Source organism: Mytilus galloprovincialis, chromosome 9 (genome assembly GCF_965363235.1).
Source record: "Mytilus galloprovincialis chromosome 9, xbMytGall1.hap1.1, whole genome shotgun sequence".
NCBI lineage: Eukaryota > Metazoa > Mollusca > Bivalvia > Mytilida > Mytilidae > Mytilus > Mytilus galloprovincialis.
The window spans coordinates 53,040,458-53,107,939 of record NC_134846.1 but is presented as its reverse complement, the minus strand read 5'-3'; the positions used below and the strand labels follow the sequence as shown (position 1 = coordinate 53,107,939).

The 67,482-nt window shown below is 32.0% G+C and overlaps 2 protein-coding genes, 3 long non-coding RNA genes and 1 pseudogene across 5 annotated transcripts; 4 read left to right on the top strand and 2 right to left on the bottom strand.

Moving 5' to 3' along the window:
• Positions 1 to 4,215: 4,215 nt before the first annotated feature.
• Positions 4,216 to 7,689, top strand: LOC143046976 (uncharacterized). The gene is made up of 5 exons (XR_012969337.1): positions 4,216 to 4,284; positions 4,622 to 4,662; positions 5,202 to 5,407; positions 6,883 to 7,023; positions 7,441 to 7,689. It is a non-coding gene; the product is annotated as an uncharacterized LOC143046976 (long non-coding RNA).
• A 5,872-nt stretch (positions 7,690 to 13,561) lies between these two features.
• On the top strand, positions 13,562 to 32,225 carry LOC143046975 (uncharacterized). The gene is made up of 5 exons (XR_012969335.1): positions 13,562 to 13,676; positions 25,834 to 25,874; positions 26,319 to 26,524; positions 31,543 to 31,683; positions 31,977 to 32,225. It is a non-coding gene; the product is annotated as an uncharacterized LOC143046975 (long non-coding RNA).
• Positions 32,226 to 38,421: 6,196 nt separating this feature from the next.
• LOC143046974 (uncharacterized) lies at positions 38,422 to 41,496 on the top strand. The gene is made up of 5 exons (XR_012969334.1): positions 38,422 to 38,477; positions 39,026 to 39,075; positions 39,520 to 39,725; positions 40,726 to 40,866; positions 41,253 to 41,496. It is a non-coding gene; the product is annotated as an uncharacterized LOC143046974 (long non-coding RNA).
• A 48-nt stretch (positions 41,497 to 41,544) lies between these two features.
• LOC143046806 (medium-chain acyl-CoA ligase ACSF2, mitochondrial-like) lies at positions 41,545 to 42,549 on the bottom strand (annotated as a pseudogene).
• A 3,752-nt stretch (positions 42,550 to 46,301) lies between these two features.
• LOC143045281 (uncharacterized) lies at positions 46,302 to 50,557 on the bottom strand. Its single transcript, XM_076217665.1, has 5 exons — positions 50,397 to 50,557; positions 49,477 to 49,570; positions 48,122 to 48,281; positions 47,575 to 47,727; positions 46,302 to 46,896 (listed from the first exon to the last, which is right to left on the bottom strand). Exons 1-5 carry the CDS (start codon positions 50,525 to 50,527, stop codon positions 46,730 to 46,732), a joined length of 705 nt encoding a protein of 234 aa, XP_076073780.1. The 5' UTR covers positions 50,528 to 50,557; the 3' UTR covers positions 46,302 to 46,729.
• Positions 50,558 to 57,227: 6,670 nt separating this feature from the next.
• On the top strand, positions 57,228 to 67,100 carry LOC143045280 (eukaryotic translation initiation factor 3 subunit D-like). The gene is made up of 14 exons (XM_076217664.1): positions 57,228 to 57,405; positions 58,902 to 58,947; positions 59,661 to 59,800; positions 60,377 to 60,465; positions 60,939 to 61,005; positions 61,211 to 61,332; positions 61,610 to 61,742; positions 62,154 to 62,432; positions 62,801 to 62,880; positions 63,571 to 63,700; positions 64,327 to 64,469; positions 65,006 to 65,198; positions 65,881 to 66,018; positions 66,911 to 67,100. The coding sequence occupies exons 1-13, from the start codon at positions 57,283 to 57,285 to the stop codon at positions 66,013 to 66,015; spliced, it is 1,680 nt and encodes a 559-aa protein (XP_076073779.1). The 5' UTR covers positions 57,228 to 57,282; the 3' UTR covers positions 66,016 to 66,018; positions 66,911 to 67,100.
• The last annotated feature ends 382 nt before the right edge of the window (positions 67,101 to 67,482 follow it).

Below are 67,482 nucleotides of genomic sequence, written 5' to 3'. Positions count from 1 at the left end.
CATCAATAAATCTATTAACTCAAAGTAATTCAAATGAACTAACGACTTGGTAAATGTGAAATCGGTCACCGAGACTATTTTATTCATTATCCTTATTCATAAGTTAATTAAAATAAGTTCCATGTATCCCGGTTATTTCCCCAAGTATAATTTGTAATTCATACTTTACTTCTTAATCAGTGACATATTTCAAATACTATGCGTCTTGTTTTCGACCTTTTCTATTTTTAGACGACGTGAAAGTTTTAAATGTCGATTTAACTCTATTGAAAAGATGGATCAATTTTAAAATTAGACTTGGATAACAAATCATTCAAATGATTTCTTGAATTCTTTTAGATACATTTATGTACCCGTGATAATAATAAATACCAACACAAAAATAACTTTCTCTGAAATGTATTCTATGACAATCTTTGAATTTCAACATTCCAAAAGTGAAATTGAAAAATCATCTTAAAAAAATAATCAACAATATACTTTTAGATTGAAATATGATAGTTACGCTATTAAAAAGTAAAATCACAAAAATGCTGAACTCCGAGGAAAATTCAAAACGTCCCTAATCAAATGGAAAAATCAAATGATAATACACTTCAAACGAATGGACAACAACTGTCATATTCCTGACTTGGTACAGGCTTAATCAATTGCTTTTGAATACCATACGGCATGGGTTTTTTTAAATATTGAACAAAAATTTTAAACATGCTACAATGGGGAACAAGTGATCAATATGCCGGTGTTTCTCATTGAAATCATATTTGTTGAATTTAGAGGTAAAACATTTTTAACAAATTGTCGGCATTCCTATGAAACCAAACTCTGCGTTTCTCCTTCTCAGCCACTTCAGACACTTGTCAAAAACTAGAAAATCAAATAAGCCAGATAATTAAATTTCACATTCAGATATATTGATGATCGATGTTCTTTCCATAAATAAATTCATTTTTTTCTGTTTAGGTTCCATTAACATATTCTCCAGATTTAGAAAATAAAAAAAAACTCAACAGACACGGCTTCCTCTGCCTCATTTTTAGAATCCTACCTCGAATTTGACAAAAACGGGTATATCAGTACCAAAATCTATGACAAACGAGACGATTATAATTTAGAATTTATTAGTTTCTTCATACCAACTTCACCTGCATATTAGATATTCATTTCACAACTCATTTGGTGTTTAAGAGATCACAGCTCCTACTCAGACTTCATAAAATGTCACCAGTGTCTGAACAGAAAAATTATGAACCAGGATAATGTAAAACAAAAAGGAGCTTTACTAGGTGTACGGTTATATTTATGTTCTTCTTATTTAATCTGTAAGGAAAACGTTTTCTATGCAAAGATATGGAAATTCATTGGCAAAAAAATAATACGTCAAGGTCAAAAACATAGTAAATAATAGCAGGAAGACATGTAAACCTACCCTGACACTCCGGATCGGCCAGTTTTAGCTCTTACGACTAAATGCAGTGTGCTTTACGAATCATCAGCAATTACCAAGTTTGAGTTCATCCGGTAAGGGGGAGAAACAACAATAATCCCTGCACTCGAGTCGAGCATGCTTCCACTAGATCACTAAATATTTAGAGTTGATGTAAAATATGAACAATTGATGATTTGGTAATTTGTTTGATTTGAACTTTTATGCAATGTTAACCAGAGAACTCGGGAAGTTATTTGTAGACCAAAGAGAAAAATGACAAATGAAATACTAGAATGTGTCCACCTAAATCAAGCGTAAAATCTAATAAGTTAATAGGATTGATTATTATTACTGAGGAGAAAACTCTCCACAAGCAATCAAATGATACAGAAACGAACATAACTTAAAAACACCATACAACCTTTACTAATGACTAAAACCAATACAGCATGTTCAGTTATGAAAGGCACCAAATTTACAAATTAGTTGAAAGGGATCCGAACTGAAAAATTTAAAACAATTCGACTAAGAAAACTAACGGCCTTATTCATGAAAATGATGATGGATGAAAATCAATTATGTTACACAACAAGATACGACAACCACTTTACCATTTATAAGTAGCTAATGCTATGCGAGCTCCAGACCTCAATTAAACTGATTGAAAGATTATGTCTCATCATATGAGAATCAAGAACAATCCCTCCCGTTCGGGGTTAAGTATCATACCATTATAAAAAATATGAGAAGAATCCGTATCATGCCAACAACTAGTTTTAGAATACTTGTGTTTATTATCGTTGCAAAGACCCTATGAGTGAATCAATATTAATACCAAAATATGCAATCCTTAATGACTTGACGGCAGTATCGTTACTATGAGTTAATCATAATTTTTCTCAATATCGCAAATATTAGATATAGCAAATATTAAAAATCGCATTTAGTTTAAAATAACACAATCGCAATGATAATTGCACGCAATAATTTCTGAATTTAAAGTTGTTAATTTTTTGGACATTTGATATGTTATCCTGAGACGAGAAAAGTCCTTAATTCTTTATCTCATTTAAGCCTGAAGCAACCAATCAGCATCTACATGTGATAAGGAATATATCACGATGGCGTGTATATCGACTGAAACTAACAGCACCGTATCGTGATGTGAAGACAATATTTTTTTTATTTAAGTCAACTTCAATGGATGAAAGTTCAAAATTTGAAGGCTATGTTATCCATTTAAATTTTAAACGCTTAAAAATAAATGACAATGAATATATTTGGGAGCGTGATGTCATTTCTTTTTATTCAGGATAGATAGGGGGTATTCTATTAGGCATAGTATCATGTATCTCATTAAAATCAAAATCACTCAAGATCTTCATCAACCAAAAGAATTGCAAAGACATGGTTCGGCGCGTAAGCAAACCATGTCTTCCGCAGTTGAAATAGGATTTGAAGCCTTTGTAACATATGCTGGACATCACCAGGCGAGATCATAAAATTGGGACAATATTGGTTTAGGGAAAAAGATGAGATCGAAAACAGATTCCAATAATTTAACACATGATTTATCGTCAGCTGCAGTTGGAAATTAATTGTTTATTCAATCTTAAAGAAATGTCTCCACTGAAACTATTGAACTAAATGTTACCAAATGTTCTTAAAAAAATATTTCTTTAGAATCATACCAAATCGGATTGCACGGATTTTGCTTGAATATTTTTCGTCACAACAACAGCATTCTTTTCTAAACTATCTTCAAAAGGAGAGGAGACGTCAATAACGTGCGTCGCAAAATGGTAAATAAATTCTGTATGTGACATTTAGCGGAAGCTTAATGAGGTCAAAGTGAATTCCGAGTATTGCCTGATCGGGTAAAGTCCGAGAAACTCGAAAAAAGTAAATAAACAAGATGGAGGAAAATAAATCGTTATTTATATTTCTTTCGCCAAATTCTTTGATTAATCAGTTTTAATCACCACATTTTTTTTTCTCGCAAATTGCGAAAACGGCGACCGACAGCGGAAACCCTGGTTGTTAACAGGCTCTAAACAACACAAGATTGTGTAATAAGGAGAATCTGCTAAACTGCATATTTTTGAAACTTAACTGATGTCATGTCTTTATTTATAATTACAAAAAGCCCATGCTTCCTACGCGGTTAGGGCTTTGCTCATTGTTGAAGGTCATGCGGTGACATAACTGTTAATTTCTGTGTCATTTGGTTTCTTGTCGAGATTTATCTCATTGGCAATCATACCACATCTTCTTTTTTATATTGATATGTATGTTGTATACAATTGATGTCTGTAACTCATTTAATGTGTTGACTTTCGTAAATGTCTTAAACAACGAACGTTTCCGTAAATTCTACTTTTTTCTTTGGGACTTCATCTACTGTAATACTACATAATGTGACCTTTTTGTGTGTATCTTTGAAAATATCAAGCAATATTAAAGGATTGCATAGTCAAAAAATCATAACACGACGAATTGTTTAGTCTTGAAGAAAACCTATAAAGTTTTATTTGCGTTTCATGTTTAAATGTTAATGTTTAATGGTGCAAATTGTGTTCGATGCAATTCGGATACTATTACGGTTTCGTAAGCCATGTGTTCTTTCTCACTTTTGTCTATTTGAACTTAAACCAGCTTTAACGGCAAAAGGTATGAGATTTGTATACTTTTGTGCATTTCCTTGTAGAAGATAAGACAACTCTATTCAATGTCACGTATTTCTTCAATAATTTTGTCTAATTTCCTTGTAGGAGATAAGAAAACCCTATAAATGCTCATACAATGCATCTTATAATATTGCAGGCCGAACTGAAACTATTTTGAGAAAAATTAAGGTAAGAAGGACTCATAATTTTTTTTTTTAATTCAAATATTCGTGTTTCTCCTTTTTTCTTCTTCAGAAAAACGTTGTTTTTCAAGCTTATCTAACCAAAAATACTATTGTCGTACTGTTAAAATCTTTTTTTTTTTAATCACATATTCCCTTTAATGAGAACTTCCTCCCAATGATAAGCTGCAAGTATAATGAATTACAAATGTATATATCTTTTTCTGAAATGCTATAAAGCAATATTTTTCCCAAGAAGCATTTACTTGACTTTTGTGTTCTTTATGTGAAAAAAAAAATAAAGTTCGTGATTGTATATTTTCGTCTTTATTTTGTTTATTTAGAGCAAATATGCAGCTTTGGATTTTCGCAGTCTGCATTGTTGGTAAGTTTTCACTGATACAAAATGATTTACACGATCAGTAGGTTTCCACAAATCTGGTATATACTTCTGGGGCATTTACTCTGGACAATCATATTGAACTTGTTTTTTGCCAATAAGATTAAATTAAGCAGGCACGGTGTTTTGTTGCATAATGAATAATCTTATTCCCTTCACATGATACACACACACACACTAAACAATGTTATATTTTTCTACGTGTTCCTTTAATGATAAAAAACCCCGCTTATATTTGTTTTTTTTTAATCCACTTCATAAACAAGATTTACAATGTATGACTGTTTGGGTTGATTACCCAATTGTTTCAATTAAACGGACCTATAAACAATTGTGATACGTTTTTGCGTTAGCTAGCTTTAAAACTTTGTTCAACCCATCAATTTGTATGGGAAAACCCTGTTACAAGTCAAGAATATGCGTTGATTGACACTTTTGATTTTGCCACTTTTTGTGGACTTCCCCCTGTTTGAATTTACCTTAGAGTTCAGTATTTAAAAAAAAAATTTAATCGTATTTTGCAGTTCTTTTAACAATTGAAGCTGATGCCAAAGTGCCGGTTGTCTGCGCTAAGAAAACGTTCAACGAATGGCAAGTAGATGTTCATCACAGATTTGATGAAGTCTCTCAGTACGACTGTCCTTCGTCTTCTTGTGGAGGCCAATGTGTTGCACTAGTAAAGTGCGCATGCGGAGCTCCGTATACGGGATTATGGTCTCCCGGTTATAATGTAAATATAATGTTCTATTGGCATGTTTGCAAATTAGTTGTGATCATTATTGAAATTAACATATGATCTTACGGATAAAGCTTTTTATCAAACAAACAGGAACTTTGTTTTAGAGGTTTAGAAAAAGGACTTGACATCCCTTAATCATCTGATCAGACCAAGAAGACATGTACGTTTAATTTATTTTATCATTTTACCTAGGATTGATATGCTAACTGTATAAATCCTTGATTAAATCCTTGATTTTACATTTCGCCATTGACTTTGAATAAAAACATAAGTTATTCGAATTGGCAAAATTTCTTTACTCCTTGCAATAAATGTGAATTAAAATACGTAACCGAATCTTTTTCGACCTACAATTATTAATTACCGTTGAAGAGTTTTTATAATAACTAATTGCATTAAATTTTTGCCCAAAATATTTGGACTAGTAGTCGATGCCACTGCTGGTGGACGTTTCGTCCCCGAGGATATCACCAACCCAGTAGTCAACATTTCGGTGTTGACATGAATATCAATAATGTGGTCAATTTTACAAATTTCATGTTTACAAAACTTTGAATTTTTCGAAAAACTAAGGATTTTCTTATCCCAAGAATAGATTACCTTAGCCGTATTTGGCACAATCTATTGGAAATTTTGAACCCTCAATGTTCTTCAACTTTGAACTTGTTTGGCTTTATAAATATTTTGATATGAGCGTCACTGAATAGTCGTATGTAGACGAAACGCGCGTCTGGCGTACTAAATTATAATCCTGGTACCTTTGATAACTATTTACACCACTGGGTCGATGCCACTCCTGGTGGACGTTTCGACCCCGAGGGTATCACCAGTCCAGTAGTCAACATTTCGGTGTTAACATGAATATCAATAATGTGGTCAATTTTACAAATTTCATGTTTACAAAACTGATTTTTTCGAAAAACTAAGTATTTTCTTATCCCAGGCATAGATTACCTTAGACGTTTTTGGCACAAATTTTGAACCTTCAATGCTCTTCAACTTTGAACTTGTTTGGCTTTATAAATATTTTGATATGATCGTCACTGATGAGTCTAATGTAGACGAAACGCGCGTCTGGCGTACAAAATTATAATCCTGGTACATTTGATAACTAATAAACTGCATGCTAGCGTTGTAAAAAGCAGTATCTATAAATTATATTTTATTGAAGAAACTTCAGTTTAATTGTTGTGGTAGCTTCATCATTGTGTGTGTGTTGTTTTCAGCAGGTTTGTTTCCCGTTATTTTAACATTTTTATCATCATCCTGGTATTGTTTCTCAATTTTCAATCATAGTCTCTTTTAAATTTTGCTATGTTAAAATCAAAAGAGTAGGGTAAAAGATTATATCAAGGTTATTTTATTGGGTTTTTTTTCTTGAATATTTTAATTGATTTAAATGAAAAAGTACCATTGTTATCAACATATTACATTGTGTAAAAATCCCCAATTTTATATAATGAAAGGTAGCCGCATACTGTCAGCATGGTACAGGATATGTAGCACACGGTACAGCTATAGCAACATTTGAGCATGGCACATACAACAATAGATGGACAGATCATACGGCGGTATTCTTGCGATGCAGTGGAAATGGAAAGTTTCAAGTATGTTAATTAAAAATGAAGAATATTTCACTTTAAAAGTTAAAGGAAACTTATGATGTGTTTAATCATTTGTTTAGTCGACTAGATGTAATACTGCAATGAATAGAAAGGAAATGTGGAATGTGTCAAAGAAACAACGACCCGACTATAGAGCAGAAAACAGTCAAAATTCACCAATGGGTCTTAAACAAAGCGGGAAAAAAACGCATGCGGAGGCGAACTAGATAAATACACAACATACAACAACCAAAAATAAGTATAAACAACACAACAAAGAGAAAAGTTTATTATGCATGTACAGGTTTTATAACTTACCACTTGTTACAAAACAGATTATTTTTAAAGGTTCAAAAGTCGTCGTTCTTATCTTTATTATGACATATTGTTCAGTGCTCTAAAACCGTTTCCATTTTTCAGGTTATGGAACAGGCTTGTGAATTCAGTGCGAGACTTGCTGAGTATTCGTCATACAGTTCATATTACAACAGATTTAGTGTTATTCTTACTGACCAGGGGAATTTGTATCCAGGTCATCACTGCACATGGAAATATCGAAGTTGTTGAAATATCAAAGACAACATGAAGACACTAAAAATCGTTGACATGTATAACTTGGGATATGAGTTATGATGAAAAAAAATAAAAATAAATAATATGAAATCTAAACCTATATAATGTCCTCATTTGTAGCTGTATGATAATAGGGACAGTGTTTAATGTTAGGTTGAAATGTATAAATTTCGAAGTAAATCATCAAATTGATCAAATACACATTTTAAACTTATATCATCTGGTGAGAAATATAATGCCATTTTTGACAGCAACTTCATGAAGGTTATTCATGAATTGACTGTTTATTGTGGTTTAGTGATATGATATTAAATATGCTACTTAATCTAGAAAAACGATATCACTTCTTATGATTTGTAGTATGATCTCACAGGAAATAAGATACAACTTTTTAGAACGTTTATTCCGATCGTTCTCGCACCTTTCTAGACTTTCTCTATAAGAATCTACAGTCTGAAGTGTACATTCGTGTTTTGTTATAATATTACGTCGATATTATTATGTTTTTAACAGGTGCTCGGGAATGGACCCCCTCTTTATGCTCCCGCTACTGAAAGTTGGGGGCATATGGTTTAATCCCTGTCCATCCGTCTGTCCGTCCCAATACGGTAATATAGCTATTCCAGATAACTCCTTCTACGGCTTGAAAGATATGAAGTTTTCACTTTGCTAGCTGTGGTTACATTTATTGAAGGTGTGCATGTGGTCAGGGTTTTGATTAATATTAAAGTCATATGAAACCAGTGAGTGGTGAAAAATAATGTTTATCCAATTCTTGAACCAATGCATGTATATATCATAAACTTAGTCCTCTGTGCACGATTTACTCAAGTATACTGAATTGACATCGTCCAGCATGGCTTTATCTTGTAAATTACACAAATACCTGGTGCATAATAACAATGTTGATGATGATCTGGGTGATGAGTAGGAGTTATTCTTGTGTTAAACTCTCCTCACTGCACTCGAAATCTATGACACCAATGAACTTCAAATAGTTGATTCATTCGTTTACCCCGAAATATTGTTACATTCTAATGCAAATTTCTTCAAACAGAAAAACGGCTTGCTAAGCAAAGATCGATTGCCTTGTCACCACTAATGAAAACTCTTGATTTTTTTTACATATCAACTATTGAATGTTGTATTTTATTTGACAGTATAGTTGGTTCTCGTTGTTTATTCTTCAGTTTTCTATGTTGTGTCATGTGTACTATTGTTTGTCTGTTTGTCTTTTTAAATTTTAGCAATGGCGCTGTCAGTTTGTTTTCGATTTGTGAGTTTGACTGTCCCTCTGGTATCTTTCGTGCCTCTTTTTGTTCCGTTCCGTTATGCATCAGAAATATGGGGCTTTCATCGGGCTTGTGTTGTAGATTTCTTTTTTTTTCTTCTTTTTGTAGGTCGGTAAAAATGCACCTATTATTTGTTTATGTGTAAACTTTGGCATTTGCCAATGTACATGTCAAGGTCTAATTACATCAGTTCCAATAAAAATATACATGTCTTGTGAATTAGTGACCACTTGTGGCATTTGGCTTCCTTTGTCCTTTGTTTCTTGATACATTAATCTGGGTTCAGTTTTAACTCCTCCCACTTAGGAGTATCACATTAAGAGGTTGTGTATTAAAAACCTATGTATGCTGCCTTGATTACTCATTTATTTAAATCAAGATTAAGCAGTTATAAGAATAATCTTGGCCTTAATAGTGTTTTAGCTAAAAACTTGAACTTTCAGTGTTTGGATTACTTTACTAAAGCTATATTACAGTTTTTTAAACAACTAAATATAATTCAGATTATCTAACCTGGAAAAATAAACATTATTTGGGAATTAATTTGGCATCTCTTCTTATAACTGACCACAAAATGTCTGGCAGAGGAAAAGGTGTGCGAAGGGAAAATATGAATTCTCCGTATGAGACCCAATGGGATTCTAATAACCCTTCTAACTGGACAATAAACAAACTAAAAGAAGAACTTAACAAAAAGGGAATAAGAACACCTACTGGTATGTCAAAACAAGTGTTAAAACAACTTTATTTAGAGAATTGTTTTGATGGAGTAACACCTTTAGAGACACAACAGACAGAGACCATTAGTGATGAGATAAACACAGATTCCTCACCAAAGAACACTCTTCCAATTACCTTAGCAGAATCAGTGCATCAACACAGAAGCAGTGTTTCAAATGGTGAAAACGAGAATGGTGGAACAAACAGGAACATAACTCAGTGTTTTGCAGGACTTCAAGAGACCTTCAAGCAGATTAATGTACAGAGACAAGTATACTCATGACACAGGTAGAGATCGCGAATTCAACCTTCAACAGTGGTATAACCATGCAGGAATTGGAAATAGGAGTGGAACTCTAACAGAGGAAATAACACCGTTTTACATGGAAATACACAAGAGCATGGATCTTTTATCCAAGGACCACAAATTGGAAATGTTTCATGTGGAGTGCGTTCGGATGAATATTCTAATGTGGACATTATATCTCCTTCTATTCAAAAGCAAATCATTGACGGTAAGGATGTTAATGTGGCATCTCTTCTTATCCCAAACTATGAAACTCCCCATGATCACTCTGCTGCAGATAATGGGTTAGAATTAAATATTTCTGGGAAGCCAGATCCCCGTTTTATTAGAAAACTCACAATTCAAGAATTCATTAAGGCATTTGGCAAGTTTAAAAGGGTCATGTCATCAGCTTAACCTGCCCGTAGAGCAGAGCTAGATGATTATGAAGATAAGATAATAGATATTAGTAATTTTTATGGTGACAGATTTTATGATTACCATAAATTGTATTCTGCAAAATCAGCAGCTCTTTTAAGGGAGAGAAGGATTAAGGTTGACTGGACAAAATTGATAGGATCTTCTTTCGTTAGAGTTGCTGGTGGGAATGTAAATGTTTGCAAAAATTTGTAATTTGGTTGATCACACTACTACTTTTTGTCCTATGTAAACATCCATGGCGTATCAAGACTACCCAGATAAAGTATCAAGGCAGGTAGACACTACTGATAAGTTAGGTAGAAAGAAGATTTGTCATTCTGGGCGGAAGATGTGCAATAATTTTAATACCAGTAGGGGTTGTACCAGGAGTTTTTTGTCATTTTTCACATATCTGTAGTAGATGTAAAGTCGCTGGTCATACCCTATTAGCTTGTCAAAAAGTTTCCCCCTCTCAAGGTAGGGCTGAAGTACAATCTCAGCCACATACAGTAAACTCTTCACAAAAGTTTGAGAAAATAACAACAAATAAGCAAGGTCAATGACTACATGATTTTCCATATCTGGCAACTACTCCAATTAATGTTATTAAACTTGCAAAAGAATTAATATCTCATCCTGACAAAAAAATTGTTAACTATTTATGCAATGGCTTAGAGAAAGGGTTTGATACTATGGTATCTACAACAGATTTACCTACAAAAGAATGTAGGAATAGTTTATCTGCTAGGACACAACCAGATGTGGTTTCTGAGTTGAAAGAGAAAGAAGTATTTAAAGGTTTCTTGTATGGGCCTTTTAAGGATCCCCCTTTTCAAAAATATAGGGTAAGCCCAATTGGTATTGCAGAAGAGAAATATTCTGGTAAAAAGCGCTTAATATTGGACTTATCTTCACCACATAATGATGACAAAAATCTAAGTATTAATGATCTTATTGACAAACAGGATTGCTCAATGTCTTATGTAAGAATAGATGACGCCATTGATGTTATTATGAAATTTGGAAGAAATTCCTAGCTTTGCAAGTTCGAAAAATTGTCCAATTATACCAAGTCAGTGGCCTCTCTGCATAAAATGGAAAAAAATGTATTATTTTTATGTCCGTTTAACTTTTGGATGTTGTTCAAGCCCCAAATTTTTTCACTATTTATCCCAAGCTTTGTGTCATATTGCAGAAAACAATTACAAAGTCAATAGCATTTTGCATTTATTGGATGATTTCCTAACGATAGATCCACCAGATGCTGATGGTGAGAGGACTATGGCTATAATGATGATGATTTTCAAAAAAACTGAACATTCCTATAGCAAAATATAAGACAATAGGTCCTGTTAAATGTTTAGAATATTTGGTTATTATTCTAGATTCTGAAAAATGGAAGTTCGACTACCGCTTAATAAAGTCGATCGCATTTGTGAATACATCAAAAAATTATGCAGGAAAAAATATTGTACAAAAAGGGAAATGTTGCAGCTTTTGGGCCACTTAAACTTTGCTTCACGTGTCATTTTACCTGGTAGATCCTTTGTTTCATACCTCATAGGGCTGTCCACTACTGTCAATGATTTGCATCATTATGTTAAATTAGATAAGGAATGCCGTGTTGACCTAAAATTTTGGTTACTTTTTCTGAGCAGCTTGAATGGTATTAATTGGGTTGGTAGAGGTAAACATGGCTTGCTCTACCTTTCCTTTACAAGTTTCATTATCAATGATTATTTTGTATATATCATTTTTTGTTTTGTTTATAATCTGTGCTATTATTTTTGTAGAGGTCAACATGGTTTGCTCTTCACTTTTACTTGAAATGCAAAAGTTAAAAGGTGTATATTTTATTCAATTTTGGGTGTTTTTTGTTGAGGTCAACATGGCTTGCTCAATTTTCCAATTCTGGAGTTCCTTTAGTTGAATACAGAGTCCTCGGTTTGGGATCCCTCTTGGGATTTGTGGCACCTTTTCAACCCCACCTTTGCTTATTAAAGTCATTGTCATTTATGCAATACTATTATAATTGTTAAGATGTAAGTTGCATTTTAAATTAATTTCTGAATAAATAACATTTTACTCAACTTGTGCTTTATTAACAGCAAACATAGCTCAGACTCTTTGATCTAGGTCATTTATAAAAGCTTTTCTCGTTGTTATTTGTGTCTAGGAACATTAGCTGACAAAAATATGCATTTTGCAAATAAACTTATTCATTCCTTCATTCATCTAACAGCTTGTCTAGAAGTTTGTTCTCTTTTCTATAAACCAACTTTTTTCGCAGATACTTTATTTTATAGTTTGGTGTATTGCTTTATGAACTAGAGTAATCCAGGATATATTCCTTCTTAATGATAGTGGTGGTAGTTCTAGTTGGTTTAGGATTGATATAATAGTACCCGGTTCTCTATTATAGTATTTTGTATTTAAGCGCGATGCACGTCTTTTGATCATCTGTATTTGAATTATATCTTTTTAAGAGGAATCCAAGGTACAGTTTTTCAAGTGGAAGGTAAGTTTGTCACTTTATTTTTGTGGCAGAAGTGCTAAGTCCTGATTCTAGTATATGAACGTTGATTGTATAAATGTGATATTTAGTTGTCGTCTGGCATACTAAGTTATAATCCTGGTACCTTTATAACTAATTATTTGTCATTTTTAGAGCGCCTCGGTCACGTACAGGGTCGAACTTATAACCTCAGAGTTGACAGGCTAATTCGACTACTAAAAACACCCGACCAAAAAAGCCCCCTGATTGCTTTGAATTTAAAGGAATCTAACTTGTTATTTACGATAAGAATGATGGAGGCAAACTGATGTTCACTGTTTATACTAGTCAATCATGGACGACAATACACCAAATCGAATTTGACTGAACATCAAACATAGCTTTTCAATGTCGAAACGTCTACTAATTTCATGAAAATATTATTATTTATATTCAAAATGGTAGGAAAATGAAATATTAAGATTAATTACTAAACTGCTATAAAATAACGTTCTTTGACCACTCAAAGCTACTTTAATTCCGTTAGACTAGTTATATTTTAAGATATGACTTTTATTAGAAAGTGTTAAAAGTTCACAAACATATATAGACATGCGTTTTTTCTCCATTTCATCTGTGAAGTACAAGTATTTGAACTACACCCAGCTTTAACATGTAAAGATACCATGTAGGGTTGATTTTGTGCATTTCCTTGTAGATGATAAGAACCCCTCTGCAGACAGCACGAAGTTCTATTCATATTTGCTGTTCCATTTCCTTGTAGGAGATAAGTAAACCATATAAATGCATACATGGGGCATCTAAGAATATGCATACTGATCTGTCTGAAACAACTTTGAGAATAATTGAGGTAAGAGTAATATACATTACTTTTAAAAAAAACTAGAGGCTCTAAAGAGCCTGTGTCGCTCACCTTGGTCTATGTGAATATTAAACAAAGGACGCAGATGGATTCATGACAAAATTTTGTTTTGGTGATGGTGATGTGTTTGTACATCTTACTTTACTGAACATTCTTGCTGCTTACAATTATCTCTATAATGAACTTGGCCCAGTAGTTTCAGAGAAGATTTTTGAAAAAGATTACTAAGATTTATGAAAAATGGTTAAAAATTGACTATAAAGGGCAATAACTCCTAAAGGGGTCAACTGACCATTTCGGTCATGTTGACTTATTTGTATATCTTACTTTGCTGACATTTATTGCTTTTTACAGTTTATCTCTATCTATAATAATATTCAAGATAATAACCAAAAACAGCAAAATTTCCTTAAAATTACCAATTCAGGGACTGCAACCCAACAACGGGTTGTCCGATTCATCTGAAAATTTCAGGGAAGATAGATCTTGACCTGATAAACAATTTTACTACTTGTCAGATTTACTTTAAATGCTTTGGTTTTCGAGTTATAAGCCAAAAACTGAATTTTACCCCTATGTTCTATTTTTAGCCATGTCGGCCATCTTGGTCGGTTGGCCGGGTCACGCCACACGTTTTTTAAACTAGATACCCCAATGATGATTGTGGCCAAGTTTGGTTTCATTTGGCCAAGTAGTTTCAGAGAAGAAGATTTTTGTAAAAGATTACTAAGATTTACGAAAAATGGTTAAAAATTGACTATAAAGGACAATAACTCCTAAAGGGGTCAACTGACCATTTTGGTCATGTTGACTTACTTGTAAATCTTACTTTGCTGAACATTATTGCTGTTTACAGTTTATCTCTATCTATAATAATATTCAAGATAATAAACCAAAACAGTAAAATTCCCTAAAATCACCAATTCAGGGGCAGCAACCCAACAATGGGTTGTCGGATTCATCTGAAAATTTCAGGGCAGATAGATGTTCACCTGATGAACAATTTAAACCATGTCAGATTTGCTCTTAATGCTTTGGTTTTTGAGTTAAAAGCCAAAAACCGCATTTTACCCCTATGTTCTATTTTTAGCCATGGTGGCCATCTTGGTTGGTTGACCGGGTCACCGGACAAATTTTTTAAACTAAATACCCCAATGATGATTGTGGCCAAGTTTGGTAAAATTTGGCATGGTAGTTTCAGAGGAGAAGATTTTTGTAAAAGATAACTAAGACTTACGAAAAATGGTTAAAAATTGACTATAATGGGCAATAACTCCTAAAGGGTCAACTGACCATTTCAGTCATGATGACTTATTTGTAAATCTTACTTTGCTGAACATTATTGCTGTTTACAGTTTATCTCTATCTATAATAATATTCAAGATAATAACCCGAAACAGTAAAATTTCAATAAAATCACCAATTCAGGGGCAGCAACCCAACAACGGGTTGTCCGATATATCTGAAAATTTAAGGACAAATAGATCTTGACCTGATAAACATTTTTAGCCCATGTCAGATTTGCTCTAAATGCTTTGGTTTTTGAGTTATAAGCCAAATACTGCATTTTACCCCTATGTTCTATTTTTGGCCATGGCGGCCATCTTGGTTGGTTGACCGGGTCACCGGACACATTTTTTAAACTAGATACCCCAATGATGATTGTGGCCAAGTTTGGTAAAATTTGGCCCAGTAGTTTCAGAGGAGAAGATTTTTGTAAAAGATTACTAAGATTTACGAAAAATGGTTAAAAATTGACTATAAAGGGCAATAACTGCTAAAGGGGTCAACTGACCATTTTGGTCATGTTGACTTACTTGTTAATTTAATTTGCTTAACATTATTGCTGTTTACAGTTTATCTCTATCTATAATAATATTCAAGATAATAGCCAAAAACAGCAAAAATTCCCTAAATCACCAATTCAGGGGCAGCAACCCAACAATGGGTTGTCGGATTCATCTGAAAATTACAGGGCAGATAGATCTTGACCTGATAAACAATTTTACCCCTGTCAGATTTGCTCTAAATGCTTTGGTTTTTGAGTTATAAGCCAAAAACTGCATTTTACCCCTATGTTCTATTTTTAGCCATGGCGGCCATCTTGGTTGGTTGGCCGGGTCACGCCACACATTTTTTAAACTAGATACCCCAATGATGATTGTGGCCAAGTTTGGTTTAATTTGGCCCAGTAGTTTCAGAGGAGAAGATTTTTGTAAAAGTTAACGACGACGGACGACGACGGACGACGACGACGACGACGACGACGACGGACGACGGACGACGGACGACGGACGACGGACGCCAAGTGATGAGAAAAGCTCACTTGGCCCTTTGGGCCAGGTGAGCTAAAAAAGGACAATGTTATATATACGTATATCTATTTGATTTGAACATTTTTAAGTAAACTATTTTGTTTATGTTTGCCATGTATAATAATACATTTGTAATTTATGCCAACAAATTTTTGAGAGAGAGTCGGTATATTCTAAGTGTAAGTTTCATAACATACACATCATTTGGTAAAATAAAAGTCTTAATGATATTTTTTATTATTCTCTTTGTTCCATTTTAACATGTCACCGTGCAATATTTATCAACAAGGTAGGACCATAGCAAACCACAGATGGACAAAAAGAAAAATCCTCTTCAGGCATAGGGTCTCCACTTTTTTCACTTTTGGTAACTATACGACATGAAGATTTGTTGAAACTATTGCTCTAAAAAATACACAAATGATTAACTTAATATCCAAACAAGAAACATATGCACAATTTATATAATAGTTTAACTTTTAAAACTTATATTTATTTATTTGTTATATTTTAAAGTATAGTTGGTTTTTTTTAAATATCTTAATTTAAGATTGTATGTTGTAAACCTTTTTTTCTCAGTATACATGTGCTTTATCATAGGAAATACACAAAATTATTTTTAGTAAGTAATTGTTTGATTGGCAAATTTTATCTATGTACAAATATGACATATCGGCTCTTTATTGTTTTACTTAAATAACAAGTGTGGACACAGATGAGTGTGGATAGTATGTTTGGATGTTTGACAGTGTCTAATGACAAAAGGAGTTCTATGTTTTTCCTATATGGTGTTATTAACTGTGTTGCACGGTGACAACCGATCTGAGCATTAGGAGTGTTATTTATTTAATATTTTTTCAAGACAGGCATGGAGGAGACAGTAATTACATTAGTTACCAAATGGTTATGATAGAATATGTTCTACATCTTTGACTTTGGATACATTTTGTAGCTAGGAGAGCAACAAATAATAGATTCATTTTTTCGAGTGTTTTTTTCTAAATGGGAGATGATATCTAGATTTGAGAACATGATACAAGGAGCCTGTAACTCAGTGGTTGTCGTTTATTTAAGTGTTACATATTAGTTTTCTGTTTATTTTTTTAACATAAATAAGGCCATTAGTTTTCGCGTTTGAATTGTTTTATATTGTCATTTTGGGACCTTTTATAGCTGATTATGCGGTATTGGCTTTGCTCATTGTTTATGGCCGTACAGTGACCTGTAGTTGTTAATGTCTGTGTTCATTTGGTCTCTTGTGGAGAATTGTCTCATTGGCAATCATACCACATCTTTTTTTATATGCATTTGCTTACTATTGGTATGGTTCTATTTATATTACTTTGTGGTGGATCGTCAGTATTATTAGTAATTTTTTTTGTTAAAATGTCGAATTGTTCCTCAGATTAGAATACATTTATTGGTTTTTAGTAATGACAATGCCTGACATGATGCTTGGGCTAAATGAGCTAGGAAGTAAACCTCTGTGCTGATTTATATCAATTCTTTGATTATATCTCCTCCAAAGCTGGTCGAAGTAAAGAAAAATTTTGACCAATATGAAAATGATTTCACCAAAAGAACCTTTGTGAGCATGCTCCAAAGACTCATAACTGCTCCAAAAGTAATCTGATAGAATTTCAAGCATGTCAAGCAGATATTATCATTATCTACTTAATTAGTCTAAATATGTCTAAATATCTAAAAAGTTATAGTATTCAAAAGGTATTGCAAAATTATTCCTTTTCATTTTTTGTTTGTTATATGGATACAAATATAAGTGATACATGTACTATTACAATATTTGTTGTGGTATGAAAGTGAAGTAATTAACATTAACTATAACAATGTTAATTCACACAAATTAAGAAATAAACAAATGAATGAAACAGATGCTCCGCAGGGCGCAGCTTTATACGACCGCAGAGGTCGAACCCTGAACGGTTGGGGCTAGTATGGACACAACATTCAAGCTAGATACAGCCCTGAATTTAGATTGTTATTAAATAGTTGACACAGCTTAGGTTACACAGAATGAATGTGGTCTTATGAACTTAAAATATTTTTTTTTCTTTTGAGCAATTCACCAAGCTGTTGAATATTAATCCTTTCAAAAAAAAAAACTTGAAGTAATTTTCTTTGTAATTTATGAAATCTCCCTCAATTTTTTTCACCTCCCTCTTTCCCTTATTCCAACCAGATGCTTCACAAGGCACAGCTTTATAAGACCACAGAGGTCGAACCCTGAACAGTTGGGGCAAGTATGGACACAACATTTAAGCTTGATACAGCTCTGAATTTGGATTGTGATTAAATAGTTGACACAACATAGGTTTCTGACACAGAATGAATGTGGTCTAAGAACTTGAACTTAAAAACTTTAAATTGGACATTTACCTGTTATGGTCCAATATCCAAAATCTAAATACATGGTTAGATTCAGCATATCATAGAACCCAAAGAATTCAATTTTTGATGAAATCAAATAATGTTCAATTTTAGACCCTTTAGACCTCAATGTCGACCAATTTGATAACCGGGCCTAATTATTAAAAATCTTAATACATGGTTAGATTCAGCATATTGAAGAACCCCATATCTTCAATTTTTGTTGAAATGAAACAAAGTTTAATTTTTGACCTTAATGTAGACCAAATTGAAAACGGGACAATACTGTACAATTGAATATTTCTTGCTATTGGCAATACTGTGCAATTGAAAATTTCTTGCTATTGCGCAATATTGTGCAATTAGATATTTCTTGCTATTGAGCAATACTGTGCAATTGAAGATTTCTTGCTATTGCCACTGGCGGATCTAGAAATTTTCATAAGTGGGGGCCCACTGACTGCCTAAGAGGGGGCCCACTCCAGTTACACTTCAGTGATTCCCTATATAAGCAACCAAATTTGTTGCCAAAAAGGGGGGCCCGGGGGCCCCTCCCCCCTAAATCCGCTTCCGATTGCACAATACTGTGCAATTGAAGATTTCTTGCTAATGTGCAATACTGTGCAATTGAAAGTTTCTTGCTATTGCACAATACTTAAGATAATTATTAGACACCGATTTGGACCAACTTGAAAACTGGGCCCATAATCAAAAATCTAAGTACATGTTTAGATTCAGCATATCAATAATTCTTTATTCCGTAAGCAAATATACAGCTCATAGGATTAAATGCATACACAAATTTAATACTGTTTACATAAACATATACATATAAAGCATTAATATATAGCGGAGTTTGGCATACAATTTACATTTGTAATAAAGGTACATAACAAAAATCAAGTGTTACGAATTTTCTCTGCCTCATACAGGTATTTACCCAGATTATTTAATTCTTTAATATTTCTTACAGATAGTAATTGAACTAATTTGAAAGTAGATGGGTTTCTATAATAACATATCTTAATATATTTACTTCTGACATTTACATATTTATCACACTCTAATATAAAATGATATTCGTCTTCGATTACTTTCTTATTACACATATTACAAACACGCTCATTTCTGGAAATATTAAAGTATCTTCCAGTTTCTACATTAAGTGAATGTGAATTGATTCTATATTTAGTTACATATGACTGGTATAAACTGTTCAATGGTCGATTCAAATAAAATTGCAAAGTATGTCCATCATGTATATATTGATATAAATTACATTTTGAAGTATTTTCAAAAAATGACAAGCCTTCAGCTATATAATTATCAACAATTCTTTTTTTAAATTCATGCAAAAATAATTGACTATTTCCAACACTTTGTGCTAACCATATATCATTCAATCCATACCTGTTTAGTATGTCTCTTATTTTACAACTCCAATTGAGTTTATCATTCGGTTTAACAAAACTAGATTCGTACATGTCTTCATAAATACTATTCAATATACAATTATTAGATTCTAATAACTTCAACCAGTAACGTACCATTCTTACATATCTATTTACATACAATGGTAAACGCCCAAGTTCAAAATACACCATATGATTTACAGTCGTTTTTCTAACTTTCAAAATTCTTTTTAAATAGTACAAGTGAAGCGTTTCTATATCAGCTCCCTTATGGAAACCCCATATTTCACAACCATAATTCACAATACTTGTTACATATGTATCAAATAAGGATATCAAAGTCTCAGTGTTATAACAATCATCATAAATCTTACTCAATAAACAAAATGTAGCCTTTCTACCCTGTTCAGATAGTGTTTTCTGTGTTACAGTAAAAGTACCGTTATATTTTAATAACAAACCAAGATATACAAACTGATCACACATTTCTATCATTTTACAATTCAAATACCATTTTTCGTTCTCTTTCAGTACACCTTTGTTACGAAAAACAACTATTTTGGTTTTTCTTAAATTAATGTCAAGACCATTCTTGTGTGAACTATCATATACAGTGACAATCATTTTTTGTAATTCAGAAATACTTTCGCTGGAGAGAACTGTATCATCAGCATACATAAAAAGATAAAGATTTAACAATTTTACTTCATATGGTTCTATTCCTTGTTTAATTAACTCAATTTCTATGTCATTTACATAAATTGCATATTAAAACGGTGATAATGATTCGCCTTGCATTAGGCCAACATTACAATGAAAGAAATCTGAAAATTCCCCATCTAATTTAACACAAGTTTTTAACTTAGAATACATTGATTTAATAAGATTCAGTAAATTTCCACTAATACCGCATTTTAACATTTTTTGCCATAAAACATAATGTGACACACTGTCGAAAGCTTTGACAAAATCAATAAAACAACAATAGAGACGTTTTCCTTTACGTAAACCTTTTGATACAATAGAATGAAGGGCAAAAATCGCGTCGTGTGTACCATATCCAGGGACAAATCCAAACTGCGCATCAGTCAATATGCTGTATTCTGCGCACCACTTTAATAGTCTTGTATTAATGACAGAAGTAAACAATTTCCCAACATGAGACACAAGCGAAATTCCTCTGTAATTTCCTGTATCATCAACTTGACCTTTTTAAATAGCGGAACTAAAACACTCTTGACCCATATTTCAGGAAACCAACCGGTAAGAAGTATTACGTTAAAAAGTTTACATAACAGTGGCAGTAGGGCTAATTTACACTCCTTCAAAAATTCATTTAATAGATTGTCGTAGCCTGTTGCTTTTTCAGTTTTACAATTTTTTCACACAAACATCAATTTCTTGCTCCGTAAAAGGTCGGTTCAATTGTTCATAAATGACTTCATTGTTGACTTCTACTTCCGGTCCGTCGTCAAATTCTTCTTTAGAAACTAAGTTTTTAAAATGCGTAACAAAATCGTTTAATTTTAAGTTGCTTTGTATGGCCTTTTTTCGTTTCCTGAATTTTCGATAAAAGTACTTAGGATTTGTTTTTCTCATAGAACTCAACATGTTTCCCCTGTGTTTTTTGTATCGTCTTTTTAAACTATTCTCAGTTCGTTTAAATCTTTGTTTAGCAAGTTTAGTCTGTTTTCTTCACACTTATTTTGGTTAAATTGTGTCAACGAGCGTCTATATTCTATATACAATTGTTTGCAATCATCGTTTATCCACGGTTTATCCTGCCTTTTATGTATAGGATTATAAGTTCGCTTTGAGCTGTTACAATAATCACATTTTAAAACTTTAGTCACTTCTGTTTTTGTATATTTATTGACAATATCGGAGAGACACGAATTAATATTGTTCACAATTTCGTCGATATTCCTTGGCTCGTCGGATAAACTATTCATCAGTTCATTAACTTTATCGGAATTCGCCGTAAGGTCCCTTTTAACGTCATCTTTAAACCCTTCATTCCATTTATAACAATCATATTTTACAGTTTTACAAGTACATATTTCATTTAAAGTTAATCCTTTAAGTTTAAATACAACTTTTAACGGTGCATGACATGAAAAAGTAGTAAAATCACCAATGACAAAATCATTAACAATAGAAAATGAATCACAAGATAAAAGCAAATAATCAATTATGCTACATCCATTCTTATTTTGAAATGTAAAAGTTTCACTTTTTTTCTCAAAACGACCATTACACACTCTAATACCAGAAGATTTACATAAGTTCAAAATTTTACGACCAAACGAATTAGCCGGCTTTCTGTCCTCTGTTGTTCTTTTACTTGGTAGATCAGGTTCATAATTAAGTAAAACAGTTTCATAGCAATTAAATACATTTAAACTGTCTTGCGTTATGAAGTCATTTTCTAAACCTATTCTTCCGTTGAGATCACCAATCACTGCAATGTTACCTAATACACTGTAATGTTCTATTTGTTCCTGCAAGACTTCAAAGACATCTAAGTCATACTTTCGGTAAAACACATTATTATCAGGGGGCATATATATAGCACAAAGATACAAATCTTTACTATCAAACATAATAACATTGCTTATTTTTAACCATATCATACTATTAGCACAACAATTCAAAACTTCAATATACGGATTTAACCACTTTCTATAGAAAACAATTACTCCTCCTCCGTTGCACTTTTCCCTATAAACAAACTTTTTATCATAACCATTTAATTCGAATTCCGTCGGGCATTTGACCCAGCACTCATTTAAGCATACGATATCACAATTTGTTATTTCCATTAAAAATTCTTTGTCTTTTAGTTTCTGCAACAGACCTTTAGAGATATTCCATGAGCACACATTTAATGAACATTTATTACACTTATCACTCTCAACAGTAGTACAGCCATTCTCCGCAAACTCCTATTCCTGCCACAACTTTCCTTCAACGAACAATTTATCTCCTACTAAATATGCCTCTTTATTTTCTTTACGTTTTTCCTTCATAACCGGTATTATTTTTTTTCGTTTTAGTAACACCTCTGTCGGGTACTGGGGACTAATTCCAAAACTTGTTTGTCTTAAGCGACCCGAAGCTTTTCGTACCATTATCCGATCAGCGAATTCAGCGAATTTTTTCCACTATTGGTCTCGGTTTTTCGGCATTCGCCTTTTTCCTACCAAGTCTATAGGCTTTTTCGAGTTTTATGCGCGTTTTAGCGTCTTTAATGTTCAACCTTTGCTCGAGAAAATCTGTAATAATGTTTATGCAATTTTCCGGTACTTTTTTTCCGCAGCATTCGCCTCCTCGGGATCACCCTGTGCCCCGTTTATTCCGGTATCCATTTTTCAGTATCTTCAATTTGTTCATCGATAGCAAAGAACAGAAGATTATTGCTAAAGTTTTGTTTTTCAACGTCGACAAGTCTATTTTTCACATTTAAGTTTACTGTTTTTGAGGTTTCTATGCTTTCAGACACTTTTTCAAGTTTCTTTTTAATAGCTTGGTGTTCATCCTTTATATCGGACATAAATCGGGCACTATGTTCAAGCGTACTTATTCTGTCTTTGCATGATTTCATATCAACATCAACTGCACTAAATTTTGATTCGTATTTGTTTAATCGCTCTTCAATAGAGTCTAGCTTGTTGAGTTTTGTTTCCATCGAATCAACTTTTTTACATAGTTCATTTAGTATCATCTCAATTCCGTTTGTTGCTAGATGAGGCGGCAGGGGTGGGGTGGCGGTGGTGGACTAGGGTATTGTTAAAACTGATAGGGCTGGCCATGGTACTGGAAATTTTGGTGTACTTGATTGAATGGGTGTGTATTGACTAAATCCCTGATTAATTGAATTGTTCATGTTTGTATTTTAATCGTAATTGATAGTAGGTGAGTTGTTGTAAAGACACGAGAAGGCCTCGCTTAGTGTATCTGTTAAAAATACCTTGTTTTCGTCACTCTTTATGTCACCTGAACACTTTTTCTTCTTTCCTTTTGTAAACAAAGAACTATCACTTGTCGAGCCTTCAGATGAATTATTTCCTTTAGCCTTTTCCCTCTTTCGTTTTTTGTCCTGTTTGTCCTTTTTGATTTTTTTGTCAGTCTTTTTTGGCATTACTAATCACACATTTAAATTCAATAAAAATTAACTAATGCTGCATATTTCACAAGTTTTACGCATTTTTATATCATAATTCAAGAACGAAAATTTTCACTGCCATTTAAACTGGCCCCAAGAATTCAACTTTTGTTAAAACCAAGGTAAGTTTAATTTTGAAACCTTTGGACCTAAATGTAGACCAATTTGAAAACAGGACCACAAATTAAGAATCTGAATACACGGTTAGATTTGGCTTATCAAAGAACCCCAATTATTCATTTTTTTTATGAAATCATACAAAGTTTAATTTTGGACCCTTTTGGCCCCTAATTCCTTGGGACCAAAACTCCCAAAATCAGTCCAAACCTTCCTTTTGTGGTCATAAACCTTGTCTTAAGATTTTATAGTTTTCTATTAACTAATACTAAAGTTATTGTGCAAAAACCAAGAAAAATGCTTATTTGGGACATGTTTTTGGCCCCTAAATCCTAAACTGTTGGGACTAAAACTACCAAAATCAATCCCAACCTTCCTTTTGTGCTCCTAGACCTATGTTAAAATATCATAGATTTCTATTTACTAAAACGTCAGTTATTGTGCGAAAACCAAGAAAGATGCTTATTTGGGGCCTTTTTGGCCCCTAATTCCTAAACTGTTGAGACCAAAACACCCAGAATCAATCCCAACCTTCCGTTTATTGTCATAAACCTTGTGTTTTAATTTCATAGATTTCTATTTACTTTAACTTAAGTTAGAGTGCGAAAACCAAATGTCTTCGGACGACGACGATGACGCCAACGTGATACCAATATACGACCAAAAAATTTTCAATTTTTACTTAAATAATCATTTTTAGTATATTATCATGGAAACACATGATGCTTTCATATTGAAACGAATTAATTCATTTTTAACTCTTGGCAGACAAAATAAACATGGACATTAAACTTGAAGTAATAAGCATCAAATGAACAAGTTAAATAGATAAACATCTTTCAAGGTAAATAGGCAAAGTTGAACAACGTATACATATATTTTTTTCAGATGCCTTTTGACAAACTTAAAACAGAATCTAGATTTCTTTTCTTACGATTTCAAGTCCAAATAATGCAAATGGTAAATATAAGTTACAAGTCCAAGAAAGCTTGAAACATTATATATTACAAAAAGGACTTCCATATCCTTTCATATTTTTAGCTTATCTGTATCTTATAAACTTATGCTGTTTAAATTTAAAGTATGAATTTTAAATTCCAGATTTTTGAAATTTCATTCGAGTTCAATCTTAAATATCTTTTATTATCATGCTCCTACTTATAACAACAATATTAAAAAAACCTTTTCATTCATTACTAAAGGAAAAACCACCACCACTAAGGACATCATATCACTAAATGCCAACTTAATTTAGATTAAATTAATAGGACACATATTTTTTTACTGCATACAAGTCATAGGACATTGATTTTTTAAAGCCTAAATCAGTATAGGAAATTCACTCTTTTGTTATAACCAGAATTGTCACCGGACCCACCTGCCTGATAAAAAAAATGCCATGTGTCATTAGACCTATATAATTATCTGTGTGTCAAAAGTGAAGTTTAACTATGTGTCACTGAATCACACAATGATTCATTGTTTGATTTTTCTCTCTCAGAAGTTATTGTTTTCATTCAAATCCAATCAACATGACCGTTGCCTTGACTGTTCAAGTTTCAAGTCTTTTAGAACATTAAAATTGTAAATTTTCCCTGAGTAATATAAGGTAAACATGACAATTTATGTATTTTCTTCTGAAAAGATTTATAGCTAACTTTTTACAACTCTTTGTATATTGTTTTCTAATTCAAAATGAACCAATGTGTGACTGTATTCTTTTTATCTTTTTTATATAACTTTTTTAGATTCAATATGCAGTATTGGGGAGTCATATTCTGCAGTGTTGGTAAGTTTACACTGTAAATAAATAATTTACACGATCGGTATCTGTTTGTACTAATCAAATATGGTGTAAACTATTGGTAAACTTACATAGACATGCATAATGATTGTAAGTTTGCATAAGCCAGATGTGGTCTATTCTATTCTGAGATTGCATCGTATTTTCATTTCTTTCGAATGATACATACACAATCAAATTCTTGTTTTTACCTGTGTCTTTTAAAAGAGGGACAAAAAATACCAGAGGGACAGTCAAACTCTTAAATCGAAAATAAACTGACAACGCCTGGTTAAAAAAGAAAGAAGACAAACATACATACAATAGAACACATGACACAACATCGAAAACTAAAGAATAAACAACACGAAATGATGAAATAGAACAATTATTAAACTCATTTCGTCAATAAAATAATAAATTTAAACACAACTTAATGATATTTTGCAGTCCTTTTAACAATAGAAACTGACGCAAAAGTACCGGTTATCTGCGGCGAGAAAACGTATGAGCAATGGAGATATGATCTTCATCACAGATTTGATGAAGTATCTCAGTACGACTGTCCTGCATCGTCTTGTGGAGGCCAGTGTGTTGCACTTGTCAAATGCGAATGTGGAGCTCCGTATACAGGATTGTGGTCTCCTGGTTATAACGTAAATATAATGTTTTAACTGTCATTAAATGTAACAGGACAAAACAATCGAATCACCTTTAATATCTTTATTGCAATTTAGTTGTGATGATTATATAAACATTTGATATTTTCTATTTTGTTAATTTGAAATTTCCAAATGATTTTAAAGACATTTTGAAATTTTCAATTCACTCTGGTATCTCAATTGCTTTTCAATCCTCAAAAATCTGATATTTGCACTGTTATTGTTTTATATGATTTTCGACAAACATACTTTCTTACACTTTTCACTCCTCACACTTTTAAAATGATCCTATCTACCTTAAGTTTTGTGATCGGAAGTATAATATTTGTAATGTAGACTTGATGACATTGCATTTGAATGCTCTTCAACTGATTGACGTCAAGTTGGTTACTTATTCCTTATTCGTTACTTATTCCATATTCCCTATTCGTTACCTATTCGTTACTTATTCGTTACTTATTCCCTATTCCCTATTCATTACCTATTCGTTACTTATTCCCTATTCCCTATTCGTTACCTATTCGCTACTTATTACCTATTCCCTGGAACGGGTACATACGCGCTAATAGGGTTATTTCATCTCTAAAAACACATCGTTACCGCCAGAGACAAGCACACAATTGAAAATCATTTTCTAAAAGGTGCAACGTATAATACGCGTGTTATAAACAAGGTATTAGTCAAGCTCCGAAACGATGTACACCCCGCTAACATGTTTTATAGCTGACAATGCGGTATGGGCTTTGCTTATTGTTGAAGGCCGTATCGTGACCTATAGTTGTTAATTTCTGTGTCATTTTGGTCTATTGTGGGGAGTTGTCTCATTGGCGATCATATAACATCTTCATTTTTATACAAGCGCTAAAAGGTGATTTCACCTCTTCGAACCAAGAACCTGATCTTCAAACATACGAATATAAAACATTTAAAAGGTAGAACGTATAAAAATCAAATAAGAAACAAATAAGTATCTAACATAAAGCAACAGGATCGGTTGAGCACGAACACATATAAATAGGTCATAAAAAGGTCATTTTACCTCAACAAATTTAGAACTATAACCAGAGATAAGAATATAAACAATTAAAAAGGGGGAAGGATATCAAAAATCGAATAAGTAACGAATAAGGAATGAGTAATAAGTAACGAATAGGTAACGAATAGGTAACAAAAAAGTAATAAGGAATAAGTAACGAATAGGTAACGAATAAGGAATAAGGAATAAGTAACGAATAGGTAACAAATAGGGAATAAGAAATAAGTAACGAATAGGTAACGAATAGGGAATAAGGAATAAGTAACGAATAGGGAATAGGGAATAAGTAACGAATAGGAACGAATAGGGAATAGGGAATATTGTCTATTTACAAAAATTTGGCTTTTTACAAAAAAAAATATTCGAGCGTCACTGATGAGTCTTTTGTAGAAGAAACGCGCGTTTGGCGCAAATATAAAATTGCCATCCTGGTATCTATGCTTAGTTAATTTACAACCATTGGGCAGGCCTGGGGTAATGGTAATTTGTAATTGTAATGCATTGTAATATTACATTTTTGTGATGTAATGCAAAGTAATTTGTAATGCACATTATCTGCATTACAATTACATGTAATGTAATAATTACTTTAGATAAAAATTGATGTAATGCCTCCATTACAGTACATTACTTTCATTACGAATTGGTGAAATACATAAAATTGAAGAATATTGTATAATAAAAATGAAAAATTAACAAAAACAAAAGAAAGTATGGAATAAATTTTTTGTCACAGTTAATTACTGTATTAAAAAAATTATATTAATCTTTAAAACACACATTAAGATAATTAATATAAAATGGTAAAAATTATGAAGTCTTGATCTTGGTTTCTGATATTTGTTTAAGGTAGCACAATACAAAGATGTTTTTAGTTCCAATCACTAACCTTTGAAATGCTGTAACTTTCTTATGAATGCATAGAAAATAATAAAAGAGGTATATATAGATAGATAAAAGATTCAGCTTTTAAATGAATGCAATATTTTTATTATGCAATCATTATGTAATCAATTATTATGTAATTAGTGGCAAAATCTGGGTAAGTTCACTTGAATTAATTTAGCTCTATCATCTCTTTAACTATACAGACAATTTTAACGAAATCTTAAGCAACACATCATTGGCTTCAAAAGGGTGTCTCAGATTGTCTTTATTGTATTCCATTCTCTCATAAATCTCTAATTAGTGTAAACATCCTAACCACATAAAAGAAGATAATGTTTAATTAGATGTAAAATTTGTTCTATACATTCTATCTGAAATATGAGACACCCTTTTGTAGATAATGGTCATAGGAACAACATATAATAAGTTCAACTCTCTAGGGATACCTATGCAGAAGCTAATTTCATTTGAAAGTGGAAATTAGGTGAAAAATATTTTAGGCACAGTTAACATTATAATTGGTTACATAATTGTTGCATAATACTAACAATTGCATTTATTTGAAAGAGTAATCTGTTAGCTATCCAAAACTACCACTTTTATAAATTTTCAAGCATTATTAAGAAAGTTACAGCATTTTAAAACTTGGGAGTTGGAGTTATAAAATCTTTGTATTGTGCTACCTTAAAATGATATTAGGAATATTTTGGTGTTTGGTGGTTTGGTGTTCAATGAAAAATCTTATAAAAAATTTATCTAACAAAACTATATAGATGAATGGAAAAAATATGAAGATGAAGTTTTCTTAATTCTATACACACCTTACATGTATTTCAGTGAAAGATTGAATATGTCAAACAACATTTTTAAACCAAACTGTGGTTTGGGTCCTGTCTGTGTTCTTATTTCACCTAATTAATATCTAAAAGTTTTTATTGCAATCAAATCTTCTCAACTTATGTTTGTCCTCATGATCACAGAGCCCTAAGGCATTTCACAAGATAATCCTTTAATGACACATTTATTATATCCCTTTGAAATCCCTTAATGATTAAGTGATCAATGTTAGAAACAAAAGTATATGATAATTTATTTATTTTTTACCATCACCTAAGAAACTTAAAAGTGACTTTTTCAGTTTCATGCCTTCTTCTACTCCATCAAAGCATATAGACACAGGTATGGTGCAGTACATGATGTTGACATCTACTTGTCTGAGCCATGTGAAGAAATTTCAATCAATGCACTGGAATAATGGAAGTCAAATTCAGTGTGCCTTGTACATATACCCCTGTAATATTTATCAATTTCTTATAAAAATCTGTTTTTGAAATGTTTTTAGGTTTTATTTTGAAAAAGTAATGTGTAATGTAATGCATTACACAGGCAAAGTAATTGTAATGTAATGCATTACATGTGAGAAAAATGTAATTGTAATGAAAGAATCACAAAGTAATTGTAATGTAATGCATTACATTGCATTGCTATGTAATGGCCCCAGGCCTCTCATTGGGTCGATGCCACTGCTGGTGGAGTTTTAATTCCGCAAGGGTATCACTAGCCTAGTAGTCAGCACTTCCGTGTTGACTTGGGTTGTCATTGATATGTTCATATTTATAAATTAAATGTTTACAAAACATTGAATTATTGGAATAATACTAAGGCATTTCTACCTCAGTAATAGATTACTTGAGCTGTATTTGGCAAAACTTTTAGGAATTTTTGGTCCTGAATGCTCTTCAACTTCGAACTTTATTTGGCTTTTTTACAATAATTTATTCAAGGGTCACTGATGACTGATGAGTCTTTTGTTGACAAAACGCGCGTTTGGCGCAAATATAAAATTTCAATCTCGGTATCCATGATGAGTTTATTGATATGCGACAACACCATCTTGTAGATTTCTGCACTTACTAATCCCATTCAACACATTTTGGAGGACAGGACATATATTTGATATTTGAGATGTACACATTATGTCCTTTTATTTGACATACGACAACCTTACCTTTTTGTTTGAAATTGACCTCAAGGGGATCAAATCAATAATATTTGACCTTGGATGTAAATGAAAGGTCATATGAAATTAAGATTATTGGGGAAGACAACAAATGGAAGTTTTTAACGACCTTGACTGGCTATACAGCCCTTGCAAGGTCGGTATTGGGGAAGGTCCAAGTCTCTACAAGGTTATCAAAATATGATTTTTTTTATAAAATTATGTATAGTATTTCAGGGAAAATAACTCTTATTAGGGTTTATATCAAAATAATTGTTTAAAGATATAGGGAGATGTTGACTACCATTGCTATCTGTTAATGTACTTGTTGCTATTTTTTAATCGATTTTATATGTATTAATATTTTTTAAGAAAAATGCAAATAAACGAAATTGTTTTAAGGGGATATAACTCTTAAAGGGCCGGGATGATGAAATCCTACGCAGCTGTACTATAAGCTATTAAAAGTAATGTGCCATACTCCATACTGGTGTTCTATTGGAACTAAAACATCTAAAACGATTCTTTAACTTTCGGTGTCATTTCTTTAAATCGTTTTAATGTTTGATAATAATGTAAATCCTATTGAAATCGAAATACAGATACAGCTGGGCCTAATTTCAAAATAATGACGTTTAAAAAGTGGCATTTCTTGTCTCCTGATTTGAGTGTCACTGATGTGTCTTACGTAGACAAAACACGCGTCTGGCATGCAAAATCATAAGCATTGGATCATTGATGAGTTTATTTTACTTTATACACTTATTGATTGACAGTGGACATAGAAAATTTCAAGTATGTTACTCAGAAATTTAGAATTTCAAATCGAGTTTTTGTTTTTGTTTGGTTGTAGCTAAATCATAATTGTGTTTGTTGTTTTCTTCAGTTTTAATTTTTTCATTTCTTTTTATTGAGGTAATGGTATTGTTTTTTTTTAAATATGCAATCATAGTTTTGTATACACTTTGTTATTTAAAATTTAAAAGGAAAATAACAAATTGTAAATTTTTGCTTTGACCATAAAATCGATTTCAATATAATTATCCTTAAATTAGCTTGAGTAACAATATCAATTCTATCTGATAAAAGGTGGCCGCATACTGTCAACATGGTACAGGATATGTAGCAGCGGGGACAGCTATAGCAACATTTGAGCATGGCACATACAATAACAGGTGGACGGATCATGCTGCGGTATTCTTGCGATGCAGTGGAAATGGAAAATTTCAAGTATGTTACTTATAAATGCAACATATATATTAATTTCAAAACATTAAAAGAAATTGAATTTATATGTCATCATTCGTATAGTTAGGACAAGATGTCATATTTTGATATATACTAAATATATAAACACCAAAATAAGTATAAACGACACAACAAAGAGAAAAACAAATCAACTTTTTTGTCAATAACCACTTGTAACATCAACAGATAAATGTGCCTCATAAAAGTCGCCTAATTCATCTTTAAATATAATTCCATTCGTGAAATGAAATTATCCATCGGTTTCCATTTTTCAGGTTATGGAACAGGCTTGTGAATTCAGTTGTAGGCTGGCTGAGTATTCGTCATACAGCTCATATTACCACCGATTTAGCGTTATCCTTACAGACCAGGGAAATTTGAATCCGGGTCACCACTGCTCATGGAAATACAGCGGTTGTTAAAAATTTCAAAGACAAAATGCGTTATCGTTTGACATTCATAATTCGGGAAATGATATATTGATATACATAAAAATTCAATAAATATATACTGAATTAAACATAGCTATCTAAAGTCCTCATTTGTAGCTATGATGACATAATGTTCTTCGATGACAAGTTTCATTAACTTGAAGTGTATAAGGCATGTAATTCTTTTCATAAATGGGAGACAGAAAGTCTCATGACAAGTCTTCAGCATCAGTGTGTCATCTTTTCTCGTATTCTTTCAAAAATATTACGAACAAATGCAAAGTATACAATTATGTTCTTATCCTAAAGTTAATGAAATAAGGAGAACATACTAAAGGGACAATAAAAACACAACACAATGAAAAGTAGGTCGACAAAAAAAAACCTCTACAATAGACTTCACAGACAAACTCAAAATTGAATAACACAAATCCCATCTTTGGGGGGTTAAATTGGGTGAGGTTCGTTTTTCAGTAAAAACATCCGCCGTGTTGCTCTATCTATAGTTATATTGTTAAGACAAATTGTTTCTTTAGAATGAAATAGTGGTTGTGGCTCAACACGTTGTTGCTGGAGTCTGTGTTAGAGTTTGTGGCTAAAAAAAATGACTGGAGACTGAGAGCAGTTGGGTTGTGGCTCTACAAATTGTTGCTTGAGACTGTGATAGTAGTTGTGTCTCAACGAATGGTTGCTGTCACTGTGTTAGTGATCTTGGATCAACAGCTGGTTTCTGGAGACTGTGCCTGCGGTTAAGATAAGGTAAATTGATACGTAATGAAGAGTGTGCTAGTGATTGTGACCCGACAAAGATTGCTGGAGACAGTGCAAGAAATTGTGGCTCGACAAATGACGATATGGACGGTGCTAGATGCTCGATAAATCGTTGTTGGGGACAATGGTAGGGCCGGGCATAGGATCTGTTTTTAATCAAACATATAGATTCCACTGTAACGATAAACGATGTTTTAGTGTTTGGCACCCTAGACTGGGAAATAGTAGTGCACTGAAAAACGACTTGCTTAATGCACATCTAGTGATGAATGGTATTTTCAACTGAGGAACCAGTGCTGAAACCCCCGATAAACGAACACCACGTTAAAGTGCTGTTGCAATGCTGAAGTGTAAAATTGAGAGAGCCTTCTCAATGAGATCAGAGGTAAGACTATTGTATATTCAACATATATAATGAGGGAAAAGGTAAAACAAAAAAACGATTTTATTGAGAAATACAAAAACTAGAACAAAATTTAAATACTGATGACAATAAGAATGTTAAAGAGATGAATCAATGTGAACTTAGTATTTTGAGGCAAAATAAGGTAAGAGTCAATTTGTTCGGTGAACCCAGTTGATTGAAGAAGGAGAGAGACCAAGTAACTATATTTATAATCTTGTTACCCACAATTTTGTAAATAAAAGTATGAAAAAGTTATTTCTGATGATAACACTGTAGTTATAAATTAAAAAGAAATCTTGCAGCAAATAAAAATATTTTATGAGAAATCAATTTGTCAAGGAAAACACCATTTCACTCATCTAAATTAAAAGATAATGAAAAAGAATCATTACATGACAGTTACTGAAATTACACCAGCATTGAAAAGGGTGACAACTAATAAAAGTGGCTTCATTGCAGAATTTTTCAAAGTGTTTTGGATAAACATCGGAAATTTGTCTTCCGATCACTAAATAATGCGTACCATATAGAGGAAATGTCTGTCATACAGAAGCAGGCAGAAATCACATGTAAACCGCTAGCATGTTTATCAAGGCAGTTAAGTTTTTAAAAATGACGTAACGTTATGCTTTTAAAATCAACATATAAATTAGCTTCTCGTTGTATAGCTGAGAGTCAGTACATAAAAAACTAATTAGTAAGTAAGTAAATAAGTAAGTAAGAAAGTAAGTAATTAGTTTATTACAGTGTCACAATCTAACATTATACATAATATATTATACATCAGATAAAAATAGCATAAAAACATATTAGATTCCTGCCTTAAAAGACATATGAGACACTTTTACCTCATGCTCATTAAATGAATACACAATTTAAAACATTCAAAAAAAAAAAAAAAAAAATTTAAATTCAAAACAATTATTCCGTAGATCAACAATTTTTCACTTAAAAGAACAAAAAAGGTAGAATTGATTTAAAAATCTTAAATAATATGCTAATAAATAAGAATTAAAAATTTAAGTTCTTTAAAAGTTATAAATTTATCTTTCTCCTCTTAAACATCAAATGCAATGTTTTAGCTAATAGAAATTGAATTTCATCACAGCTCATAATATAATTAAATTTCTCTTCTACACGCAAGATAATAAAAACCTAGTTTGATAAAAAGGGTGAATTTAAAAGTTCCTCTCTCAAGTCTGAATAAAAATTACAGTTCATTAAAAAATGTTGTTCAGTTTCAATCGTATTTCCATCACAAAACTGACAAATTCTTTCATTTAAAGGTGTATCTGGCTTGGTGTAACGTCCTGTTTCAATGGCGAGTGGTAAGGAGCCAAAAGCGAAAGTTTGATAGAGTTCTACGGTAGTCTCTAAACTTGACGGATTTCACATAACTGCTTGGCTGAAGATAACTTTTATACTGTCTGAACGTCCTAAGTTTATTTCCATTTTCACATTTTCGATCGTTATGCACATCGCGTAGCCAATTTTCAGCATCCACAGTGTTTAACTTGTCCTTTACAATATTAACTTTTTGTCGGATTGTCATATTTTGAGCGTTTATCAAAGAACTTAAGTCACTTTTTTAAATAAATTTCAGTAACGGGAATTCCTCGAGCGCTGTTATGATTTACTCGATTCATGTATCTTTTTAACGAGCCTATTTCCATCTAAATTTGTAACTTTAAAATACAGTCTCAAAACTTCGATATTTTGTTTAGTTTTTACTGTAGACCATCCCATGTCTCCACGTATAGCTAGGTTTGAAGAGTTCTTGAAAGCACCTAGGTAGTATCGGCATGCTTTGTTTTAAACAGTTTCTAATTGTTTGTGTTCTGATATGCCCCAAATACTCGCTCCATATAATAAAACAGGCAGTACAAGGCTTTCATATAGTTTTGTAAATATGTTATAGTCCATTCCGCCTCATGAAATGAACTTTGTATAAAGTGCAAAGTGCTCTACTTGCCGACTTTCTTATTTCCCTCACTGTAAATTTTCTATTTAGATGTTCATCAAGCCACAATCCTAAATATCGATATTTACTGCAATAATCAATAGTTGTGTCTCCAAAAAGAAGGTTAAAGTTCGATCAAGGGGTTGCGGGACAACGAAAATGTATGGTTTTGTCTTTTCAAAATTAAAACTTAATCTCCACTTTGAACACCAGTTGTTGACTACATTTAACATCATTTGAAGGGATTCTTGATCTGGTGCTAGTAAAACAATGACGTCAGCGTATAACAGGATAGACAAAATGCACGACTCATTGATCGGGATACCAAGATTCAGATTGTTTATTTCATCGACAAGATCGTTTACATACACAGAGAATAATGATGGTGATATTTTGCAGCCTTGTTTTACACCCATATTATCGCCAAACATATCGGTCATATGGCCGATTACTTTAACAGCATAGCGAACATCTACATATAGCGACTGTAGTCCTTTTAAAAACTTTCCATTTGTGCCTATTGACATCAGTTTAAACCACATCATCTCTCTATTTACAGAATCAAAGGCTTTTTTGGCATCCATGAAACAAGCAAACGTTGATAGTCTTTCGATTTTTCTATTGGTTAGAATACTTGTTAGAGATTATAAATGTGCGATGCAACCACGATCTTTTCTAATGCCGTTTTGTTCATCGGCTAAGATGTTATTCTCTTCTTAACAGGATGATAAACGTGTGTTCAGAATATCTGCATATATCTTACAGGGAATTGACATCAGAGCTATCCCCCGATAGCATAAAGGATCACGATAATCTTTGTCAGGTTTTGATATTGGATTAATGAGTATGTTGTTCCATGTCGCAGGCACAACTACATTGTCAAATGTTTATGATGTTGAATAGAATATTCACACACGAGTTGTTACGAAGAAATTCGGCACATATTTGGTCGAGCCCGCCGGCTTTATTAAGTTTTGCTCGATAAACAGCCTTCTCAACGTCATCATACGAAATATCATTATTTAAGATTTCTGATTCCTTTGCTGAAAGGTTCATTATTTCATTTTCTTGTTGATGTTGGACAGTACATAGAAAGTCTTCGTCGTACTTACAATCAGTTACATTGAATAAATGTTCATACTTGCATTTCCATGTGTCATATACTGTTTTAATATCTTTACACACATTACCTTCTGATGTTAATACTTCCATTGGTATTGAAGAACGCCTGTCATTCGCTATTCCTAATTTACCAATTTTCTTCCAAAAGTCTCTTGTGTTGTTCTCTGTCGAAAGATTAAGTAACTCTTGCTGTTTGATAACTTCTTTTTTCCTTCCTCAAAAGTTTATCGAACGCATTTCTCGATGTAAGAAATTGTTCTCGCACACGTTTCTTTTTGGTACCACACCCTTTCCATTTCAGCCATACTTTTTCGTGTTCGCAGGTTTTAGTTATAAGTTATAACCAGACAGTTTAATCCCACGAAAAACTGTAGAATTATGTATGATATTTCACGTTTCACAGAGATAAATAACATTACTGGTATATTACTCCTGATTTATTTTGGAAAAGCATTTGACTCTATCTCAAAGTCATTTCTATTTGAACCAGTTGAGTATATTAATCAAGGATAATATCATGATATGAGAAAAACACATTTAAGATAATATTAATTTCTTTAACAGTCACTCAAAAGTGTTGTCTGTCAGACTTTTTTTCTTGTTGAAAGAGGCTCTAGACAAATGATCCCTTTTTCTCTTAGTCACCTTACAATGTCTTGCTATGTGAAGAAATACTTGGTATTTTATTTAGAAATATTCATAAGATAAAGGGTATGAGAATAGTAGATAGAGAGTTAACATTGTATCAATAAGCAGATGGCACATCACGTATATACGATGGATCGCCTTGCTCTTTAGATGCATCCCTCCAAATATTACAATTCTATGCCGAGATATCAAGACTGGAAATAAACTTATATAAAACCAATGTGATATGAATAGGAAGTAAAACATAGCCAATTATATATGTGAAAGTGTAAATTGGGTAATAAAAAATAGGTTCTAGTACTTTCAAATTATTAGGTCATTCTATTTTTTGTTGTTTTAAATAGAATTTTAACCTGAAATATGCTTTTTAAATCCTAGAATTTAAAACTAGAAATGTTCAAATCAGTCGCTTATCCAATTCGGTAAAATTATTAATATAAAGTCATTAATTATATAAAAATTGATTCACATGTTCTTTTCTATACAAAGTCCAGGTAACAACTCACTGCGTACGTCAACTCAATAGTAAAATAAGTACATGCGTTATGAAAAGTAATACTTACAGGGTAACTCAGGATATTTTATGTCAAAAATACTACAGATGGGGTTTAAAAATGATGAATTTTGGTTTTTTGAAATCTAGTGCTAAAAACTGACTTTCGGTAGAAGATGATGGAATTTAGATTCAAAGTGGAAAAATTATTAATTCTATAAACAATATAAAATTTTAAAAGTTGGTGAATTTTTTATTTACATAACCAATTTTGAAAAGAGGTTTCGATGCTTATTATGGTTCTCTCCGGTCACTTCAGCTTTCTCCACCAACAAAATACGGAGAGCCACAACAGTACACAACACTGCCGAAGGTGGCGGTAAACATAAATAAATCATATAACCATGCAGTCAATCGAGTAATGCGTATTATGCATTTTGTATAAAGTGAATGTCTGTGACCTATATTAATTTGTTAGCTTGCAGATATCGCATCCCACGTTTCCGTACATTTTGCTTTTCGTTCAGTTCAAGCTCCATCTATTGGTATATGGTGCGACCTTTTTGTGGAACTTCAAAAATATCTAGCGATGATGAAAAACGTGCATAGTGATAATTGATAAAATTACGAATTTTAGTCTTTTAAACACCTTATGCAAAATCGGTGCAAATTTTGGTAATGCCATTTGGTAAATCGTACAAAGCAAAGGGTTCCATCACATTTTGGTATATTTGCACTCCAACTAGAACTGGAGCAGATATTGTGTCAGGTATGAATTGATTGTCCATTTCCTTGTAGAAGATAAGAAAAGCCCAATTAATTCACGCATTTCTAAAATCATTTTGTACAACTTCCTTGTATGAGATAAGAAAATCTTATAAATACATAAATGATACATCTTAGAATATTGCAGTCTGATCTGAAACTACGTTGAGCATAATTGAGGTAAGAATTATATACATTACCTCTGAAAAATTAATACATATTTAGTGGATTTTCATCATGTTGAAAATAAAGACTTTTCTGTTAAGGTTTATAGTATGATATATTTTGTGGTTTTTTTTAGCAAGCTTTAGAGAAAAGATCGCTATATTTAGATTTTAACTATAACTACATTCACAGCATTTGGTAAAACTATGGTTATCTGAATCGAAAATATCGGGATTAACTTTTTTTTTTTAATTTATTCATCTTTCATATTTTTCCTTCATTAAAGTTGAGCGTTATTTTTTTATTCCTATTTCACCAAAATAAACATTCCTTTGACTGCACAAACATGTCTTGTCTTTAGACCATAATTATTCATATTTATAAGAACATTAAATTGTTACACTTCCCCTGAATAGTATTACGTAAATATAATTTTTATACATCTTTTTCTGAAAGAACATATTGACATTTTTTCCACGAAGGCATGTATTCAAATATTTTATTCTTTTAATTAATGATATACCATAAATTATATTAATCTTTTTCTTTCTTTCTTAAAATAGTTTAATTAGATACAATATGCAGCATTGGGCATTCATATTCTGTAGCGTTGGTAAGTATATGATTTACACGATAGGTATACAATTGATAAAATGTGTCATAGAGAGAACAATCCGACCAAAGAGCTAAAACAGTCAATGGCCACCAAAGGGTCTACATCACAGCAAGAAAATCCAGCACCCGGAGTCGTACTTCAGCTGGCCCATAAACATAAAAGTATCCTATATCAGCGACAAATGCACGCCAAACTATGTTTGTACTTATCTAGAACGGTATATAGTGTGTTATACATTTACATTGGACACGCATAATATACTTGATGATGTGCTAGTAACTTTACATTGGTCAGGTATTGTCTATTCGATATTTTATTTATTTTGAACGATACAAGCACTCATAATTACTTCTTTGTCGTGCCTTGTATATGATGAAATAGAATAAAAGCTCTTCATTAATAAACAATATATCTAAACACTACGTAATACTATTTTTGCAGTACTTTTAACAATAGAAACTGATGCGAAAGTTCCAGTTGTCTGCCACAAAAAAACGTACACCGCATGGCATGGAGATGTGCATCACAGATTTGATGAAGTCTCAAAATACGACTGTTCTGCTTCGTCTTGTGGAGGCCAGTGTGTTGCACTAGTAAAATGCGCGTGTGGAGCCCCGTATACGGGATTGTGGTCTCCTGGAAATAACGTAAATATAATGTTTTGATTGGCATTAAATATAACAGGACAATTTGATTTTACACCCACTAACCGAGTCTTTCGTCCAGATTCTAATTTTGGCTATCAAATGCAATAACGTCATATTCAATGGAGAACACTATCTTCATGTTAATGTTAACGGACGACGAATCAATGCCAAATAACGTATTGCATTGATATGTTCATAACTATAAATTAACTGTTAACTAATCTTTGAATTTACAAAACCTAAGGCTTTTCTACCTCAGGAATAGATTACCTTAACTGTTTTTGGCAAAACGTTTTGAAACTTTTGATGTTCAATGCTCTTCAACTTCGTATTTTATTTTGGCCTTTGAAAAAAAATTTTTATCCGAGCGTCACTGAGGAGTCTTTTGAAGACTAAACGCGCGTCTGGTGTAAATATAAAATTTTAATCCTGGCATCTATCTATGATGAGTTTATTTGCTATTAAATCTCTCAGCAGACGCTATGCAAAATAAAAAATACTGATAAATGAATGCGAAAACGTCTGCATTGACTTGTATCTATGAACATTGATCCATTATATATTTTCAGTGATTATTTACTTTCTAGATTTTTGGAATGATATTGTCGTTGATTTTCTCAGAATATTTTGGGACTAGTAAATATAGAGAGCATGCTAGCGATCAGATTTGATTTTTGAAAAAGAAAAAGATTTATCATTTAAATTCTATTGAAGAAACTAGTGTTCAGTCTGTGTGGTTAGTGTAGCTCTTCATTGTTTTTGTTGTTTTCTGCAGCTTTTATATCTTTTTACATTCTTGTCATAATCATGGTATTGTCTTTAAATTTCGGATCAGATATTTATTGCACTTTGATATACCTAAATTAAGTAATATAGCATCAAAACGACTTTCATGTTGCACGCATGTCTAAATTCATTCTTGAACCTTATAATTAATTTCAATTTCAACTTCTATCAGCATATAAACTTGAGTAACAATAGTAATTTCAATGTGTTAAAGGTGGCTGCATACTGTCAGCATGGTACAGGACATGTAGCAGCAGGGACAGCTATAGCAACATTTGAACATGGTACATACCATAACAGGTGGACAGATCATACGGCGGTATTCTTGAGATGCAGTGGACATGGAAAATTTCAAGTATGTTACTTATAAATGCAGCATTAATAATTGTACTTTAATTTAAAGAAATAAACAGAAATAGTTGCTATATTAAAGATATAAAACGACACACTGGTGGTTGCAATATTCTATATGTATCCACATTGATCCATCCGTATAGTTTGGAAATGATCTTATCATGTGACGTTATGACAAAAAAAAAATTTAAGCATATTGGTGCAGATAGTAAACTAAATAAGACCAACAACAAGTATCAAAAAACACCACAAAGAAAAACTATCATATTTGTATCCGCGTGTTACATAGACGGATAATTTTGGTAATTTTCCTCCCAAAAAGCCGGCTTACATATCTTTAATATTTGAAATATCTGCCAGTCCTATAGAGCAGTTTCCTTTTTTTAGGTCATGGAACAGGCTTGTGAATTCAGTGCGAGGCTGGCTGAATATTCGTCATTAAGTTCATACTACCACCGATTTAGCGTTATACTTACAGACCATGGCAATTTGAATCCAAGTCACCACTGTAGCAGAAAACATAGAAGTTGTTGAAAATTTCATTAAATAGACACTAAATACCATTTGACATTTTAGGGAAATGAAGTATAGCTTAAAACATAATAAACTAATAAATGAAGTCTAAACCGTAGTTTCTAGGTTTGTTGCTGTATGAGAAAATGGACAAGGCTTTGTTTTACTAAAATAAATCCTTCAATTCATCTTCTCTGACAGTTTTGTCCTTTCTAACAAGTATCGCGGCACATGCTTCCTGGAACATTTGGGTGTCACGTACAGGTAAGATATATGCATTAGCTACACATTGGTGTTTTTTTCCGTACGCCTTCAAGATCGGAAGGTGACACAAAACCGCCTCCAAGTATCATGATGTCTGATATCCGGCCAGTAACAACAAGACTTAAATCCTGCTTTATAAATCCGATATCATCTGATTTGTACCAACCAGTCTGTCCGCAGCAAATGTCATTTTTCACCCTAGCATTTAAATAACCGAGGAAACGATCTATTTGACGGATACATATTTCCCAGTAATTCCTAACGGAACAATATCACCATTATCATTTATGACTTTGATTTCTGTGCCACTGACCGGGTATCCACATGCAAACTGGTCATAATCTTCAGTTTTATCAACCAAAAAACAATAGATAAATCCAATCTCAATCCCGTATCCCACTTCAAATATATTTTAACTTTTTCCTATTACATTGGCACACTGAGCGTCCACTGGAAGACCTGGTGTATTTATCACTCGGATTGGGAAAATGTCCAAATTCTGCGTTTCTCTTTTAATCAATTAAGATATAATTGGTGATATGAAGAAAGCAGATATATAGTGTTCTTCTTTCAACGCACGCACAGTAAAGTCTGTTATTTCAGTCACAGATTTTATAGCCATTATGTCTGAAATGGTGACACGTGTAGCCTTCATTGCCAGAAAGATTTGAAGATAACTACCTCGCCAACTAAAGTGCAATGTGTTGCAGTCCTGGCTGAATTTCAAGATTTCCTCACCAGATATATCCTGCATGGATCATTTTCAAATGTGTATGAGGAACTGCTACGAATTCGCCATCCCAGTGCTTCCGGAAGTAAGAAAGATGCCATAAATGTCGTCCGCGGAAATTTGAGGTAAAGTTAACACTGACGTTGATCCGATGTTGCAGATATCCTGAACCGTCATGAATTTTTCATCGGTATAATTCATAAAAAAAAAATGTTTCGTACTGTTGGTATTTGTGAGCTAATCAAGGATTTAGTCCTTTTGTTAGAGTTTTCAATTAATTCATTGCAGACATCTATGTTTGATGGCTCCATTACTATTGCAGTGCATCCTCCAATTCCGTTTAAGAGACTGACAATTTTTTTCAGCATTGAAATTAGCCAATGACAAATGTAAAGGTATAAGTCCTACCATTTGTGATCCAAAGGTGCAAACAATCCATTCTGTACTGTTTGTATTGGTCACAGCAATAGCACTATTTCTCTCAAATTCAAATGTTGCTAACCCTTGGCAAACAATTCAGATCTGGTGTAAAGTTCCGAACATGTTATCGATTTTCTTTGTCCGTCTGTTGACACGCATATCATTGCCTCTCTTTCAGGATGTTCTGCCGCCAACGGCAGTAGTCGATCAGGTGGCGATGTATATGGTACATCAAATTTTTCAGGTGTGAAAATTTAACTGCTACTTTGTGAAGACATTTTGTTTTGTAGTTTATAAATAAGTACACAGAAATGTATGCCTATAATGATATAAGTAACAAAAAACGTAATACTAAGCAGACGTGGTTGCGTGTTATGCATATGCTTAGTATTGAATTTCTTTTTATATTTGATACGCTATTATAACATTCCCAGATACAATATAACCTGTATACTAGTAGTTGATATCCGATATCCATGCAAGATCATGAACTTTGAATCGTGTATAAAAGTAACCTGTTACACCTACAGTATAGGTAGATGGTAAAAAGCAAAATTACAAAAATACTGAACTCCGATGATAATTCAAAACGGAAGTCCCCAATCAAATGGCAAAATCAAAAGCTTAAACACATCAAACGAATGGATAACAACTGTCATATTCCTGACATGTGTAGAAAGGTAATACATATATACCCAGAAAACGTTGTTTATTCTTTAGTTTTCTATGGTGTGTCGTGTGTGCTGTTGTTTGTTTGTCTTTTTCATTTTTAGCCATGGCGTTGTCAGTTTGTTTTAGATTTATGAGATTTGACTGTCCCTTTGGTATCTTTCGTCCCTCTTTTCTTTATATTTAAAAAAAAAGCTGAAATCTCCTTTTGTTAAATATGATTGATATTGTGTCATCAGTAACAACATATTAAAATTTGAAAGTTTGATTGAACGGTTTAAAGCGAGTTAAAGCAAGGACACGACCGGAAAGAACCATTTCTTCTGAATGGTTAAAGTGAAAATCGACAATATTGATCTTGATTTCCATTTCGTCATCAGTAACAACAACAAAAAATTTGAAAAGCTTTGGTTAATCGGATAATGAGTCTTCAAGGACACTGCATGGCATCCGACCACCCGTCCGCCGTACATCCCCTAATCAATACCCGATTTTACCTTTGGAAATCCGTTTAGAATTAAAAAGATTATTTTTTATCAATCATTAATGAAAGAGAAATAGTAAAATAATAATTCGCGTTTAGTGACCATTTCTCATCCCAGGCATAGATTACCTTAGCCGTATTTGGCACAACTTTTTGGAATTTTGGATCCTCAATGCTCTTCAAATTTGTACTTGTTTGGCTTTATAAATATTTTGATATGCGCGTGACTGATGAGTCTTATGTAGACGAAACGCCCGTTATAATCCTGATACTTTGATAACTATTTAAGCTGAGAAATATCGGTGATGAATTATTCACATGCAAGTGAATATTCGACCTCATTGAATCCGTATGCATGTGAACTTCAATTTAACCCCTTAGCTAGAGAATTGTGTGCTTTCAAGTATCTAAAGGAAGAGAAGGTCAACATTGAAAGTGAACGTCAATATTCTTTTAAATATGTTATTAGTATGTAACAAAGATCATTATTTTTAAAAGAATCTGTAAAGCGCTTCTAACACATTTTTTTCAGTGAAAAACTGAAAGCTAAAGAAATATGCAATGGAATTTATATAACAAATTATCTAGTTTTGCAGACAACTAAAAGTTAGGTAATCAGGTAATCATGGATTTATTTCATATTAAGAATACATTGTTTTAGTGGTTCTTAAGATAAAAAATATCCTACTTACATTTTACTCGGTTTCATTGGAAATCTAACTCGATCTTAATAGAATAAAGCATGCAACCTTTATAAGGTGTTGAAATACCTTAAGTTTGTTTACTTGATCCAACGAAGATCTATTAAAAGCTAATTGATATTTCATACATATTAAATCTTACTATATAACATTTTGATTATGTATATTGACCAGTTACTTGAATTCCAATTGGGTACTTACTGTGCATCGATATCACTTATTGCAGACTTGTTTCTGTAGTGTTATCAGCAGAGACCAATCGAAACAACCACACTTCCAAAATTTTAATAAATCTTTCCAATATTTGGAGGATTTTTGTTCTGAATAATTTAGACTTCAATATATACACTTCAAGGGACACTAGCTATCATATTCACGTTCGACGGGTTTAATGAGGTTGAATTATTCACTTGCAAGTGAATAATTCAATAGCGATATTTCTTTGCTTATTTTGACAAAATTGTAGCAAATTGGATGATAAAACGAATTATTATTGCATTATTTCACTTTTATTATTGATTGAACTAAACAAAATCAGATTCTAATGTTTTACAATTTGTCGCTAGTGCTCTTTAAGAGATTTATTCTGTTGAACTAAATTTATATCAAGCTAATAATAACAATGAACCACTGTATTACAGGCACTTTAGGGGTTGGTGTTTATATATCTCAATTTGTTTAATTGGCTGGTGCATGTAACAACATATTTGAATTATACAAAAGAAGTCTCTGTATAACTAAAATATAAGATCAGAGTTAAAAACTTGTCAAAACTTTTACATTTTATCAGCAATACAAGGACATCATTCCTAAATATAAATCAATATGCAGACATCTTAACCATTGAGGTATATGGTATTCCATTTTTTATGGTTATATTCTATACAAAGCTCAAAAAATGACCCGATTCACCTCAAAAGCTAACCTTACCTTTAAACAGACTTATTCACAAGGCATATAGTTAGGATACTGTTGTTAGGTCATTAAAGATGAAATTTCCTAAAAATCAATATAATATTGATTTACTCATCAGGGCTTTGCATTGGATCTAAAACCGGTAGTTGGCATGATACAGGTGATCTTCTTTTCATATAATTCGTGATGGTATATACATGTATGACACTTAACCTTTAACAGGGGGATTGTGCTTGACTATCATAGATAAAAAAAACTTGTTTGATTAGCTTAATTGAGGTCTAGAGTTTGAGTATTAGTAACTGCTAGTAGTCTATCAATGTCATTATGCTTAGTTTCTTCAGTAACCTATTCTTACATTGGGCTCAGACTTCTTTTTAACAGAGTTTTATTGTGCTTTTTTAGTATGTTTGTTTATTCCATATTGGCTAGAAGTACATGGTAGGGTTGAGATTTCAAAAAACTTGTTTTAAAACACTGCAGTATTTTGGCTTCTGTCCCGAGTCAGGAACCTCTAGCTTTTGAGAGTCCTATGTTATCTTAATTTATATGTTTAAGAGTTTTTGCTGAACTAGTAAGTATATGTTATCGTTGACCTTCTGCTGTTTTTTGCTCTTTGGTTAGGTTGCTGTCTCATTGACACATTCGCTTTGCCATTTTCAACTCTTTTAAAAAGAAATTTATAATATATAATGTCTTCATTACCAGATGCAAAACAAAACCAACATAAAGTCATTAAATTAGTTGAGCAAGTTTTATTTGAAGAATCTTTAGCTTTAAATTCCAATATCATATTCATTCATAACTGATGCAGATCTAATGAAATTGAATGATTCTAAATATGTTATATGGTCTAACTTAGGGACTACTTTTTTTTTTATAAAATCTGACTAATTATAAGTCATCAAACACAAACAAGTAAATATACAAGTAAATCTGACTCTCTATCAGTGTGGTTCTAATTGGATGCTAATACAGTCATTCTTCACTGCTGCCTGCAGCATTAATTTTTCTTTCTAACTTAACATAATTAAATACAAGGCTCCTTGCCATTAACAACAGTTTTGATTACACATTATGGTATACAAGAAGCTAATGGTCTGATCAGATACATTTGCATGACTGTTACTGATATCATTATCCAAGAATGAAACAAGGACATTATCTATCAATCAGATTCTTTTTTTCTTCTTCTTTGTTCGACTGGACTTTTTTCTTCTTTTTCCGCTTTTCTTTTAATAGCAGTTTTCAGCATGTCTGGTTCTAAAGTCTTTAAAGTATAATAGGTCCACAATGCTATCTCTACATCATGTGGAGTCCATTTCACTGAAGCCTCTGAAAGTTTTTACAGATGAACATATATAAAGTACTACAAAATTTTTAAATGTGATATATATTTTTATGCTTTCTCTCACTAGGAAATGAAACTTATTGTACATCACATCTCTGGCTGGTACCTTTTGCCTTAGTCTTCTTGAAAATGACATCTTTAAAAGAATTATAATTATTTTTTTCAACTCAAACAACTTTCTAGGTGATATGTTAGGTACAACTGTGAACCCTGTTTGTAAATATATTTTACATATTATATCTCACGTCTTTCTGATCTTTGTCTTTTTCATTTTGGCTATGCTGAGGTATGTGTTAATAGAGGTATGGTTTTGATTGCTACCTTTGAATCTTCTCCCTAACTCTTTTGCAATGTATTCATTGTTTTCTTTCCTCTCCCTGTATTATTCGGCTTACATAGAGCACAATTCCTATTCATGTATAAAATTTTATTCGCAGGGACCCTTAGGGTGTTACTTGTCATGTTTTTCCCTAAAATTTCATGCTTATTTTTGCCTACTGAGCTATTTCTGTTATATGATGTTCTTTGTTTGTATCATATTAATATATTCCACAGAAATATATTTTTTGGTAGGGATAACTCATGAATAGCATGTAATACTGACAGTAGGAAATAGTTTTATAGTCACTTTTGTTATGTGTTAAGTACTGATTTGACCATACCTTTGTTTAACTGTTTAACAATGCCCTTCACTTGGTCCATATATCTGGTATAGAAGGCAGGTGTATAAGCAAGAGGTTTAAGTCCCGGCAGAGCTAGCATACTCTCATCTGCCATGAATGCTGCATGTTTAGGTGCACCTGCTGCTAAAACAGCTGAAAATAAGTAAATTGACTACAAAAAAACATTTACTAGAAGGTCTTCAGATCTTAATCTACAATTTTGGTTTAGAAATGAATATCATGAAGTAGATCATATAAATCACAATAATCATTTCATCCTTGAAAGAACAAACAGCTTGCATCACTTTTTGGGGAAATAATATCAATAAACATTAGTAGTCATCCTTAAAACCTCCATGTTTCAGAAGCCATATATTTTTACCTTTAAATATCTCAGGCTTATAGTCACTATGATCTAAAAGGACCTAAAAAAAGAATAGATAATTTCAGCTTTAAAGACCAACTTTGCATTAGTAATCTCTAAATTTATCAATGGTAAATAATTAAAAAATATGTTATAAAACATGTCAGTACTTTAAATACATACCTGATGCAGTTGCTGGACCAATAGCCCTTAAAACTGATAAAGCCTTGATAGCTTCAGAAACATTTGGTAATACACTAAAGGCTTTCTTGCTTGCTTTCAGTACATCTTCCTCAGAGTTTTCCTTCACCATTTGTTCAAGACGTGGTCGAAATTTTCCCCTCTGAAATACACATAAGAAACAATGTTTTAAAAAACACCTGCACTTGAGAGTGTTACTCCTCTAGAAAATATAATTGTAGAATACTTAATACCAAGACCTTCAACATCTAAAAAAAAATATAAGTATAAGAACTTAGATTTGGCAGATTCTTACAATTTGTCTGTCCGAAGTCTACAGTCATCTCAATGTAATTTTTAGAAAAGAAAAATTTTAAATGTCAATATTCATGCTATTCATTATGAATTTCAATTTAATCTATTTGTCATCAAATCATATCTTGATAATTGCATTAACCAAATGGTTTCTGTAATGTGTAACCTTTGATAGTAATTGCATAGAACCATACCACAAAATATATTTATTTAACCTGTGTAAATTATTCAATTTTGTGGCATTTTGTTCAATTTTGTTTTTGTGAAATTGTTTAACATATAACTCCTTATTCTATTCATTTTGCATTTACATTTTGCCATAGATTAAATTTAGTGGCTCAGTGTATATTCACTTGTGTTAAAGTGTCTTTTGATTGAGTTACACCATTAAAATTGATATTTTATAGTGTGCCTTTTTTAGGCTATAAAAAAAGATAAGTTTGTTTGACCTAACCTTAACTTTCAAGAAAATAGCTGCCTACTCTAAATCTTTATACTCCTAATTGTGAAAAAGTTTTTTTTTAATCAGTTAGACATGAACACTTAAAATCATCTGACACTTCAATTTCCCCTTACCGAAAACAAAAGAAGAAAATGCCTACCTACATGTACCTACCCACTGTCTCTGCATTGGGTAGGGTTCGGGCAAACCATAATATTTTTAATTGTGGCCTTATGTTGTGATGCAACACTATTGTTTCAGATTAAGGCAAATGTTGGAATTTATTAAAACCCACTGCATTTGTTTGCACCTGTCCTTAGTCAGGAATCTGATGGTCAGTAGTTGTCGTTTGTTGATGTGGTTCTTAAGTGTTTCTTGTTTATTTGTTGTTATATAGATTAGACTGTTGGTTTTCCCATTTGAATGGTTTTGCTCATGTAATTTTTTGGGCCCTTTATAGCTTGCTGTTCGGTGTGAACCAAGGTTCCATGTTGAAGACTGTACTTTGACCAATAATGGTTTACTTTTGCAAATTGTGATTTTGATGAGAGAGTTGTCTTGTTGACACTCTGACATACCATATATCTATATAGAGACTTACCGTCAATTTCCATTTCATTAATTTACACAATTCATCATGTGTAATATGTTTTTCTTTACGTCCTTGTATATTCTTTGGTAGTTCTTCCTGAAACCTAAAATGATTATATCATGTTATTATTCATGTTCTTTACATTGAACAAATCATGCTAGTGATGTTGTTTTTTAAAATATTTCTCAGATCATTTTTTAAATATTGATCTTTGAACTTGAGGGATTTGTTCTTTGAATTTTCAGTAGCCCCCATTTTGTTTGATATCAGGGGCGGATCCAGCCTTGCAAAAAGGGGGGTTCCAACCACAGGTCCTCATTCTCAGATTCTAGCATCGTATATCACTATCAGAGATCTATACGAAACTATTCGGTGGCAGCTTTAAACAGGCGGCTTAGTAATCAGTTAAAATCAAGAGAGACCAGTCCAGTTAGTATAGAAAGTCCCTGGTAGAGCTCTATACCGACTTGATAAAAAAACAAATAACAAATTATACACTTTTGACAAGACTACATATACAAATAAAACACAGGTACAGAGGAGACTAAACTTTAATATAAGAGGAGCATAAGCATGGTAAGGTTGGCAGGTCTGCAGCTTTAACTTAATTTACTAATGATCCAGTGACAAATATTTCATATTTAACATATATTACAGAATACAGAATACATATCACACAAAACTTTGAAAATTAGTGAGGGGGGATAGGAGGGGTCTTGATCCCGAAATCCCGGACTTGAAAAAACGAAATCCCGAGGTCCCGAATTTAAATAAAGCAAATCCCGACATCCCGAAATCCGAAAAAAAGGATTCCCGGATCCCGAAAGGGTCAATCCCGAAATCCCGAGCTTAAAAACACCCGATCCAGGAGTCCCGATAAAGGTCCTATCCCCCCTCATTAGTCTGTACCCTTGAAAGTCCCCTCTTACCATAAATCGAGTTGAATCAGATCTTTTTTCTTTTTGTCATTCAATCTTTCTGATTTTGCCTTCAATGCAGATTTGTATTGATCTTTCAGCTTTTGCCAGTCACTTTCTTCAAAGTTAGCGATTTCATCCATTTCGCGCCAAAAATTACATAAGAGTATATTCAAGGGACGTAATATAGAAAAGGTGCACACAAGTACCAACAATAAAAAAAATATGAAAGAAAGAGCACAACTATCCCTTTTATAGTTTTCGTGAAGATATACGTGACATGAGGATGATAGAAACAGGCTTTTATAATATTACCTCACAGACGGAAAACTCATCCAACTTATCATGGACTTTACTAGGAAAGACATGTCATAAAAAGATTTATTAAGATGTTGACAGCACAGTAAAACCTACATGAGTTAATTATGATTTTCAGTTTGAGGTGCTTCTATATCGATATATATAACATTTATGAATTCAGTTGTTTACTTATTTTGTATTGATATTTTCTGCTTAGTCAAATATTAAAACTTTTTTTCCATTGAAATTACCGATAAACATTCTGTTTATTTTAGGGAATGGTCATTATTTATCAGCTCAGGGGGTCAGTTCAAATTTTTCACATTTTTTTTTTGTTGGCAACCCCCATCCTCATTCTTAAAAACCAAAAAAACAAATAATGACCCCCCCCCCCCCCCCCCTCGGAGAAAAAAAATTTCAATCAATTAACAGTTAACTTGTGAGAAGGTGGATGACTACCAGTCTCATTGTAACAGGCTTTGAGAAACCAAGAGTATAACAAAGAGTTTTCTTCTTGATTTTTTTCTAAAATAAAAATATCTGACATGTGTTTGTAGGACTTGAAAATTGAAAAAATAAGGATTTAAATGAGAAAAAAATTAATTGTTATTTAACTTGAGCATTCATGTACAAAATGAAGTCATAGTCTATACATATTGTTATCTTAACTTTGAAAATGCTAATCCTTAAATAGTAAAGCTATCAAAGGCACTATATGCCAAATATGTTTATATACATGAGCATGTGTTAATTAAAATTAATGGGATGACAAAAAAAAGACAAAAAAACACAGAAAATTCATTAATCCAATTTATTTTCCTACAACTAATAATTATACAAATTTTATATAGATAAACTTTCAAACTTTCTCTATAATGAATAAATGTACATTTGTTGTCACAGAATTATTTGTAAATGAACAAGATAAAATATTTAAAAGAAAGAGGAAACATTTCTTGGATTTTAATGTTTTTCATTATATAGTTATTTGTATTGCAATCACAATCACAGGCATTTTTCTCTGAATTTTAATTTACCTTTATAACTTAATTTACTTAGGTATAAATGAAAAAAAAATCAGGATCCCAATATAGAAAGTGCAACTGGAATTGTTTTTTCAAAATCATAAAGTGTATTGTTTTGTATGTGTGAATGCCGTGGTGCCCATTAAGTATTCTTATGAGAGTCTTGAAGGGGTTTAAGGAATAAAGAAAAAGGGTCAAATAAACAGAAAATGAAAAAAAATAAGGAATAGAAAAAATAGAAAAAAAATAAAGAATAGAGAATATTGGGGGTTAAAATATAAAGAAAAGAGAAAAAGGCAATGATAATAATTTTATAAATTAATTATAAGATATTTGTTTTATTCCAATTAAAGGTCCCAAAAAGAGCAAAGTAATTTATTACAATGATTTTTATAATTGATACAATAATGTTGACATAAATCATAAATATGAATTTAACTATTTCAATTCCTAGATGTTAAACCACAGCCAGATCAGAACCAATATACACCCCAAAAAAAGGCACTACAATATATCGATTATTAATTACCAAATGATTTAAAATGATATACACACCTTCTATCTCAAAAATGGCATCAAAATGATTTAAACACTATAGAAAGTTGAATATGCATGGTCAGAAACTTTTCCAACTCATTGTTTCCAGTGGTCAAAACTAGGTCAAAATGTTTTGATACAGTTCTTAATCTTTTGTTTGATTGTAAACTTACACATCCTATGGATGATGAACCATAACAGATGACTGTGATATATAAAGGAGTGATCAGATTCACTACCTTGAGAGATTATGCATTCTGCTGGTGCTTTACACTATCAAAGATTTAATAATGACAGACATTATTTCACAGAATGCACACTCACTTCAATATCTTCAACAATTTATATACTAGTCAGACATAAAAACTTAAATTGTGTGACCCCCCCCCCCCATAAAATATTTTTTGATGGTAACCCCCCTGTGGTATGATATTTTTGCCAAAGACCCCCCCCCTAAAATGCACCGACCCCCTCAGCTAATAAATAATGACTGTTCCCTTATACCACTTTTTAACACCAGGAACATATATGTTAAATATTCTGTTCCCAGTTGACACTAATGTACAATCTTTAATTTTGAGGGTCCAAAAATTTCAAGTTTTGCTGTAAAAAAAATATTATTTTTTTTACTTTTTCCTTGCAGTGTTCAAAATTCAATTATCAAGCATGTTTTTTACAAATTGTGAATTGGTTGGAGAGTTGTCTAATTGGCACTCATACTTCTTATATCAATTTGTTACTGATTACTGAACTTGTTCGTTCATTGAGCGACAAATGCATAGGAGGATCCAGGGGATCCTGAAGGGCCGTGTCCCTTTTGGTAGGTAGAATTTGATTGATTATATAGGCGGAGTCACTGAAGCATGACTGGAGAGGGCCTCCCCTTAGGTTAGTCAGCATCCTCTCTTTATAAAAAATTCTCAGAAGATCAGTTAATGTCGATAATCGTTCATTGCTTTATATTAATAATCACCAGCAGCAATGCATTTTATTCTGCCGCTCAGATTGCCTTTAATTGCTTATTTACTTGTGACACAATCCATCAGTTTCAAAGGTAAAGAGCATAGGCGGATCCAGGGGGCCCTAGGGGCCCGGCCCCCTTTTGCCGGAAAAATTTGGTTGATTATATAGGGAATCACTGAAGCATGACTGGAGCGCGCCCCCTTAGGTCAGTCAGCGGGCCCCACCTTAGGAAAAGTTCTGGATCCGTCACTGAAGAGTGACAACGATAGTATATATAACGAAAATGGGGACTGCAGTCCCATATTGCTTCAATAAGACTTTACCAGGGAAGATATAGCGCAAAAATTTCCATCCATGTAAGTATTTTCAGTGTCTTATCTTTCAGAAAAAACGAGCGAGTTTCAAAGTGCTTTATTTCTGTTTTATTATTTAGTTACATATTGTAATAGATGATTCCATATAATAATTTAATTTACCGTTATAACTTAACATGTAATCAATATCTACATCTAAAAATAAAAAAAAGAAGATGTGGTATGATTGCCAATGAGACAACTGTTCACAAGAGACCAAAATGACACAATCATTAACAACTATAGGTCCCCGTACGGCCTTCAACAATGAGGAAAGCCCATACCGCATAGTCAGCTATAAAAGGCCCCGATATGATAAAGGTAAAACAATTCAAACAAGAAAACTACCGGCCTTATTTATATAAACAAATGAACTTGAACAGTTACATCACAAGCTGGGATGTTTGCCGTCAATCTAATTAAAATATATGAGCTCACGTGAAGTATAAAGAAATCAGAGATCTATATTTAATTAGATTGGTTTACAGTCCTCCTTCTGATGAAGGAATATCTCTAGAAAACTTAAACATATCATTGAATAGCATTCATCCATCTTCCAAAAAAAAACTTCGACATCAAATATCTGTGTCGGTACCACAACCTACATCGACTGACATATATAATATATAGCTACACGTAAACCTTTAAAAACAAGGACGGAATATTGAATCGATGCATGATCATTATGTGAGTGAAGAAAAAGCAAAATTTTTAATAACTATTTCGTTAAACCTGAGACTACTATAGTATATCAGTCATTCCCAAATAATGGGTACAATTCGAATGTAGACACTGTTAAAAAATAAATTTCAGCTAAGCAGAGATCGAAGAGAGTGCTGTTTTCTTCTGTGTCTATATCTAGTCTGTCACTTTTTTAAGTTTTACTTACACCATTTTAGTTGTTTTCAAGTTTTAGCATTTTTTGTAAGACATGGTAAGTATGAACGTATCGGAGGTTAGTGTTGTATAAAGTCACATTAAAAATTGCATTAGAGAAAAACACAAGATGTTAATCAAGGCTCATGTGAAATGGCTTACATTTACCACCATAACAAAATGATTTATACGTATTATTCTGTAAATATTGAAAGCAAATACCAATTTAAAGGTCTGAATTAATATAGCGTTTAAAAAATATTCAAATTAGTAGTTTTCACTACTTATTTAGTAATGAATTTAAACTAATGAAATGTTATGTTGTATAATATTATAGTTTCATAATACAGCTTTCCAGGAAAAACCCTATTATATATGTTTTGAATCACTGGTATGTATTTGTTTATGCTTGTAAATCCACATCCCCCATCTTTGTTACGGGTTAATATTAAACCAGTACCTAAAAGCTGATACATAGTTACACTCAACTCTTTAATGCTAGCTTTTCTAAACAATAAATTGACATTACAAACTAAAAAACTATCAAGTTATATGTTTCTTTTAGTCAAATGGACTTGTTCTTGTCGAAATCTCCGAAACGATTCACTCAGAAATATTTTTACCTAAACCGAATAATGTTAACCTTAATCTTATGTAGCAGACAGAGTTATTAGTTAATTTTTAGCTCCCTTTGGTAAAACTCTAAATTTCATATTTGATGTATTTCATTGTTAATTAATTTACATGAAGCTTAAAAGTATATATTAGTTAAATTACATAGCTTTTGCTATTTGAATTCATTGGTTAAAGATATTTATTTATATTGTAAAGTTTAATATTTGCATCGTTGCAAATTCTTTGGTTACCTTCTGTGAGAAATTTATATATTTTATATAAATAGTTTTAGATTCTTCATTTCAATCCTCTGAGGACTGACAATCCAGTCCATCCAATAGGGAAAGCCTGGCTTTCCAACCATCGTTTCGGTTTAATAGTGCATTAGCTACATGTCTGCATAGTACGGGTTAATTTGAAGTCATTGAATGCTCCATTTCTATTCACCTTTGGCTCTACATGAGAAAGGTTGTACTGTGTTGAATAAATTATATATTGTTTTCAGTTTTTGGTTTTCATTTACTTGGATATATCATAGCGCATCACTTTTGGCATCAGTCGTTTTCCGCACACATCAGTTTACAAACTAGAATTAGCTGTGGTCCGTATATCCCCGAATCTTAGGCAGAATTGTTCCTGCTACATTTATATTACAAGTTATCAAAAAGTAAAAAGTATTTACCATATTAGAAAAAAAATATAATTGTTCACTGCCATTAAATTATGCTCGACTATAAAGTTTTGGAGTCAATTAGTTGCATTTCGAAAATTTCTATCCTCCGTAACGACAATTAAAACCTCCATAACGGACAATGCCAGTTCTTACCAACACCAAACATATAAATGAATGTAAATATTGGAATTAAATGACAAGCAAGACAACAGAATTAAACATTTTGCTTAGTAAATCCTTAACGAAGAAGAGTAAAGTCCTGTTAGAGAAAAAAACTTTTTTTCCTTAAATTTCTATCCTCCGTAACGTAAATCAATGATGTCGTCTATGATTGACATCGCCTTTTGATATTTATTAGTGACAATTGATGGACTGTTATTTGGTATCTATAACAATGTACAAGAATTTCAATTGTAATGATCGTGTTTACATGCATGTTTGGATTTTTTTTTATTTACATAACCCCCGTTACATTGATGAGTCCTAAATAATCTTGAAGATGTTTGCTATGCACAACTGTTAAAGTTATGATTGTCGTCGTATTTACACAAGTTGTGTTCTAGACTATTTTATATCTAAGAAAATGGCTGATTATAATGTTCCTCACACGGAGGTTAGTTTTATTTTAATTATACATGGTAATATGTAACAATTTTGTTGAGTTGCTTTCTCAAAACTGATTATTGAGAAGCTTTATGGGTGCTTTCAATGAAATAATCATCATTTTGAGTTGTCCTTGGTTAGTACGTTCCAAAATACCCGTTACGTAGGTTAGATTCTTATATGCGACAATCGAAAAAAAGGAGAAAAAGAATATTTTTTTTATTTTTCGTTTCATTGCAATAAAAGCTAAAGGCAGGATTTAAAAATTTGATGTATCAACTTTGCTTAAAGTCACTTTTTGGACTTGTTTTCCAATCATATAAATATGTTTTGACTGAACCTAAAGATACGTTACGGTAGGTTATACGATTATCGGCGACATTGGTTAAATTGGTAAATCAAAGTGTATATTATAACTTTTGATTCTAAAATATTTTTGTGGTTAAAAATCAATAAAGTGTCAAATAAAAAGTGTAATTCTAATCATGATTCAGATGAAATTAAGTATTTTAATTCACACCGATATTTGAAGTTTTTCTTGGCGACATTCGGAATTCGTGTGATTTCCGTATTTTGAATAGAAAATCACCCAAATATATTTACGATTTACATCACAAAAGAAAATGATTTTATCTTGGTATACATATTAATCACTTAAAACACGAAAAAGATTATCTGTGACATATATTAAGCTTGCATTTTGTAGTTATTTGCCGGCGACACTGTAATTTTGTAATTGTACCCATTTTTTGGGAATGACTGATATATCATAGTCCAAATGTGTCTGAGTCTTCATTGGTTATAATTAAGGTTGTTAACCTCTTAACGGTACATGATCGTACATGGTATACTTGATTGGGACCATTGTTGTTCTTTTTTAACGAATCTTTTCGGTTATTAGTTTAGTCTGAAAACGAGGCTGAAAGAGACGATCACGTTTTGCCGGTAGAAACATGGCATATTTTAATCCCCCACAAATTCAAGATAACCCCGTTGGATGGGGTCCTTGTGCTATTCCTGAACAATTTAAGGACATGCCATATCAGCCCTTTTCAAAGGGAGATAGGCTTGGAAAGGTAGAGTAACGAATAAGTGGTCAACATATTGTAACTAAAAAAAAAGGGGGAGGGAAGGATTGTCAGAATGATCCAGGAAAGTTCCTAGGGTATCTAACAGCAGATCAGTTTCGTTCCATCTGGTAAATGGTTCTATTATAAAGCTTCAGTATCTGAGACCTAGGTTAAGGTCGCACTTGTACTCACAAATTGCATTGTGTATTGGCCATGTGTAGCTTAAGCTTGTCAATGATGATACAAATGATATGAATGACTTAGTGACGTTACTTGTTAGTCCAAATAATTATGACGTCTTAAAAGGCTATTTTTCTATTTTTGCTTACTGATAGCCTTTCAATGTGTCATAATTATTTGGACATGTTAGTGTCAACGGTCATATTTGGCTACCATTTTCAAATTTTGGTTTAAAAAGGTTCATGTGGACCTTTTTGCTTCAATGGCTGTGTTTTTACTGCAAAATTTACTTCTGAGTACAGACAAACCTGTGCATCTTGAAAAGTTTTAAGGCATAGCATTCCTCAGTTCCTGAGATAAATAAAATTCAAATGCATTGTATGTTATACAAAATTCAAGACTGAACTGAATTTTGCAGTACACTTTTTTCCATCCCTGCAGAAAATGATAAAATAGTCAGTTCAGTTTCACTTTATACAATTATGGTCAGGTATCTGTTGTCTATGTCAATCAATACAGCTCACTTTAATTATTATTGGTGGGGAAGTTCTCAAACCTCTTTCACACCTTAGGTTATTTTGACACCTTCTGGACGAATAAAAAAAAAGTGCACTGTAAAATCCAGTAAAGTTTTTAATTTTCTAAAACATCAAACATATTTGAAATTTATTTATCTAGGGCATGCTATGCCTTAAAACTTTTCCAGATTCACAGCTCTGTCTCAAATCAAGAGTAAATTTTGAGGTGAAAATGCAACCATTTTAGCCAAAGGGTCCACATGAACTGTAAGTGATCCTGAATAGATGTTTTTCTGACATGTCACTGGACCAATTTAACTTTAAATGCCTTTAAACAGTTTTGTTATTTAGAAATCAGGTGTTGCAAAGTTCTGCTAAATGACTGGAGTTCCAAGAATTTGTCAAAAGTTTTAAACCAGAAATACATGTACATTGTATCTGAAATCTTATTTTCTCTTATGTTTGTGCTATGTACATGTGCTATTTGTTCATATTCCATGCTAGGTGCAAGAAAAATATTTCTCTTCACTCACTAGTATAATGTCTGTTCTCTGCAAATAAATGGATGAAATTTCATTATCACAAAAAAATTTCTTGGGTTTCTTCTGAATTTTCCTATTGTGATGTCATAAAAAAAGGCGACCATGCCTGATGAGGTCACATTTAAAATTCCAGTCTTTGATTTAGGAAGTTTGAACAAAATTTCTGTAATGTCACTAATATCATTTATGTCTAGAGCTGCAGTTTGAATAATAACCATATTATACATGAATTATATAATCTCTCAAGGTGCTTTATTTTTAGGTTTCTGATTGGACTGGAGCAACCTATCAAGACAAAAGATATTTAGGTATTGGTTTATCTAAGTAGAACGGTTATGTTTTATATAATAGTACATGTATTTATCAGATTTGCACCTATTTTTATTTGGAGTGCAGGTGTTCAGCTAAATTTCAATCAGAATATAGACAATAGACAATATTTTATTAGCACAAACACATTTACATTAAATGGTTATGGCATACAAAATTAAATACAATATATAAGTAGCAGTTCAATAATCAAATAATAAAAAAAAGTACTAAATATTGTGGTTAACATGATCATGCAATAAGTCGAAGTAAGCATTCGTCGATTTTTTTTACTTTAGAGTTTCAAAATAAAAGCTTTAATTTATTAAAGAAACACATTTCTTTAGATATAGATTGTTAAAAAATTTAGGTTTTCTCTCTTTGCTTAATATTATATATAACATAATTTTGGAAAAATCAATTGATGCATTTAGTTGAGTATTAGTTTCCTAGAAGAATTAGACACTGCCTCTGTCAAACATTCCTTTTCTAGATATACACTGAATCTTCATATTTTCTCTGTGTTACTGGATTTGAATGGAGGACTTAGGATTTATAAAACAATACATTTACATCTGTTTTTGTCTACGGTATACATAATGATAAGTAATCAATGATATTTGTGTTTAAGTATTCTAGACTATTACTCAAACTATCCAGATTTGCATTATATCTAACTATATGTACAGTTCTGAATGTTTGTATTGCACAGGAAAATACAGTTCTGCATTTGGAGGATTAGGAAGCCAGTATGCTTACTACCATGAAGAAGATGAGAACAGTTTCCAACTTGTTGATACAGCTAAGGTTCAGAAACCAGTGTACCAGAGAGGAAGAAGAGTTTATCAACAGGTATGGCATGAAAACATTGAAACAGGGTTCTAAAACAAATTATGAAGTATAGTTGTTTTGCTGAGTACAAAACTAAGCTTTACTTATTTGGTTAAAAGAATATTGCTGAAACAAAAACCCTCAGTATAAAACAGTCATGTGACAATTTTGCAGGTTTTTTTTATAAACCTTTTCTCACATTGTCATGAAGAGCACATGTTGTCAAAAGTTTGTGTGTTTTTAAGACATCAATAGCTTAATATTACTATTTGATATTTGTCTGCAAATAAAAAATGATGGAATCATTATGAGACAACAATATTACTGATAAGTGGACTGTCTCATTGTTGTAACATCATCGTGATAATATTCAATCTTCAGACTTTTTTTTTTGAAGTCCTACAAATAAGAATTCTTATCAAATTTAACCACATATCTGCTATTTCAAGTAACAAACCATCTAGTATTGATTATATTCACCCAAGTAAACAAACAAATATTTTATAATAATCCATTGCCTCAGTTTGTTTAAATACAGTGAAAGGACCTAAAATTTGTTGCACAACGTTTGAAATTATAAATACATTTTTTTTGCAGAATAAACAAAGAAAGGAAAGAGAAAGAAGGCAACAACAAGCTCAAGCTAGTATGCAGGTGTTGTCTAAAACACAGAAAAGTAGAGAAAGGTAGATATTACTTACACTTAAGGGTTATTTGTCCTAAATGCTTTCTTTCTAATAAAATTAGATTTTTCTTTGGATAAAATTACTTAGATTGAGGGCAATTATATTGATTGATATATGTATAAAGGAATTTTTCATAAACTGACTAAAACCAAAAAATAATTTTGCAGCAAGATCTAAAGACTATCATATGCATGATATGTAACAGATCGTAAACAGCACACCTTACTGGAAAAACAAAGGAGTAAATACCATTCACAATTTAAAGTATCATGAAATCTTCATCTTGACTTTCTATACCAATGCATTTGAATAGGGGCAAATTAAGCATTTCAAGCAAAATATTCTTTGCTAGCAGTTTTGTTTTAATTTAGAATACATTTATAAGGATTTTTTAATAATCTTTCCTTGACAAAACACTGAATGTTTAAATATGCAAGTAAAACTGAATGATGACAATAATGATACTTTTACAGGGATCGTCAGCGTCTGTTGAGGAAATGGCAGAAACAGTTTGGTAAACAACAAGAAAATAGACAAAAGGTATTGAAAAAGTAGAAATGTTCTAGTTTATTTTTCAGTTCAAGCATGAAAAAATAATTATCAGATTTTAATATTTTAGCATGAAATTATGTCAAAAGCTTTAAAGTTTTATTCAAATATTATTTTTTAATGGCTGACTTAGTAACTGACTCAATAATATCAAACCTTTCTTCTATTATGTCAAGACTTATGTTATTATTTTAAGGCTCCAATCAGACACAGAGATGCCTCTGTCCAAGTTAAAGATAATTGGGCTGTTGTTGAGGACATGGACTTTCCACGTCTTACCAAACTCAGTTTGCCAACATTGGATGAACCTGAAGATCTGTAAGTACATGTATTTTAAGAATTTTTCAGTTTTTGATGGAAATATTGAGCTGAGTTTTGGTATATATTGATTTATTTAGGTTTTACTTTATATAAAGTCCTGGTCCTGTAAGTTAAATGAGGAATAATTTTTATATACTTCAATTTTTTTTTATAGAATTTTGTCCCTTGAATTTAAATGTAAAGAAAAAAGTTTATTGGAACTGTTGTGTATTGTGTAAAGTCAAGCAGTTAGTTATCTTATCCTGTATTTGGCTAATCCATTTTATATTTACAGTGTTAAGTGTGGTAAAATGGAATACTATGACAAAGTTTATGATAGAGTTACAACGAAGAATGAGAAGAAATTGAAACGAGTTGATCGAATCTTCCATAAAGTTACTACAACTGATGATCCTATCATTAGACAGGTAATATAGATATAAAATATAAAAATTATTTTAGAATGAATAAATCTGGTACTGCCAGAAACTTCACTCTAATTGATGAATAATGTTATTAATTAGATTGAGAACCATGTGAACATAATCAGAACCTTTGATAGATATATTTTTGTTAAATTAGATTTATACACACAGTAAAAAGTAATAGACAGAAATCATATTCATTTGACTAAACAAAATGGATATTCTGTGGCTATTCTATTTATCGTGGATTTTATGGGTATAGGTGAACCAAAATTTCAATGAAGATCAAATTTGCTATAGCTTTGCACCTGCTATTTCTGCTTGTAAAAGAGAAAAATCAAATAACCATGAAAATTAATAAATCAGCAGTACATGTAGTTATACAAGTATTTAATGTGAATAATTTAATTTCAGTTGGCAAAGACCAAGGGTAATGTGTTTGCTACAGATGCTATCCTTGCTACCCTCATGTGTTGTACAAGATCTACATACTCCTGGGATATTATAGTACAGAGAGTAGGAAAGAAACTTTTCTTTGACAAAAGAGATGACTCTGAATTTGACTTATTGTCTGTCAGTGAGACTGCTACTGAACCGCCACAGGATGAGGGCAACAGTATAAATACACCAAGAAACCTGGCATTAGAAGCTACTTTTATCAATCATAACTTTTCTCAACAGGTCTTAAAACAGGTACTTGTCTAGAAATAGAAATTACAATTTAAAGGATGATGATTTTGAAATTTGTGGTTTCTCTCTAAAATCTAAAAGAAAAAACAGATGTAAGAAATCCTGAACTGTTTGGTTTCTCTATTAACTACATTAAAAAAATGATATATCTGCAGCTTTGTAGAGAATGATAAAATAGAATTAGAACACACATAATAGACCATACCTTTGAAAATTTTGTTTCTGAATCATTCATTGGACTTTAAAACACCATATATTTCCCTCTAGGTCAAGAGTAAAAATGTTGTGTTAAGTTGAAAATGTTAACTAGATTAGCCCCTATCTGTTTTACATATCAGTTATTGATTTTTGCAATTATTGTGTTTTAACAGGGAGAGGAAAAGCATGAATTTGACAATCCCAATCCATTTGCTACTGATGAAGATGCAAATGTAGCATCTGTAGGTTATAGGTAGGTTCACTCTAAAACATTAAACTAGCTGATAGATGTAGGAAGATGTGGTGTGAGTGCCAATGAGACAACTCTCCATACAAATAACAATTTAAAAAGTAAACCATTATAGGTTAAAGTACGGCCTTCAACACGGAGCCTTGGCTCACACCGAACAACAAGCTATAAAGGGCCCCAAAATTACTAGTGTAAAACCATTCAAACGGGAAAACCAACGGTCTAATCTATATAAACAAAACGAGAAACACGTATATATTACATAAACAAACGACAACTACTGTACATCAGATTCCTGACTTAGGACAGGTGCAAACATTTGCAGCGGAACATGCTCAAGTGTTCAAAAGAAGAAAAAAATCTTATCAGGACAATTATTTATTTAAATCTGAATATTTTATTTACTTGTGAATAAGAAAACAAATTTGGTTTCTTCATTAGGAAAAATGAACATTTTACAACTGGTTTTAAAGTTGTTAAAATGAAATGGCAAAAATAGAATGCATGAGAGGCAATATTTGTATTTACCCCTGCTTTGAATGTTGAATTATATTGTAGTCCAAAACAAGATACATGAAGCTAAACCATCTTAAATATTATCATGATTATACTAGACTAGTTCAAATCAGTCACATATGTTATGACCTATTTTCAGGTACATGTATAAATTATTTTTTTTATTGTTGTGTTTAGGTATAGATGTTATAAATTAGGAAATGATATAGAGTTGATATGTCGCTGTGAACATGATGCTGTGATGACGGGTACGTCGGGAGAAGTACAATTCTGCAATATAAAAACTCTTAATGAATGGGACTCTCGGGTAAGTTTCCCCATATAGACTTTCCTTTCAGGATTTAGATTTTATTTAATGTTATGATCAAAACCATAAAATAAGAATATTTCTAACACAACTTTCTTTCTAAATAAAAAATATGTTTCCCATTGATTAAGGTACATAACACTTCAGGGGAGATAACTCTGTAAAATCAGCTGAAGTTTAAATCACTTTGTATTGATAAGGAAATATTAAGCTTCTCAATGATCAAAGTTAATGTTTGTCAAACTGCTATATATCCAATGAATTTTTTCCAAGAAAGTGATTGGTTCATGTTTTTTGAAATTTTTATATTGTCAAAAGATTTTATGAAAATTAAACAAGCCAAATTAATTTTAGTTCAGATGTTTGGTACCACCTTAAAGTAATCAATATTTAATTTGTGGAAAAAACACATGTACTTTAAAGAGACATGAGTAAAGATATTTGATGACAAATTTAGATTCTTCACCACAAAATAACAAAAAAAGACAACTCACTCACACAATGCAAATTGTACAGGTAGATAATATTTATGCACTATAAGTTGAGAAAGGACAGATCTTTTTACTTTCTAAATAGGAATATTGCATCTTATTAATACATTACTAAAATGATTATATCAATTTCAGTACTGTGGAGGAGTAGATTGGAGAAGTAAGTTGGACACACAACGAGGTGCTGTATTGGCTACTGAGCTGAAAAATAACAGCTGTAAACTAGCAAAGTGGACTGTGTGTTCAATGTTAGCTGGATCTGACCAAATTAAATTTGGGTTAGTTTCACATTTATTTGTGTTAATTTAAGGTCACATTGGATATATTGTTTCAGTTTTCTTTCAATCTCTTTTTTTTTAATTTAATTTATAAATATGTTAAATTAAATTAACAAACAAAACATTATGAATATTTGAATCCTTTCATTCCTTAATCTGGATATGAATTAATGTTGCAAAAAAAAAAGAAGGAATAAAATCTTCTCTCCCACTATTTGTGTTGAAGGAGGATAAGATCAGAAAATTAATAAATGTAACCTTAAATGCAAGAACGTTGAAGATACTTTTGTAGTTCTATTTCATACATCAGAAGTCAATTTTGCTGCCAGTATTTGAATCCAATGAAAAGAAAGTATTATTATCAAAAGAAATTTTTTTTGAATTCAAGGTCTCTCAGAAAAGTTTTGGTGGACTCAATGGAGACATGTTTCTGTATTTTATTTTTATGCAAGACTGCACTTCAAATGATATTATGTTACATTTTTGAATATTATAACTGAATTACCATTTGATAATTATTTTATTTTCTTTTTCAGATATGTTTCTCGATTAAGTGTCAGAGATACATCAAAACATATAATCTTGGGTACCCAACAGTTTAAACCTACAGAATTTGCTAACCAGATAAATCTGAATATGGACAATGCATGGGGAATATTAAGATGTATCATAGACACATGTATGAAATTGAAACAAGGCAAATATCTCATTATGAAAGATCCAAACAAGGTAAGAAGGAACCCCTAAGTCTGCTTGATCCCTGATTTGAAATTACCAAAATTGATGTATTTAGAAGATGTAGAGATGGTATTGGGGTAAAGCCCTTGCCTTTAGTGTTAGAGGTCCTGGGCTTATTCCCTTACCAGTCAAACCATAGACTTTAAAGTTGGTATTTGCTGCTTTCTACTCTCTACTCTCAGTGCAGCATTTAGAAGTACAATCAAAGACTGCTCAGCACGTATTCAGAATAATGATTGTTGGTAGGATTACATTTCTTTCTACTGACTGTTGCCTTGTGAACATGAACTTTGAAAATAATGCTCGGCATGTTGGTGTAGTTCAAAGCAAGTTTTATATTCACATTTTCTTGTCATATAACTTATGATTTTAACGATATGCAACTACACATCATTTTCCCCATCCAAGATGTATACCCTTCTTAGAGAGTTGATTAACGAGTTTGAAGCTGAAATGTTTAATATCTAATTTCCTGAAACTTCTTATTTACTAATCCATGAACTAAATTATACAAACACATATTATAATGCCACATTACAAAGTTATGTGATAAAAATGTATATGCTTCTTTTAATAGTTTATTCAAAAACTTCTATGATTGTTAAAATGACTTATTTTAAATGTTGTTTGTAATCATCTTTGTAGTTATGGAATGTCTTATTGTATTTTGTAGCCTGTCATAAGAATTTATGATATTCCTGATGATACATTTGAATCAGATGAAGATAACGATGATGATGACAGTGACGATGATGATGATGATGATGACAGTGATGATGATGATAGCGGTGATGAGAAAGAAAAATAAAATGTAGGCACTTCTGTTATTGAATGACATTTTGAAACAAAAAAATAGCATTTGAACATAATCTTTTTCTGAAGACAATTTTGCAAATTTTACATTTTTTTGAAATTTTGCTTTGAAAGACATTGTAGACTAAAATCAATTAATTTGTATTTGGAAGACCAGATAAGGAATAACTTCCATTGTAAGTTTGGTTTTGGTTAAGAATGTCTTTCGTACATTTGTTTGCTGGGTACTAAAATTTGCAAAATTCTATCATAATTGCTGTTTTAATACATCATTAAGCATTTATAATTTGGTCACAAGTTAGGAAAAGTGCTGAATTCTGAAAGTACATACATGCATGAATATTGTAAATTTTAGCAATGATTGAATGACTTAGAAAATGGCTCTTGTGAATAAAATCCTAGTTTGACAACAAAGAAATTAAAATGTTCAATGTTGTACATATGAATTATTCTTTTAACATCAAATTAGAAAACTGACATAACTGCAGGAAATTTTCTTGGAACTGTATCATTTAATTTGATAAGCAAGTAGGAGATAACAGACTGGATTATCTTTCCTTAGTTAGATACATTTTCATGTACTCCTTCTATTATGTTTAATGTTTCACCTTAATGTTGTAAACCATACAGCACTGTTTTTTTTTCTGAAAAGTGAACTATAATGTCAACATAATTCTCTTAATATACTTGTGCCCGTTCTGCTATGCCATAGCTTTACAATCTCGCAATGATATGCATTACAGTACTTTACCCTTTATTTACCTTCATAACAATATATCAACTTTATATTTTTCGGAAGCTGGAGGAACTCCTATCGTTTTTTAATGATATTAGAATTCAAAATGAAAAATGTTTGTATAGTATATGAACTTTTCTATTTTATTTTTTAGGTCACAAGATCACAGATAAATTTTTAATAACAGAACATGGCGATGAAGGTGGACAGATTAAATGAAGTGCTAAATTATTAATGATTAATGGAATAATTTGTTCAAGAATTATATTTAATGTACATTTGGGTGAAGTGAAGACCATTTACAGATCTTTTTAAGATGAAATAATAAAGATCATTTGAAAGAATTAGAATTTTAAGCTTTAGTTACTATAAATTCAGAAATGATTGCAATGTTTTTATTATTGCAAAAACTGCTACAAAATGGGATTTTAAATATTGATGGCATTATTTTTATGCAAATTTTCTGAAATTGCAATAAATTAACTCATTTGTGTCTGCTGTCCTGGCAACTATGGCAATTTTAAAGTATTGCAATGATTTCTGGATTTACAGTACTGTTCCATGAATTTTAAACTTGCTATGTTTGGTTATCGGCCAATTTGATTAAATAAAAAAAAAACACCACATACACAGCTTAAGTGTACACTTGAAAGTTGTTCAAGAAGTCCTGTAACTTTCATGAGATACTAAGTATTTTTTTACACTTAAGAATTGAATGCTTATTTT

Bases quoted from the DNA above. Each gene is read 5' to 3' on its own strand.
- LOC143045281 (XM_076217665.1), bottom strand. From the start codon at position 50,527: ATGGATGAAATCGCTAACTTTGAAGAAAGTGACTGGCAAAAGCTGAAA. The intron at 48,282-49,476 runs GTAAGTCTCTAT...TGTGTATTTCAG, and splicing joins TAATGAAATGGAAATTGACG to AGGGGAAAATTTCGACCACG. The intron at 47,728-48,121 runs GTATGTATTTAA...ACTTATTTTCAG, and splicing joins TGGTCCAGCAACTGCATCAG to CTGTTTTAGCAGCAGGTGCA.
- LOC143045280 (XM_076217664.1), top strand. From the start codon at position 57,283: ATGGCATATTTTAATCCCCCACAAATTCAAGATAACCCCGTTGGATGG. The intron at 57,406-58,901 runs GTAGAGTAACGA...CTTTATTTTTAG, and splicing joins AGGGAGATAGGCTTGGAAAG to GTTTCTGATTGGACTGGAGC. The intron at 61,333-61,609 runs GTAAGTACATGT...TTATATTTACAG, and splicing joins TTGGATGAACCTGAAGATCT to TGTTAAGTGTGGTAAAATGG.